General features: G+C 49.2%; 1 protein-coding gene and 1 pseudogene across 1 annotated transcript; both read left to right on the forward strand.

The window, feature by feature from the left end:
• Positions 1 to 34,565: 34,565 nt before the first annotated feature.
• On the forward strand, positions 34,566 to 40,433 carry LOC129148493 (uncharacterized; annotated as a pseudogene).
• LOC103297699 (zinc finger protein 383-like) lies at positions 40,373 to 48,185 on the forward strand. The gene is made up of 3 exons (XM_054713477.1): positions 40,373 to 40,438; positions 45,668 to 45,827; positions 46,092 to 48,185. Exon 3 carries the CDS (start codon positions 46,804 to 46,806, stop codon positions 47,731 to 47,733), a length of 930 nt encoding a protein of 309 aa, XP_054569452.1. The 5' UTR covers positions 40,373 to 40,438; positions 45,668 to 45,827; positions 46,092 to 46,803; the 3' UTR covers positions 47,734 to 48,185.
• Positions 48,186 to 71,414: the final 23,229 nt, after the last annotated feature.

Raw genomic sequence — 71,414 nt, forward strand, 5'->3', positions numbered from 1 at the left:
TCTAGGGTAAATTCAGTTAAATTCTTTTTTTTTTTTTTTTTGAGTCTCGCGCATGGCTGTCCTAAGGCTTGAGCTATATTTTGAGATATCTTGGCTACAAAAGGCGGGGCTGTTATCTGATCCTATGACTACTGGCAGCCTGAATCTAGGTATAATCTCCTGGAGTAATCTCTTGACAATTATAGAGGCAGTTTCTGTCCTAGTGGGGTATGCTTCAACCTAACCCGAGAAGGTGTCTATGAGAGCTAGCAGATACTTATACCCTGACGCTAGTGGCTTAATCTCTGTGAAATCCACCTCCTATGCTCTCCTGGGGAATTTCCGTGGGGCCCGAATTCTCAGGGGGACCCTCTTACCTTGCTTAGCATTTACCTGTGCACAGACATTACTTCTAGTGACTATGCTTTTAATTATTTTATCTAAGAGTACCTGCCTTGTAGAACTTCAGAAGTCTTGGTGACGCCAAGTGGGTAGCCTGGTATAACTGGGTAACTAATGTCTAACCTATAGCCTCTGGGACCAACAGTCTGTCATCTGGTAGGGTACACCAACCATCCGGTTCTTTAATGGCTTGCTTCTGTTCTGCCAATTCCTCCTCTTGTTTGGTGCAGGAGGGGGTCTGCATAGGTCCAGGTACGGCAGGGTTACTAAAACTTGTAAAGGCCCCACTGGTTTTTGGGTGGCTTCCTTGGCAGTTTGGTCTGCGGCTCTATTTCCTCTGGCTTCAATTGTCTTCCCTTTCTGATGTCCTTTGCAGTGCACTATTGCAACTGCCCTTGAGAGCCAGATGACCTTTAATGTGGCTAAAATATTTTCCTTATTTTTAATTTCCTTTTTTACTGCAGTTGGTAACCCTCTTTTCTGGTGGATGGCACTGTGTTCCTATTGGAGGGCCTGGATTAAGGCCAAAAGCTCGACCTTTTGTGCTATGGTTCCCCTATTTAGGGACTGCGCCCAAATGGTGCGGTTCAGGGTGACTACTGCTGCCCCTGCACATCGGATGCCATCCTGAACATAACTGCTCCCAACCGTGAACAGTACCTTGTCTGGTGATGATAGTGGGGCATCTTTCAGGTCTGGACGAGCCGTTTGTACTGCGTCTGTTACCTCTGTGCAGTCATGAATGGGTTCCTCTGGCTCATCATCTGGAAGCTCTGGAAGCAGGCTGGCAGGGTTGATGGCCAGTGTCTTATGGAACCGGATGCAGGGCTGGTCCAGGAGAAGAGCTTGGCACTGGGTGATCCTGGTGTTTGACATCTATCTCTCCAGGGTACCTCGAAGGAGGGCCTCCACACTATGGGGTATTATTAGGGCTAGTTCCTGGCCCAGAGTTTGCTTATCTGCCTTCTTTACCAGCGATGCTGTGGTGGCTACTGCCCAGAGGCACGCTGGCCACCCTGCTGCCACGGGGTCTAGTCTCTTAGACAGACAGGCTACAGGTCTCTTCCAGGGACCTAGAGTCTGAGTGAGAACCCCTTTGGCAATGCCTCTTACCTCACTCACGTGGAGGTGGAAGGGCTTCGTGACGTCTGGCAAGGCTAGGGCAGGTGCTGAGATGAGAGCTTTCTTTAGCTCCTCAAAGGCCCATTGTTCTACTTCGGACTAGTTCAGTGGCTGCGTTCCCCCAGTACTTGAGTCTAGAGGTTTAGCAATCCCTATGAGCCCCAGTATTCATAGGTTGTAGTATCCAACTGCCCCTAATAATTCCCGCTTCATCCCCCGCAAAGGATATGATGGCAGTCCAAATAGTTTCTGTAGGAGGTCACATCTACATAGGGGGTACGGGCATTCTGGCATGACCAGAAATGAATGAGTTACCGTGTTCTTTCCGAGGTCCATAGTCCTTTTTGATGTCTAAGGAAAACAGGCAATTTGTCCGGTGGCTTCCTGGACTGCTGTCTTCTTAGAGGTTACGGGTCCCATAGGCCCTGTCAAGACTGAATAGGCTGTTTCAGTGTCCACCAGGAAACTAACAGGTATGCCCCCCACTTGTAAGGTTACCCTGGAGGCTTAATAGAAAGGAACCCCGGTCCTGTCAGTCCTTTTCTTCTAAGTTAAAGACCCTTGGAGTCTGAGTCTCCCCTTTCTGCTTCTCTAGCTAACCTGCCAGGACATTTTCTCTTCCTGTGCCTCTCCTTCTTACAATAGGCATACTAATTCCTTCCTATTTGCTGCTGGCTTTTTCTTCTTTCTAATATTTCTCTGTTCTTCTTCTTACTAATTATAAACTTTTATAAATTTTATAATTTTAAATTAGTCTCTAAACTTTTTTTTTATGTCTTTCAAAAATGTATAATCATGCCTCAAATCTTTTATTACTTTAAAATATTTAGAAAAGGCAGAGGGAGAAGGGAGCAGGCTCAGCCACTTGAATTTCAAACTGTTATATTTTTCCTATAGATAAGAATCTCAGATTCTGATAAGCCTGGAATGGGGAATTTCTAGCTGCCGCCTTTAAGCCCCCTAACAGAACACGGTGAAAAGTGTCCAAGGAGTTGCCGAGGGTTCTTGGGTCTCATTGGGGCGGAGGGGGTCACAAGGGAATTTCCCTCCTTGTTGCTGCCTCTAGCCACTTAAAACAATCCCTGGAGGGGAGGGACACCGGGTGGGCGGAGGCAGGGATCGCGGCGCGGGTCCCACTGAGGCGTTTTCATCTGGCAGCCCACTCTCTGTTCCCACTGGGAAAAGTGCTTGCCTCCTGCTAACGAAGGTGGTGTGGGGGAACCGGTGACCCCTACACTGTAATCAGACTCCCTGACCTTTCTGAAAAGCCACTCTGCTTGAGTGTGTTTCTATTAAAAATTACTGATTTCAAAATTATAACTTAAGAGTTGCCACACACACACACAAGGACCAAGTGGCCTATAAAATATTTTCCTTTTCTTTTAAAGGTTTTACAATGTACAATAATCATATCAAACTTAATGGCCAATTGAGACAAACACTTCTGAGACCGTTCCTCCACCACTGATTAAGACTGGGTGGTGGCGGGTGTCAGAAATAAGATTCATTTAGGTTTTGAGCTTGCTGGGCAGACTTGGTGACTTTGCCAGCTCCAGCTTCCTTCTTATAGTTAATTTTAGAATGTGGTCCCTGCTTTAAATCTCTTTGGATTACAATTGTTATAACTTTATATCTTCAAATTAATAAATATAGACAGAGATGTTGTTAGGCAGGCCGATTCCCCCTCTGACAGAGAGAAAACACCCCTGGGAAAAAAGAATCCCAGTGGCCACTCGGGGGGATTGCTACCTGTCAGAGCACTCAGCCTTAAACAAATTAAATGTGTTGTTGTTTTTTTTTCTTCTATATATGAACAAATAATTATAACCAGGCAGACAACAAAATATCAAATAAACATCTGTCCTTATATCATTTCAGTAAATAAGTATTCTTATATTCTTGGGATCTAAGCAGATAACAGGAACACTGCCTCTAAGTCCCCTGATGGGGGCCTCCCTTTCTTATCGTCGCTTTTTCTGGCTTCTGCCATAGGCCAGTGGGCGGGACCAGTGTGTTGAAGGAAAAATCATCCTGCAGTCCGGCTCGGGGAGGGACAGGTTACACATGGAGCGTTGTTTCAGGAGAGGCAAAACCTTGATAAAAGCTCCGTAATTCAATCACACAGTCAAAGGTTAAACTGGAAGGGAAGAACCACTCAATGTCCTCTAAGAGGATTTTAACAAACTGATAACAAACTGACAAAACCTTGACAAATCAAAATTCAATAAATAATATATACATAGAGGGCCCAATTATGACAGAAAATATAAGACAAAAAGACAAAACAAACAGTCCTGATACCAACATGACAAAACACAAAACAAACACCTGTTGAGAGGGAGAGCCTCCAGCCCCTTCCGGGGGTCCCTCTCTCCTCTCGCAGGAGGGAGAGCCTCCAGCCCCTTCCGGGGGGTCCCTCTCTCCTCTCACAGGAGGGAGAGCCTCCAGCCCCTTCCGGGGGGTCCCTCGGAGGGCTTGGGGATCCCGGACGAGCCCCCAAATGTAATGCCCAGTGTTCAGAATCCCCAAAAACCCCCCAGGAAGGAGCCAAGACCCGCTGTAACTGCAAGAGAACCTTTATTCGTGCTAGCACGAGCTCTCATCTCCAGCGCTCACCGGGGACCAAGAGAGCTTCTCTCGCCAACACTAAGGCTTTAAGGGGGTCTCAAGTAGTGGGCAGGGAGAGTGTTTATGATTGGTCAGGGGTAGGGTGAGGGGTCTAGTTATACAAAGGCACACTGGGCAGCTTGCTTAAGGTGGACTGAGTCCACCTCTCTATATTCCTATTGGCAGGTTTATGTAATTGTTACATTCTCGCAGTTTTCTAAGAAAAAGGAGTTATATACATAGTTACACAGGGTGGAGGGTACAGTACATTTTGTGCTGTCCTGCTCTGCCCTTTCAATCTTATCACAGATGTGCTTTTGCTGTGTATGTATCTTTGTTAAAACATCTGATCCTCCAGACAGGTCCAGATGAAACAGGAAATGATATATTTAGGCACTTATAAAACAAATAGATGGTGTGAGACCAAGTTTTGTTGTTCCTCAGAATTTATCCCATCACGCTCTTGCATATATGTTCTGACCCCTCTACATACTTTACATGACACTTATTGTATTTTCTGGGATATTGTATTTTTTCCCAATAATATGACATATATCTGGACAATAAGTTTACATAATTTTTTGTTGTTGTTAACCCTCAACCTCAGTGATTTTTCCATTAATTTTTAGAGAGTGGAAGGAAGGTGAAGAGACACACAGAAACATCTGTGTGTGAGAGAGAAATCCTTTGGTGGTCTTCCACACATGACCTCACCTGGCTGGGTACTGAGCCCCCAATGAGGTACAGGCCCTTGCCCAGAATGAAAGCCTTGACCCCTCAGTCCACAGGCCAAGGCTCCATCATTTGAGCCGAAGTATTTGTTGTATAGAAGGCTAACATGCTGGCACCATTCAAGGTTTGGAAAGTGGGCATCTGCACCTGAGATAAAGGTTTTAGATCCTAGGGTCTCACAACCTTGCTTGGAAATAATTATTTCACCTGTTAATGCAGTTCCAGTGTCTGCATGTGGCATGAACATTATTTATGGAAGAGAATATTGTTAGAGCAAACTATATACAGGCATAATGGAGCTATTCAATGAGCAGTGCTTATATAGCTAGAAGACAAAAGCCTCTATGAAGCTGAGTACAGGTAGGTCTCAATAGGTGGTAAATTAAAGGCACTGATTCCCAAGAGATGAGAGCATTAACCTTAGATATGGCTATGCTGAAACATTGGCTACAATGAAATTCTTTTTCCTACAAATGTGAGACCTCATCATTCATGACAACTTGAGGAAAATATAGTGAGCTGAGAAAATATAATACAATGTGAGCAGAAAAATTTAAAACCGTGGAAGAAAAGCCACAGCATGATGTTTCATGGCTTCAACCATCTTTTACTAAGGATCCCATTTGCTTCTGAGGCTGAACTGTCCTGTGTTACACAGCAGTGCATAAAGACACATGTTCCCAACAAGGCTTGTTCAAAGGCTTTGTGGATGAAAGGAGATATTGACAGCAATACAATCATAGTAGGAGACTTTAATACCCCACTATCACCATTGGACAAATCCTCTAAACAAAAAATCAGCAAAGAAACATCAATCCTAAATTACTCACTAGACCAGATGGAATTAATTGACATCTTCAAACATTTCACCCCAAAGCCACAGAATATACATTCTTCTTAAGTGCACATGGGTCATTTTCAAAGATAGACCATATGTTAGGTCATAGGAAAAGTCTCTTCAAATTCAAGAAGATATAAATCATATCATGTGGGAAACTGTGCTCTCAGAACTGCATCTGGATGACCAAAGATAACATTGTTTGCACAACAGGAGGCTCTTGACAGTTATTACTTAGACACCCTGGCGGCAGACATCCTGGCGGCTGGGGCACAACAGGACCTCTCTGTTGAGATAACCTATTCTTGATATTTACGGCCTAACTACCCTCCCGCTGACATCATTAGAGGAACTCCCTCACTCTCCCTGACTATATCTATCCCCATGTACCTTGCAATAAACGAGACTTGATCAGAAAGCCTGTCTGTCTCCGTCTCTTGTGCCTCTTGTCCTTTCATTCCCACTCCCCCTCTAGGGTCCACGTTGACTTAACCCACGGGTCGGGGCAAGTGGCGCCCAACGTGGCTGAGCACAGGGGACTCTGTGAGGAACGCTGTTCGGAGAGCCGGCGAAAAACAAACTGAAAGGAGGACGAGATTAAACGGGAACCTGCTGTTTCTTCTGAACCTCGGTAAGTGAACAAGAAATGGGACAAGAAATAAGTCAACATGAAATGTTCGTAGAGGGACTAAAACAGGCTTTAAAGGCACGAGGGGTAAAGGTTTCTGTAAAACAATTGTTAAAATATTTTGAGTATGTTAAGGATGTTTGTCCGTGGTTTCCGCAGGAAGGTAGTATTGATGAAAAAAGATGGAAGCGGGTAGGAGATGCCCTTGAAGACTATTATCAGACTTTTGGGCCAGACTTTTGCTTTTTCCTATTGGAATCTCATAGATGAAATCTTATCTCAGAAACAAAGAAGAGCTATTGAGACAAGAAGGGAAAAGAGATAGAGTTTCCCCAAAACTTAAAAATTCTAAACCTAAGGAGGAGGAAGACTTAATGTCATTTGATAGCGAGGACGACAGTCCTCACCCCAAAAGAGAAAAAGACTCGCAAATAAAACCTCAGGAACAAGACGCCTCCGTCAAGGAGCGGCCAGAAAAACCCCCTAGCCATACCCTCAGGCCTCTGTCTCCCTCTAGTGGTAAACGGTCTCTGGAGGCTCGACCTAAGGAAAAGAAACTTTATCCCTCCCTTAGACAAGTCCTCCCGGTTTCAGACGGCTTAGGAGATAATGACTGGGCTGATCTTAAGGAGGAAGCAGCCAAATACCATAATCCTGACTGGCCAACCCTCACTCAGCACCCTCCGCCTTATGCTCCTGCGCCCAGTGTGCCTGCCTTGGCATGTCCTGCCATAGACCCTCAGAAACAACAACTCGGAGATAAAATTCAATTTTTAAAGGAACAAATAAAATCAGAAAAGGAACATCAAGAACTAATCCAGCAACTCGAAGAATTAAAGATAGGTAAAACTGAGGAGAGTAATAATATAGAGCCCAAGCCTAAACCAAGGCCCCCGTTAGAGGGGCAACCCCTAAGATCCAGCCTAAACCTGAAGCTTCGGTAGAGCATGGGGATCTAGAGGCTTTCCCCGTTACAGAGACCACTGATGCTCAGGGACAGGTTTGGAGGCACCATAATGGTTTTGACTTTAAAGTTATAAAAGAAATTAAGACAGCGGTAGCCCAGTATGGTGCTACTGCACCCTATACTATGGCTATTGTAGAGTCAGTAGCAAAAAATTGGCTTACCCCTGGAGACTGGCGGTCCTTGGCTCGCACCACCCTATCGGGCGGCGATTACTTATTATGGAAATCAGAGTATGTTGAAAACTGCCGTGACACGGCTAGACGCAATGCGCAAGCTGGCAATAACTGGACATATGACATGTTAGCTGGAGAGGGTAATTATACTACCAGCGACCAACAAATGCAGTTTGATGCAGATCTTTTTGCTCAGATCCAGGCGGCAGCCACTAAAGCCTGGAGAAAAATCCCCTCAAAAGGGGACGTGAGCGCCTCACTCACTGGTATCAAGCAAGGGCCCGACGAGCCATTTGCTGACTTTGTCCACTGCCTCATTACAGCTGCAGGTAGAATTTTCGGTAGTGCTGAGGCGGGGACTGATTTCGTTAAACAACTTGCTTTTGAGAATGCTAACGCGGCTTGTCAAGCAGCCATTTGCCCTTATAAAAAGAAAACTGATTTATCTGGCTACATTCGCCTTTGCTCAGATATAGGGGCCGCCTATCAGCAAGGTCTTGCTATGGCTGCTGCTATGCAGGGTTACACCGTCAGGCAGTTTTTATCTCACCAAAATAAAAATAAGTGTTTTAGTTGTGGAGAAACTTTGCAAAGGATTGCAAAGCAGGTAAAACAGCAACTACCTCCAAGTCACCCGCTCCAGGGCTCTGCCCTAGATGTAAGAGGGGAAAACACTGGGCTAATGAATGTAAATCAAAAAGGGATGCCCAGGGCCAACCCCTCCCTCTGCCACAAAGTCAGAACCAGGGAAATGGGAATGGGGCCAGCCCCAGGCCCCCAAACACAAACAAATTTATGGGGCAGTCAGCTTTGTTCCAGCAGCATACAATCCGTTTCAAGCCTCCTCAGGGCAACAGGGCAACAGCAGGAAGTGCCGGATTGGACTTCAGTTCCACCACCCACGCAGTCTTAACTCCAGAGATGGGAGTACAGGCGCTTCCTACGGGAGTGTTTGGGCCTTTGCCTAAAGAAACTTTCGGGCTTATAGTTGGTAGAAGTAGTAACACTATGGACGGGCTTCTAGTGTACCCCGGAGTGATTGATAATGACTATACTGGAGAAATCAAAGTGATGGTCTCTTCCCCAAAAAATATTAATACTGTCCCCTCGGGTCAGAGATTCGCTCAGTTATTACTCCTTCCTCTTATCTCTACCACTAACAAAGCACTCATTGGTGCCCGAGGTGCTCAAGGATTTGGTTCATCTGATGTCTACTGGTCTGAAGTACTTTTAGCCCAAAAACCTCTAATGACTTTATGGTTAGACGGGAAGGAGTTTTCTGGTTTAGTAGACACTGGCGCTGATGTAACCATTATAAAAGAGGAAGATTGGCCCCAAACATGGCCAGTAGAAGATACCCTCACACATCTTAAAGGTATAGGACAAAGTAGAAATCCAAAAAGAAGTTCTAAAGTACTGACTTGGAGGGACCAGGAAGGCAACCAAGGTACTATCCAGCCCTATATTATCACTGGGCTCCCCATTAATTTATGGGGAAGGGATTTATTAGCTCAACTAGGAATGATCATCTGTAGCCCTAATGAAATTGTCACTCTTCAAATGTTTAAACAAAGATATATACCGGGGAGGGGATTAGGGAAAAATTCCACAGGTATTACTCACCCCATTGAGCCAGTTCCGCGACCCCCTCGGGCAGGACTTGGCCATTTTCCGGAGGGGTCATTGACACTCCTGCAGGCCATGCTGATAAGATCACCTGGCTCTCAGATGATCCAGTATGGGTTGATCAATGGCCCCTATCCCATGAAAAAGTATTAGCAGCCCAGCAGCTGGTGCAGGAACAGCTTCAAGCTGGCCATATTATCCCCAGCAATTCCCCGTGGAATACCCCTATTTTTGTCATTAAAAAGAAATCAGGAAAATGGAGGTTTCTCCAAGACCTTAGAGCAGTTAACAAAACTATGGTTTTAATGGGAACTTTACAGCCAGGCCTTCCCTCCCCTGTGGCTATACCTCTTGGATATTACAAAATTATCATAGACCTGAAAAATTATTTTTTCACCATCCCTTTACATCCTAACGACCAAAAATGTTTTGCATTTAGCCTCCCCTCGATTAATTTCTGTGCCCCTATGCAGAGATTCCAGTGGCAAGTCCTCCCTCAAGGCATGGCAAATAGTCCTACGCTATGTCAGTCTTTTGTAGCCTCGGCTATTCAATCTATTCGAGACCGATGGCCTGATCTATATATCATTCATTATATGGATGACATCTTGGTAGCAGGCAAAATTGGAGAGGAAGTTCTAAGCTGCTATACTGATCTCCAGCAGGCATTAAAATCTCATGGCCTACAAATTGCTCCTGATAAAGTCCAGCTAAATGACCCTTATACATACCTTGGATTCCAAATGAGAAGGTCCACTATCTCCTCTCAAAAACTAACCCTCAGACTAGATAGTTTAAAAACTCTGAATGACTTCCAAAAACTATTGGAAGATATAAATTGGCTAATGCCTTAACTTAAAACTCACCAAACATGAACTTAAGCCTCTTTATGACATCCTCCAAGGAGATAGCCATCCCACCTCACCCAGGGAATTTACTGCTGAGGGATGCAAAGCCATTGCCATAGTAGAGCAAGCTATCCAAAATCAAACCATTACCTTTATGGATTACGATTCTCCGTTACAATACATCATATGTAGGACCACCCTCACCCCCACTGCAGTTTTCTGGCAGACAGCGCCTCTTATGTGGGTTCATCTTCAGCATCTCCCAAACGAGTCTTAAACCCTTACTATAGAGCAGTCTATGACTTGATCATGATAGGTAGAGATCATGGCAAGCGTTACTTTGGAAAAGAACCTGATATTATCATTCAACCTTACCCTAAAGAGCAAGTTGACTGGCTAATGCAAGCCACTGAATTTTGGCCAGTCGCTCTTGCCTCTTATACGGGCTCCATAGACAATCACTACCCTCCAAACAAACTTATTGATTTTGCCAACAGACATGAGTTTATCTTTCCAAAGATCACTTCCACTAAACCTCTTCCTAAAGCATTGTCCGTTTTCACGGACGGTTCTTCCACAGGCATGGCTGCCTACGTTTGGGACTCCAGCACTATCCAATTTCAGACTAACAGCTCCTCCGCCCAAATAACTGAGCTACATGCTGTCATAGCAGTTTTTTCAGCCTTCCCCACGAAAGCCTTTAATCTATATACAGACAGTGCTTATATCGCCCAGGCTGTACCTCAATTAGAGACATGTGGACAGATAAAACATAGCTCTCAGACTGGCAAATTATTTAGCCAATTACAGGATTTGATCAGAAAAAGGTCTGACCCTTTCTTTATCGGACACCTCCGTGCCCATTCTGACCTACCTGGGCCACTGACAACAGGTAACCAGCTAGCAGACCTGGCCACTCGTCCCTCCACATCAGCCTACTCACTAATTGTTGATAGTCCCTCCCAAATAACCCGAGCACAAGAAGCCCATCAGTTACATCATCTTAATGCTCGCACCCTCCGGCTTATGTTTAAAATAACCAGAGAACAAGCTAGACAAATTGTTAAAACTTGTTCTATTTGCACTCTACATCTCCCTACCCCTCATCTAGGGGTAAACCCACGAGGCTTAATTCCTAATGCTCTATGGCAAATGGACGTCACACACTTCCCTGAGTTTGGAAATCTCAAATATATACATGTCAGCATTGACACTTATAGTGGATTTATATTTGCAACTCTACAAACCGGAGAAGCTACAAAAAATGTAATAGCTCACCTTTTGACTACCTTTTCAGTTCTTGGCTGCCCTCAACAAATTAAAACTGATAATGGTCCTGGTTACACCAGCTCCGGCTTCTCTAAATTTTGCAAAAAAAAGAATATTACCCACATAACAGGCATCCCATATAACCCTCAAGGCCAAGGTATTGTAGAAAGAGCTAACCTTTCCCTCAAAATTACTATAGATAAAATAAAAAAGGGGGAATGGTACCTCATCAAGGGGTCCCCCAGAAATCTAATATCACATGCACTCTTTATTCTTAATTTGTTAAACTTGGATGCCAATGGGTCATCAGCGGCTACTCACTTTTGGCAAATGGAAAAAAGAAACAATTCGCCTCAGTAATATGGAAGGATCCCCTGAACAACTCATGGCACGGGCCAGACCCTGTGCTCATCTGGGGCCGAGGGTCAGTATGCATTTACTCCAAAGAAATGAAATCAGCCAGATGGCTCACTGAACGCCTAGTAAAACAAGTGGATAAGAGCATTGAGAACGATAATGAGTTAACAGACTCCAGGGAAGAAGACTCTCCCTGAGACAAGCTTTTCTTTATTTACAGGTCATGGAGACAATTACCCAGATCCTACTACAAGGAATAATGTTGATCCTGATACCTATGACTAACGGTGGACTGGGACCCCCAATAAGCAAGCAAGAGTTACTTTTGAAGCTGTTTGGAAACCCTTGTGACTGCAGAGGAGGTAACAGTGGGGTGATTCCCACTTCTTACACCTGGATAGCCGATTGTGGCAGCAGTACAGCTTATTTAATTTATATATAATAGACAAATATGCAAATTGACCGCACCTTTGCTACGCCCAAGTCACGCCCACCAACAAAGCCACGCCCACCAGTAAACCTCAGCAGGGACGCTGGGTGCGGCCGAGCCCAAGGCCGGGAAAGCCTCGTGCGGAGGCTTTCCCGGCCTTGAGCACCAGTGGGGAGCCTGCAGGGATGCTGGGTGCCGCCTAGCCCAAGGCCAGGAAAGCCTCTGGCGGAGGCTTTCCCGGCCTTGGGAACCAGCGGGGAGCCTGCACGGATCGCAGGAAACCACTGGGGGTCAGCTCCTGCGATCCTTAGCAGGGATGTTGGGTGTGGCCGAGCCCAAGGCCACCGCCCGGGGCCAAGCCCCTACCCTGAAAGAAGGCAGAAGGCGGTGGCCACAGCCAAGGCCTAGGTCCCTGGTGCCAGAAGAAAACTGGTGCAGGCAGCCAGGTGAATGAAGGTCTATTGCACGAATCTTCGTGCAAACGGGCTACTAGTTTAATTTATAAGAGACAAATAGCGGGAGGATACAAACAAAGTTGGAAATGTGTTGGGAAGCCCAAAATCATACCTATGGTTAATGGCGAACCAGGGCCCTGCCCCAGCGATTGTCAAAAGGCCATAGAGCTACACTCTACCTGTTATAACAGTGTCCAGCAGTGTTCTCACACAGATGGCAAAATATACCTAACGGCCGTCTTACAAAGAACTTATAGTGGTTCCTTTGGAGGCGAGTATCATTATAGCCACCCTCTGGGGCACTCTAAATATGCCCAAGCCTCCTGCCACGGCACGGTCGGCAAGGATATTTGCTGGCCACCGCAAGCACCGATCCACGTGTCTGATGGCGGTGGGCCAACAGACAGGGTAAGGGAAGCCATAGTTCAGAAACAGATTGAAGAAATTATTAAGCACATGTATCCTCCCCTACAGTACCACCCTTTGGCTCTGCCCAAATCTTGGGGCATAGATCTTGACACCCAAACCTCCAACATCTTGGAGGCTACACTCAGAGCTCTGAATGTTACCAACCCAACCCTTGCAGAGGACTGCTGGTTGTGTATGACCCTTGGCACACCCATGCTCCTTGCCATCCCAGCAAATACTACCGACGTACAACCTGAGGGGAACTGTAGTGTTGGCTTGCCTTTTAGGATCCAACCTATAGGATTTAATACATCCCTGTGCTTACAAAGCCACCCCCAAAATGATAACTATGATTTAGACGTAGGATTCACTTCCTTTACAAATTGCTCCTCTATTGTCAACTATACCTCATCTCTCTGTCCTGCTCCTGGGCAAGTATTTGTGTGCGGAGGAAACATGGCCTTCACGGCCCTACCTACAAACTGGACGGGCCTATGCGTACAGGCCATTGTTCTCCCCGATATTGATATTATTCCGGGGAACGAGCCTATTCCCCTACCCAGCCTTGACTACATTGCTGGACGCAGTAAGCGAGCTATTCAGCTCATCCCCTTACTTGTAGGTCTAGGGGTCTCTGAGCTATGGCTTTTGGCACAGCAGGTCTAGGGGTAGCAATACATTCCTATACAAAATTATCTAACCAATTGATCGACGATGTCCAAGCTCTCTCTGGTACCATTAATGATCTCTAGGACCAGATTGATTCACTGGCTGAGGTTGTCCTACAAAACAGAGGGGGGTTAGACTTACTCACAGCAGAACAGGGAGGAATATGCTTAGCCCTACAGGAACGCTGTTGCTTCTAGGCCAACAAATCTGGAATCGTCCGAGACAAGATGAAGAAATTACAAGAAGACCTGGTGAAAAGGCGAAAGGAGCTGTTCGAAAACCCTCTTTGGAGTGGGCTGAATGGATTCCTTCCCTATCTCCTTCCCTTATTAGGACCCCTGCTCAGCCTGTTGATCCTACTATCGCTAGGTCCTTTCTTATTCAACAAACTCATGACATTTCTTAAGCAACAAATAGAAGCCATCCAAATGAAACTCATACAGGTCCATTACCACAAATTTGAAATGGCCGACAGGGACGTGTATATGGGAACTTACTCAGACGCTGTCTGAAGGTAAACGTTCCTCTTTCCTACCCTTGGTGAGCTGGGCTGGATAGCCAAAGACGGGCAACTGGAGAGTATACCCAAAATTTGAAACGGGACCTCCACACCACCTAAGACAGGCGCTGGGCCAAAAGCTGCCCAGTCAACCCATGACGGGTAAGGTGTGTAGGCCGGGTATATGTGATCTTCTGACCTAAGACAGGCACAGCCCCCTCAAGGAGCATTCCCTGGCCAATATAATATAAAAAATGGGGACCTGTGGGAAACTGTGCTCCCAGAACTGCATCTGGATGACCAAAGATAACATTGTTTGCACAACAGGAGGCTCTTGACAGTTATTACTTAGACACCCTGGCGGCAGACATCCTGGTGGCTGGGGCACAACAGGACCTCTCTGTTGAGATAACCTATTCTTGATATTTACGGCCTAACTACCCTCCCGCTGACATCATTAGAGGAACTCCCTCACTCTCCCTGACTATATCTATCCCCATGTACCTTGCAATAAACGAGACTTGATCAGAAAGCCTGTCTGTCTCCGTCTCTTGTGCCTCTTGTCCTTTCATTCCCACTCCCCTAATAGGGTCCACGTTGACTTAACCCGCGGGTCGGGGCAATATCAAGCATCTTCTCAGATCACAGTGGTATAAAACTGGAAGTCAACTACAACATAAACAATCCAAGAAAAAAAAAATCAAACACATGGAGACTAAACAGCATGCTATTGAACAATGATTGGGTTACCAGATAGATCAAGGAATAAGTAAAAAACATCATGGCAACAAATGACAATAAAAACACAACAATCCAAAATCTGTGGGACACAGTGAAAGCAATCTTGAGAGGGAAGTTCATAGCTCTACAAGCCTACTACAAAAAACAAACAATGGTAACAAATTACCTAACCCTACAACTCAAGGAGTTAGAGAGCAACAAGAAAAGCCCACTGTAAACAGAAGGAAGGAAATAATAAAGATAAAAGCAGAGATAAAGGACATTGAGACCAAAAAAAATAAAAATAAATAAATAAATACAAAAGATCAATAAAACCAAGAGCTGATTCTTTGAAAGGACAAATAAGATTGATGAACCTCTAGCCAGGCTCACCAAGAAGCAAAGAGAGAGGACCCAAATAAACATAATCAGAAATGAAAGAGGTGAAATAACAGCAGACCCCACCAAAATACATAGGATTGTTTAAAAATACTATGAATAACTCTATTTTAACAAACTGGACAACTTGGAGGAAATGGACATATTCCTAGAAAAATATAACTTTCCAAAACTCAATCAGGAAGAAACTAAACATCTCAATAGGCTGATAACTATGGAAGAAATTGAAGCAGTCATCAAAAAACTTCCAGCAAACAAAAGCCCAGGGCCAGACGGCTTCACAGGGGAGTTTTGCCAAACATTCAAGGAAGAACTAAAACCTATCCTCTTCAGACTATTCCTAAAAATTCAAGAGGAAGGAACACTTCCAGGCTCATTCTATGAAGCCAGCATCACCCCAATACCATAACCAGATAAAGACAACACAATGAATGAGAATTACAGGCTAATATCCCTCATGAATATAGATGCCAAAATCCTTAAAAAAAATTATAGCATATCGGATCCAATACTACATCAGAAAGATTATACACCAGGAATGTATTCCAGGAATGCAAGGATGGTACAATATCCGCAAATCAATAAACATGATACATCACATAAACAAATTGAGAGATAAAAATCACAGTAATATCACTTGATGCAGAAAAAGCATTTGACAAAATCCAACACTCTTTCTTGATAAAAACTATCATCAAGGTGGGAATAGAAAGATCATACCCAAAACAATAAAAGCTATATATGATAAACCCACAGCTAACATCATACTCAATGGGCAAAAACTAAAACCCTTTCCCCTAAGAACAGGAACAGGTCAGGGATGCCCACTCTCACCACTCCTTTTCTTTTCTTTTTTTTTTTAAATTTCTTTATTGATTAAGGTGTCACATATTTGTCCTCATTCCCCCATTCCCATCCCACCCCCCTCCCCACGCATGCCCCAACCCCCTGTTGAACTTAACCGTTGGATAGGCTCATATGCATGCACACAAGTCCTTTGGTTGAACTCTCCCCCTCCCCCCACCCTCCCCTATCCTCCCTCTGAGGCCCGATAGTCCGATCGATGCCTCCTTGTTTCTGGTTCTGTTCTTGTTCCTCAGTCTATGTTGTTCATCATTTCCCCTAGATGAGCGAGATCATATGTCACTAGATATATACTTATAAGAACTGAATGTGAGATGAGCAATAATAGTTATGCTGACAGGCAAATGAATCAGTCTGTAGTGAGTTTCTTTCTGGACAAACAGTTCTTTTGAGAGCCAATTTCAATGTCCACCAGTTCCTTATGTGTACATGTCAGCACTGACCCCTCAGCTCTGGATGGTGGACAAATGATGGTAACGGAGGTCCGACTCCCTCTGGTTTGGTCTCGGCCGGACCCAGGAGCACGGCTTCACCCGGACTAAGGGGCACGTGGCCTCACCCAGACCCAAGGGGCGCGTGGCCTCACCCGGGCCCGGGACCCAGCCTCACCCGGATGGATCCAGGGGCACACGGCCTCACCCGGACCCAGGGGCACATGGCCTCACCCGGGCCCAGGGACCCAGCCTCTTCCGGGTCCAGTGGCGCGTGGTCTCACCCGGACCCAGGGGCGCATGGCCTCACCGGGCCCAGGGACCCAGCCACACCCGGGTCCAGGGGCACGTGGCCTCTCCCAGACCCAGGGGCACGTGGCCTCACCCGGATCCAGGGACGCGTGGCCTCACCTGGACCCAGGGGCGCGTGGCCTCTCCCAGAACCAGGGGTGCGTGGCCTCACCCGGACCCGGGACCCAGCCTCACCCGGATCCAGGGACACATGGCCTCACCCGGACCCGGGGGCACGTGGCCTCTCCCAGACCCAGGGGCACGTGGCCTCACCCGGGCCTAGGTGCGCGAGGCCTCACCCGGATCCAGGGACACATGGTCTCACCCGGACCCAGGGGCGCGTGGCCTCTCCCAGACCCAGGGGCACGTGGCCTCACCCGGGCCTAGGTGCGCGAGGCCTCACCCGGATCCAGGGACACATGGCCTCACCCTGACCCTGGGGCGTGTGGTGTCTCCCAGACCCAGGGGCATGTGGCCTCACCCGGGCCTAGGCGCGCAAGGCCTCACCCGGATCCAGGGACACATGGCCTCACCCAGACCCAGGGGCACGTGGCCTCACCCAGGCCTAGGTGCGCGAGGCCTCAACTGGATCTAGGGACACATGGCCTCACCCGGACCCAGGGGCGTGTGGCCTCTCCCAGACCCAGGGGTGCGTGGCCTCACCCAGGCACGGGACCCAGCGTCATCCGGGTCCAGGGGCACATGGCCTCACCCGGACCCGGAATCCGGCTTCACTTGGACCCAGGGGCACGTGGCCACACCCAGACCCAGGGACGTGAGGCCTCACCTAGACCCAGAGGCGTGTGACCACACCTGAGCCAAGAGGCGCGCAACCTCGCCCGCACCCGGGTCCCAGTGGGGTTTCGTCTTCTTGATCCCCATTCCTGTTGGTCAATTCCCTCTCAGCAATTCCTTCGGCCATTTTCCCAGAGCTCCAGGACGGCCGCTGCAGAACTCGTTGGGCGGCGGCTCGGCGAAGCTCCGGTGTGCCTGGTGCACGGCGGCGGGCTGGTCCGGTGTCGCTGCGTCGGCCCCTGGGTCTGCAGCAGTGGCTGGTCGCCGAGCATGCGCACCTGGCCGCTTCCGGGGCATTGAGATTCTTGAAGGACTCGGAGGTCAGCAAGCGCGGAGTCTCCCACCCCATGTCTCATAGGGGCTCGTCTGTCCGTGCTCGGCAGCCAGTGGAGCCGTCCCCTCAGCTGGAGACCGCCGGGGGAACTGCGCCGAGCACGTTCCAGGCCGCCATTGTGTCGCCTGAGCCGCAGTTCTCAAAGTGTGGTCTTTGGGTCACCGGCATCAGCATCATCCCGCATACCCCTCTTTTATTCTAGTTGTAGAGCATCCACTCAGCCAGCCCTCTGGTGGTTCTGGATGGTGTCTGCTCTGCTCCCCTGTCGTAGTCTCAAAGTTGTTGTGGTAGGCAACAATCAGGCTTCCGCCCTATGCCTCCATCTTGGTCCTCCTTTGTATAGTTAAGTCTTGATTGTTGTTGGTGTCACTGGGAGGGCCCTCTTTGTCTATAAAGGAAGAGTTGCTGTGCAGGAGACACGTTTATGGGCCGGGTCTTGGTGCTGCAAGGCTTTGGCGCTCACTGAATCTGCCTGTTGAATGTGTCCCTTATGCGCATGGTTGAAATCTGGTGTCATCTCCCACAGACCACTAGATGCCCTCGTTTCTGGGTCTCCAATGGGGTGTAGATCAGCTACTGCCCTAGGCACTCAGCAGGGATTACAGCAAAAACTGTAGTTTCCTCCTCCTGTCTGAGTGGCCCTGGAGCAGTCTGACTAGAACAGCAGTTCATCTGGTCAAGCTGCCAGAGGGCAGGCCACCCACATGCACAAGCCGTTGCTTGGAGCGCAGATGCGCCTGCAAGACTTGCGGGGCGGGTCTTCAAAACGTGCGGGGCGGGGTCTCAGGGCGAGGCCGGGTCTCAGGGCGGGGCGGCGTCTCAGGGCGCCAATAGGCCATGGCGCGGCGAACCGCAATGGCTGCGAGTCTGCTCCTTCTGCCTTCCACGTTTCTAAGCCCCCTCGTTCCGCACTCCAGCGCAGCAAACACTGATTGCTGGGCGCACCTCCGCAAGAGTCCCGCCTCTCCCTGCAGGCGTCTGGGTCTCCTGCGCGTCCCCAGAAGCTGGATTTCAGGGTGATGGGGAGCTAATCTCCCCTAGGTTTGGAACAAAAGCCCCCTTCCCCCGCCACCAGCCCGACCCACGTGCCTCCGCACCTCATCCCCTCTGATTTCGCTGGTTTCCTCTTCCCTCTTAGCTGTAAATCTACCATTCAGCCATCTCTCCTGTAGTTCTGGGTGGCAGATGCTCTGTCCTCCAGTCGTGCCCCTGAAATTGCTGTGTGCGGCGCAGTTCGCAGTTCCTTTGTTTAACTTTGCCGCCTTCTTGGTTCTCCTCTGTCAAAATGGCTAAAGGACTTGAATGTAAGATGGGAAATCCTAAGAATCCTCCAAATCAGTGTTGGCGGCCTCCGGGGCCCCGAGGATCTCTCTGCGCAGCTCGGCCAGTTCGGTGGCGCGGATGAGCCCCTCCTGCAGAAAGATGGTCTCTTCCTTCACCGAGAGCCGCTGCGCCGAGTCTGCGGCCACCGCCACAGCAGCTGCCGCGGCTGCGGTGCTGACTTAGAGGAGCAGCCGCCCGGTCTGGGGAGACGCGAGCAGCAGTCGCCACCCTCACCAGTCCATGTTTCAGTTGTATTTCCGAAACTGCCATGCGAGGCAACAGATCAGCCTTTCACCTCCGCCGCCATCTTTTTTTTCTCACCACTCCTTTTCGACATAGTACTGGAAGTATTAGCCATTGCAATTAGACAAAAAGAAGAAATAAAAGGCATCCAAATTGGAAAAGAATAAGTAAAGCTGTTTTTATTTGCAGATGACATGATATTGTACATAGAAAACCCGAAAGACTCCATCAAAAAACTAATAGACTTAATGAATTCGGCAATTTAGCAGGATACAAAATTAACACCAAGAAATCTATGGCATTACTATATGCTAATAAAGTTTGGAGCTATATGTACATAGGTCATCTTTCAATATGAATATGTATTTCATTTACTCTAAGTATAATTTGTGAATATTTGTGTAATCTTATCTCATTGAGAATGCATGAAATATCAACTCTGTTGACATCTTAAATTAAGGTGACCAGACGTCCCGCTTTTGGTGGGACAGTCCAGATTTTTAACAATTTGTCCCGCATCCTGTAGTGTTTTAAAAAAGTCCGATTTTTTGAAAAAATGCACGACACCTAGGCCCGGGTGAGGCCACGTGCCCCTGGGTCTGGGAGAGGCCAAGCATCCCTGGGTCCGGGTGAGACCATGTGTCCCTGGATCCGGGTGAGGCCTCGTGCACCTAGGCCCGGGTGAGGCCACATGCCCCTGGGTCTTGGAGAGGCCACGTGCCCCTGGGTCCGGGTGAGGCCATGTGTCCCTGGATCAGGGTGAGGCCTAGCGCTCCTAGGCCCGGATGAGGCCAAGTGCCCCTGGGTCTGGGAGAGGCCAAGCACCCCCGGGTCCGGGTGAGGCCACGTGTCCCTGGATCTGGGTGAGGCCTCGTGCACCTAGGTCCGGGTGAGGCCACGTGCCCCTGGGTCTGGGAGAAGCCACGTGCCCCCAGGTCCGGATGAGGCCATGTGCCCCTGGGTCCGGGTGAAGCCGGATCCTGGGTCCGGGTGAGGCCGTGTGCCCCTGGATCCATCCGGGTGAGGCTGGGTCCCGGGCCCGGGTGAGGCCACGCGCCCCTTGGGTATGGGTGAGGCCACGTGCCCCTTAGTCCGGGTGAAGCCGTGCCCCTGGGTCCGGCCGAGACCAAACCAGAGGGAGTCGGACCTCTGTTACCACCATTTGTCCACCATCCAGAGCTGAGGGGTCAGTGCTGACATGTACACATAAGGAACAGGTGGACATTGAAATTGGGTCTCAAAAGAACTGTTGGTCCAGAAAGAAACTCACTACAGACTGATTCATTTGCCTGTCAGCATAACTATTATTGCTCATCTCACATTCAGTTCTCATAAGTATATATCTAGTGACATATGATCTCGCTCATCTAGGGGAAATGATGAACAACATAGACTGAGGAACAAGAACAGAACCAGAAGCAAGGAGGCATCGATCGGACTATCGGGCCTCAGAGGGAGGATAGGGGAAGGTGGGGGGAGGGGGAGAGTTCAACCAAAGGACTTGTGTGCATGCATATGAGCCTATCCAACGGTTAAGTTCAACAGGGGGTTGGGGCATGCGTGGGGAGGGGGGTGGGATGGGAATGAGGGGATGAGGACAAATATGTGACACCTTAATCAATAAAGAAATTTAAAAAAAAAAAAAAAGAAAAAATGCACGACAAGCTAGGGAACGGCGGGAGATGGGAAGGGAATATATGGTTTTCCGCGGCCATGTGGCTATTTAGCCAGAATATGAGTTTTATATTATTTTTGTTAATTTTATAATGTTAAACTTTAATAATAACAAATAATTGTTGAGAACTGATTATCGAGAACTGCTTATCAAAGTTCACATTGTGATCAGTTCTTAGAATTCAACCACCATTGTTTGGACTTAATGAACAATGGCATTTTTTGGGATTGGCAACGACGAAAACATTTTGTAACTCTCTCAGATGATGCACATCGTACTGCGTGCTAGTAAGGTAGTTAAACAAGTGATGTCATTACAAATCAGCTATTCAGATAATTTAGATAAGTAATTTATTTATTTATTTCATAAATACATAAATTTTCTTGAATTTAGCAGACAGTACTTATATTATTTATATTTTATAGTGGCGGCAAAAAGTCTAGCTCTGGCCTTGAAAGTGACACGACTTACGTTAATCAAGAACCCCACCTATCCTCCCCCCCCCCCCCCCAATGGTGTCCCGCTTTACCGATGTTAAAATCTGGTCACCTTATCTTAAATATGTCCTTAAAGGATGAATTATCTTTCACTATTATAATTACAGTAGCATCTTCACATTAACAAAAACACCAGGTACTTTGCCGGGATTCAAGTCTGCCACAGTTTTAAAAGTGTATTTATCTTTATTGATGTTCAAGTAAAAATTAAACAACAGAATTTGATTTAAAGTTTATATTACACATATTCTTTATTTCAAATATATGCCCCACATTCTACCTGTATAATATAGATTCTATATTATGACGAGCTGCATTGGTCTCACAGATAATGTGTTTTCATAAAAAGGACTCCAGTCCCTTTGAAGTATGGAAGCAAACATACTTAGGTAAAAACTGCTGTTTGAATTTTAACCCTGCTATTCGGGCTTTTGCACGCACTTGCTTGCTTGGACAATAGGGTGGTTACCTCAGCTTCCAGATTGAGACCTGGAGACACAGAGGTAATTTTCCTGTGCCTGTGGGCCAGGACTACAGGAGATTGATTCCCACTGACTCAGTAGCTCCAGGAGTAGAAACTGTAGATAACCTTTAGAGATTACTGACTCTGCTTGGGTCTGCTTCTGTAAAACCTGCTTTCCCAAGATAGGTCCACATTCCAATAATGTCCAGCAGGGGCTGGGAACCCCCCCCTCACCCCTCTGCAGACTGTTCCCAGCCTTTAGAATTTACAATTTAGAACAAAGGAAAATTTTTGTGGTTTGTACCTTTAAAAGGACTGCCTACACCTGGGACAGCTTGGTCGTGAGGGTGGCCACCTTCGTGTGGTACCCCGCGGCCGTCCTGACTAGTTCAATAAATCCTTGCCTGCTTTTTTAATCAATCAGCAACCTCCGGTAGTCTTATTTTTGACTCCAGGGTTCGACTCCACAACATTTGGAGGCCCCAGCGAGATACCCGAGAGAGAGGAGAGAGGGACCCCCAGAAGGGGCCGGAGGCTCTCCCTACCTCGAGAGGAGAGAGGGAACCCCCAGAAGGGGCCAGAGGCTCTCCTTCCTGCGAGAGGAGAGAGGGACCCCCCAGAAGGGGCTGGAGGCTCTCCCTCCTTTCAGGGACCTTAGCTGGAGACAGGAGCTGCAAGGATTTATTGAAAATGGGGAGACTGGTCTCACAGGATGTAAGGCGCCTGGGTTGAGATCTCAAGGGTGAGTTTGTCGGAGGACTGGATGCAGATAACCTCCAGACTCTGGTCGGAGGACACGAAGGTGTCCTCGGCCCATGGTGAGAGAGGAGAGGGACCCCCCAGAAGGGGCCAGAGGCTCTCCCACCCGCAAGAGGAGAAAGGGACCCCCCAGAAGGGGCTGGAGGCTCTCCCTCTCAACAGGTGTTTGTTTTGTGTTTTGTCGTGTTGGTGTCAGGACTATTTGTTTTGTCTTTTTGTCTTGTGTTTGTCTGTCATATTTGGGCCCTATGTGTATATTATTTGTTGAGTTTTGATTTGTCAAGGTTTTGTCAGTTTGTTGAAATCCTCTTGGAGGACATTGAGTGTTTCTTCCCATCCTGTTTAATCTTTGACTGTGTGATTGGATTACTGAGCTTTTTATCAAGGTTCCTTGCAAGGTTTTGCCTCTCCTGGAATAACGCTCTATGTGTAACCTGTCCCTCCCCGACTAAGCATTTCCCCCCCCCAGGTCAATGCCAGACTGTAGGATAACTTTCCCCTCACAGTCCCTGGAATATTAGTCTTGTTTCCTTTGTCCAACATGAGTGCCATTTCTGTTTTGCTGAAACATGAGTCGAGAATCCTGTCCTGGGATGTGGGAAAGGGAGGCCCCCATCAGGGGACTTAGAGGCAGTGTTCCTGTTATTTGCTCAGATCACAAAACTGTAAGAATACTTGTTTACTAAAATGGTATAAGTACAAATGTTTGTTTGGTATTTTGTTTGTCTGCCTGGGTATAATTATTTGTTCATGTGTGGAAGTCTGTGAGAAAAAAAAAAAGAAAGAAAGAAAGAAACATTTAATTTATTTAAGGCTGAGTGCTCAGACACATAGCAAATCGCCCTGAGTGGCCACTTGGATTTCTTTTTTCCCAGGGGTGTTTGCTCTCTGACAGGGGTAATCGGCCCGCCTAAAAACATTTCTGTCTATGTTTATTCATTTGAAGGAATAAAGTTGTAACAATTGTGGTCTAAAGAGGTTTAAAGCAGGGACCACATTCTAAAGTTAACTATAAGAAGGAAGCCAGAGCTGGCAAAGTCACCAAGTCTGCCCAGTAAGCTCAAAAACTAAATGAATCTTTTTTCTGACAACTGCCACCACCCAGTCTTAATCAGTGGTGGAGGAACGGTCTCAGAAGTGTTTGTCTCAATTGGCCATTTAAGTTTGATGTGATTAATGTACATTGTAAAACCTTTAGAAGGAAAGGAAAATATTTTGTGGGCCACTTGGTCCTTGTGTGTGTGTCAACTCTTAAGTTATAGTTTTAAAATCAGTAATTTTAATGGAAACACACTCAAGCAGAGGGGCTTTTCAGAAAGGTCAGGGAGTCTGATTGCAGTGTAAGGATCACCGGTTCCCCCACGCTACCTTCGTTGGCAGGAGGCAAGCGCTTTTCCCAGTGGGAACAGAGCGTGGACTGCCAGATGAAAACGCCTCGGTGGGAGCCTTCCTTTGCCACCTGAGACCTGAGCTGCACTCCCTGCCTCCGCCCACCCAGCGTCCATCCCCTCCAGGGGTTGTTTTGAGTAGCTGGAGGCAGAGACAACAAAGAGGGAAATTCCCTTGTGACCCCCTGCGCCCCAATGAGACCCAAGAACCCCCGGCGACTCCTTGGACACTTTTCACCGTGTTCTGTTAGGGGGCTTAAAGGCATGTTCTGTTAGAGGGCTTAAAGAAGGCACAGCTAGTAATTCCCCCATTCCCCTTTTCAGGCTTATCAGAATCTGAAATCCTTATCTGTAGGAAAAATATGGCATTTTTGAATTTCAAGCAGCTGAAGGCCTGGGAACAGGGTGATGGGCCTGCTCCCTCCTCCCTCTGCCTTTTTCTAAATATTTTAAATTAATAGAAGGTTTGAAAGTTAATTTGAAATTATGAAGGTTTTTGTAAAGGTTGTACATGTGATGAGAAAGGGGAACAGAGAAAGAAAGAAAAGGCCAGCAGCAAATAGGAGGGAATTAGTATGCCTATTGTAGGAAGCGGGGGCACTGCAAGAGAGAATGTCCTGGCAGGTTACCTAGAGAAGCAAAAGGGGAGACTCAGACTCCAAGGGTCTTTAACTTAGAGGAAGAGGAAGAGAACTGACAGGACCGGGGCTCCTTTCCATTGAGCCCCCAGGATAGTAGACCTCCCGCATCCTTTCCAGGATCAGGGAGAAACTGAAAGCTGGAATTCATAACCATTCCCTTACTCAAGTCCTTACAGGCTCTGCAGTATACCCAGAGAGCCATCCATAAGCTTGTTCGAGATTCACTGCCAGTGCCCACCTCGGACCCTGTACATCCCTTCCAGCCCGGGGACTCGGTGTGGGTAAAGAAGTTCACTGCCCAAGGACTCACCCCAACCTGAAAGGTATGTTACACTGTTATCCTGAGCACGTCCACGGCTGTTGAAGTGGACAGCACCCAGACCTGGCTACACCACTCCTACCTCCTGCACCAGAAAACGGCCTGGATCCTGGCAACCAGCGGCCTCACCCGTGAGATCCCTAGCCTGGGCTCCACGTAGGCCAGGAGGAGACTTGACACCTGCAGGAGGGGAACTGGACTTCAGTGAAGACAGTACTGATGGGGACCGTGGTACTAGGGCATTGGTAACTGTAAGAACATTTTTGCTAGCCAATGAGAAAATCCAGGGCTAAATAAAGCTAGGTGTGCTAAGGGACAGGAGAGCAGGAACAGAACAGAGAATGCCCTTAAAGGAAGTAAAATGAGCCCATGATTTGACTCATGCACATGAAACCAGTGGGGAATGAAGTATGGTAGCAACCATACTTAGGTAAAAACTGCTGTTTGAATTTTAACCCTGCTATTCTGGTTTCTGCACACACTTGCTTGCTTGGACAATAGGGTTGTTACCTCAGCTTCCAGACTGAGACCTGGAGACACAGAGGTAATTTTCCTGTGCCTGTGGACCAGGACTACAGGAGATTGATTCTCAGTGGCTCCAGGAGTAGAAACTGTAGATAACCTTTAGAGATTACTGACTCCGCTTGGGTCTGCTTCTGTAAAACCTGCTTTCGCAAGATAGGGCCACATTCCAATAATGTCTAGCAGGGGCTGGGAACCCTCCCGCCCCCCCGCCGCAGGCTGTTCTCAGCCTTTAGAATTTAGAATTTAGAACAAAGGAAAATTTTTGTGGTGTGGACCTTTAAAAGGACTGCCTACACCTGGGACAGCTCAGTCGTGAGGGTGGCCACCTGCGTGTGGTGCCCTCGTGGCCGTCCTGGCCAGTTCAATAAATCCTTGCCTACTTTTTTTAATCAATCAGCACCCTCTGGTGGTCTTATTTTTGACTCCAGGGTTCGACCCCACAACACCTTTACCAGGAAAAACGACAACTCTTTTAGCCATTTTCAAGATGTCTCTTTCATGAGGAAGGTCATTTCCCAGTGCCCCTACCAGCAGATGTCGCTGTTTTCCTTGGAGTGATATGGAGAAGCCTTCCATCACCATCTTGGACTCTGGAACCCACATTACCCAGAAGGCCTTGTGTGGAATACCGCCAGCTTAGCCAATGAAATGTCAGAAAAGGCCTTTCTTTTGCCTCACGCGCGAGTGGGGGCGGGACGTGCGACGCACTCTGGGCGGCTATTGGTCTTCACCCAGAATTTACTCAGTTCAGGTCGAAGGCCTCAAGCGGGCAGCAGCAGAGGCAGATAGTTGGCGGGAGAAGGCCGAGTCCTTGCCCACTCAGCTCGCAGATGGGAGTGAAGTTCGCTGATGCCACCGGGTTCCCCACGTCTGTGATGGAACAGAGACCTTTTACTCCCCCTTCCACCGCCCCAGCCTCTTACTGGCCGCTCTGGCCTAGATCCGCACATAGCGTGCAATGGCAATGGCCTTGCTCAGGGGCTCAGCTGAGGTGAGTTCACGTCCCCCTCCCCGCCACACCGGCCCTCCCCGCCTCCTTACACTCCACCCAGCAGCCTGGGGTCAGGGTGAAGTATGGTAGCAACCATACTTAGGTAAAAACTGCTGTTTGAATTTTAACCCTGCTATTCTGGCTTCTGCACGCACTTGCTTGCTTGGACAATAGGGTGATTACCTCAGCTTCCAGACTGAGGCCTGGAGACTCACAAGGTAATTTTCCTGTGCCTGTGGACCAGGACTACAGGAGATCGATTCCCACTGACTCAGTGGCTCCAGGAGTAGAAACTGTAGATAACCTTTAGAGATTACTAACTCCACTTGGGTCTGCTTCTGTAAAAACCTGCTTTCCCAAGATAGGGCCACATTCCAATAATGTCCAGCAGGATGTTGCTGTGAGCAGCCCTGTGGGCTGTTCCCAGTCTTTAGAATTTAGAATTTAGAACAAAGGAAAATTTTTGTGGTTTGGACCATTAAAAGGACTGCCTACACCTGGGACGGCGCGGTCGTGAGGGTGGCCACCTGCGTGTGGTGCCCTTGCGGCCATCCTGGCCAGTTCAATAAAATCCTTGCCTGTTTTTTTAATCAATCAGCAGCCTCCGGTGGTCTTATTTTTGACTCCAGGGTTCGACCCCACAACAAGGGCGCCTGTACGTCCTGCAGCTCAGGTCCCGGTCAAGGACCCCGAGGAAGGTGGAGGGGAGAGAGGAGTGTTGTGAGATCTGAGGACACAGGAAGTGCAGGGCAGAGTGGACAGGGGTGACTTGTATCTGAAATTCCCCTGCGGATGTGGGTGGTGAGTATTGAATCCAAGGTCAGAGACGGGCAGGGAGGATTTCAGAGCCGCCTGTCCTGCTCTCCCCAGGCTGTGGGGTCCATAGGAATCAGGTTGTGCCAGATCCTTCTGAAACCTCTCAAGTACTCTCTGGGTGCCATAGGCCAAGGTCATGGGCGAGTCCAGAGAGGTCCTGTGCTGTGGAGCAGGAAGGGGGCAGAGCTGAGACAATGAACCTGGGGTCTGAAGTTGTGATGAGGTCTAGACATTACACAGTGGTGTGCACATCTGAAGGAAGTGTGAGCTGATGGTACTGGAAACCTTGTATTGGGACTTTGAAAAAATAGTTTTTAAAATTGATTTTAGAGAGGAAGGCAGAGGGGGAGAGAGAAAGAGAAAAACATCTATTTTTTTTAAACATCTTTTTTTAAAAAAATTTAATAAATCTTTGTTGTTCAGATTATTACAATTGTTTCTCCTTCCCCCTCCCCCCCATATCTCCTCTCCACCCGGTTCCCCCCCTCCTCTGCCCTTACCTCTCCCTCGCTGTCCTCATCCATAGGTGTATGATTTTTATCCAGTCTCTTCCCAGAGCCCCCCCCCCCCCAGACACTCCTTTCCCCCTGAGAATTATCAATCCACTACCATTCTGTGCCCCTGATTCTATTATGTTCACCAGTTTATTCTGTTCCTCAGATTTTTAATTCACTTGACTTTTAGATTCACTTGTTGATAGATATGTATTTGTTGTTCATAATTTTTATCTTTACTTTTTTCTTCTTTTTCCTCTTTCAACATTTCATGTAATACTGGTTTGGTGGTGATGAACTCCTTTAGCTTTTTCTTATTTGTGAAGCTCTTTATCTGCCCTTCAATTCTGAATGATTAACTTTGCTGGGTAGAATAATCTTGGTTGTTCGTTCTTGCTATTCATCACTTTGAATATTTCTTGCCACTCCCATCTGGCCTGCATAGTTTCTGTTGAGAAATCAGCTGACAATCGTATGGATGCTCCCTTGTAGGTAACTAACTATTTTTCTCTTGCTGCTTGTAAGATTCTCTCTTTGTTTTTGCCCTTGGCATTTTAATTATGATGTGTCTTGGTGTGGTCCTCTTTCAATTCCTTTTGTTTGGGGTTCTGTGCGCTTCCTGGACTTGTATTTCTTTTACCAGGTGGGGGGAGTTTTCAGTCATTATTTCTTCAAATAGGTTTTCAGTGTCTTGCTCTCTCTCTTCTGACATCCCCATAATTCTGATGTTGGTATGCTTGAAGTTGTCCCAGAGGCTTCTTATACTATCTTCAACTTTCTAAATTCTCTTCTCTTCTTGCTTCTCTGGAGGCGTGTCCTTTGCCTCTTTGAATTCCAAATCTTTGACTTGATTCTTGCATTCCTCTAGTCTGCTGTTGGGTTTCTGTATAATATTTTTTATTTCAGTCAGTGTATGTTTAATTTCTAGTTGGTGCTTTTTCATATCATCGAGGGTCTCATTAAATTTATCGGCCTTTTTCAGGAAATTCTTGAAAAACCTTATAACCATGGTTTTGAACTCTTTGTCCAGTTGTTTGTTCTCATCCATTTCTTTAGTTTGTGATCTGTTTCCTTGTCTCCTCATTTTCGCTGCTTCCCTGAGTTGGTAGGGTAGCTTTGTGTGCTCGGTGTCCTATTGGTTCAATGGGTCGGCCTCCCAGTTACCTGAGGTGGACACTCTTGGTGCACCCCTTTGTGGACTGTGTATACAGCCTTGTTGTAGGTAAGTCTTGATTGTTGTTGGTGTCACTGGGAGGAATTGACCTCCAGGCCAATTAGCTGTGAGGACCCGCCGTGTCTATAATGGAAGAATTGCTGTGCTGGATACACATTTATGGGCAGGACTTGTTCCAGTAGGGCTTTGGTGCTCACTGAGTCTGCCTCTTCAACTACTCTGGCCCCTTATGAGAGTAGTTGAAATCTGTTGTCGTCTCACACTGATCACTAGATACCCTAATTTCTGGATCTCCAATGGGGTGCAGGTCAGCTACTGTCTGAGGAGCTACAGCAAGAACTACAGTTTTCTCCTGTTTGCTTGGGGTTTGGTGGTTTTGGAGCAGTCTGACTGGAGCTGCAGTTTATTTGGATTTGCTTCCACAGAGCAGGCCATTTATATGCAAAAGCCACTGTGTGGAGCCTGGGTGGGTTTGTAGAATGTGCGGGGCGGGGTCTCAGGGCAGGGCGGGGTCTCAGGATGTCACTAGGCTAGGGCGTGACAAACGGTGATGGCTGCTGTCAGCTGTCTTGCCTTTCTGCATCTCCAAGTCCTCACTTCCCGCGCTGTAGCGCAGCAAAGATTGCTGGGCGCACCTCTGCAAGAAAGTCACTCTCACTTTCCAAACCGATGGCAGACAGCCCAGCTTCTACTAGTAGGCATCTGGGTTCCCCATGTGTCCCCAGAGCGATCGGGAACCTGTCTCCCTTTGGGTTGAAAAAAAAGCCGCCCACCCAGTCGCCCGCCACCAGCCCGATTCGCGTGCCTCCGCACCTCAGCTTGTCAGCGTTTGTGCTCCTTTCCCTTTCCCCCTCAGCTGTAAAACTTCCAGTCAGCCAGCTTTCCTGTGGTTCTGGGTGATAGACATTTTTTCTTTTAGTTGAAGTTTTGAAATTGTGCGAGGCGGCAGCTTAGTTGTTTACCTTTGCCGCCATCTTGGTGTCTCCCGAGAAACATCATTGATGAGAGAGAAACATCCATAGGCTGCCTCTGGAAGCCCGTAGTGGGTATGAGGTCTGCAACCCAGGCATGTGTCCTTGATGAGAATCCAACTCAGGATCCTTCAGTCCACATCCAAAACTCTGTCCACTGAGACAAACCAGCCACAGCTGGTATGAGAACTATAGGATGAAGCATAAACCTTTGGCTTTGTCTTGGAGGCATGATCTGGGAGACTGCAGTGGTATTGCTTGGCAGGAAGGCTGGGCCCCTGCAGGCATGGCCCAGCACTTAGATGGTGTTTCTCTGCTGTCCCTTTTCCCAACCCATGTGTTGTGCTGAGGGCAATAACTTTGACTAATGGGACTGTGGTAAGAGAGCAGCCAGCACAGGCATTAGGACCTGGTGTCCACACTAAACTGAGGAGCCCTGGAGGAGGTTGAGGGTGAGGAAGATGTGTAAGGAGTAGGATTGCTAGTTCTCAAAATTTCAACTGGTTTCAATTATCTCAATTCTGACAGGTTGGCGTGACCTTTGAGGACATTGCCCTGTACTTTTCCAGGGAGGAATGGAGCCTCCTTGATGAGTATCAGAGTCAGCTGTACCTGAATGTGATGCTGGAGAACTTTGAACTTGTATCCTCCCTGGGTAAGACCCTCACTCTGGCTGGTTCCTGGGAATTGGCTTTGCATTTCTTATGCCCCCTCACTTCCAGGGATGCTCTGTCCTCACCTGTGGACTCTACACATGGCTTGGTTTGTCCAGTTTTCTAGGTTTTTGCTATGGTTGGCAGGGTTGGTTTGATTGCACTGCTCCATTCTATCCTTTAATCACAACACCTGCTGTACCGAACTGGTGGGAGGGTTTGTGGTTGATTGTGTGGCAGGGAGTCTAATGGATTCCAATTGAGTAGTGAGTAAAAACATATTCTTTATTCCTGTTAGTCACTTGTACGTATTTTTTTAAGTAGTGTCTACATCCTTAGTTCTATATTTTTTCAAATATTTTTAATTGATTACAGGGAAGAAGGGGGAGAGAGAGAGAGAGAGAGAGAGAGAGAGAGAGAGAGAGAGAGAGAGAGAGAGAGAGAGAATGAGAGAGAATTATCGATTGGGTATCTCCTGCATGCCTCCTCCTGGGGATCCAGCCTGCAACCGGGCATGTACCCTAACCATGAACCTAACTGTGACCTACTGGGTTCACAGATGGATGCTCAACCCCTGAGCCAAACCAGCCAGGGCTTTCTTCCAATTTTTAACCATATTTATTTGCTATTGTGTGTTTTGAATACCTTTTCTAGTTTATAGTAAAATACATCTCCTTTTGCATATGTTGAATTGTGCTTCCCAAATATTGAATTCTTGTTTTATTTACAAACTAGTGGTCCACTGCTCCGATTCCAGCACATTGAAAGGAAATTAATTAGAAGAAACATCTTAATATCACTACTGGCCCCTTCTCTATAATTGAAGTGTCAGAGATGAAAGAAAATTAGTAAAATGTATATGAAAATAGTATATAAATTGATTAATAAATAGAAAATTACAGCATGATATAACAACAAAGACTTACAAAAACATGATATAGATAAAATATTGATCAAAGCAATGACTGATAATTGATAAAACTTATTCTAATAGCTCCCTGTATACCACATTAAGAGTAAAACCCTTTTCAGAGTGCTTGACTAATTTCCTTTGTGATAAAATATTTACAACTTTAATGTCACAGGCTCTTGGAACTCAAGAGGAAGCAAAATATAACTGACCATGTCTGAAAAGGGATTTAGGTAGGAATATTCCTACTCTGTCTGGAGTTTGTCTTTGTGATTTATTAACAGGTACATTCTGTCATTGACACTGCTTTCTTTCAGCTTCAGAATGTCAACAAAAATGACCAAATTCATGATCCACAATGACAGATTGAATCACACGTACGCAATTGGCACCAGCTAGCACTTTATATGTATTTGCATTGTGAAAGTCAACTTTTTTATTATTATTATTGATTACAGAGAGAAAGGGAGGGGAAGAGAGAGAGAGAGAAATATCAATGGTAAGAGAGACACATCAATTGGTTGCCTCCTGCATCTGCCCAACTAGGGTTGATCAAGGCTGCCACTAAGGTACGTGCCCTTGACTGGAATTCAATCCAGAACCTATTCATCCTCAGGCTGATGTTGTATCCAATGAGCCAAACCGGCCAGGGCATCAAAGTTTAGTTTTAAATTGCCAATATGCGTCCCATGTACGGGATGGTTGGTCGACGGACTTACCATCAGTCACTTATTCTTTTATATATACAGAATATTCCATATTTTTGGCAACTCTGCATTCAGGAAGTCTAGTGTGGCTATTTTTCCATCAGGCTCAATTTCTACCAGTGTTTACCCATAAAGTGATTTTAATGAATTGATGCAGAACAGTGTTCGGCAAACTGTGGCTCGCAAGCCACATGTGGCTCTTTGGCCCCTTGAGTTTTTAGCAAAGACCAGCTTAGGAGTACCCTAATTAAGTTAATAACAATGTACCTATCTATATAGTTTATGTTTAAAAATTTTGGCTCTCAAAAGAAATTTCAATCGTTGTACTGTTGCTATTTGGCTCTGTTGACTAATGACTTTGCTGACCACTGATGTAGAATGTTTTCAGAAACACTGTTGTCTTCTTCATGGCCTTTATTATTGTGTTACATAACATGACTTTCTCTCTGTATCACAATATTTGCTTTATTTGGTTGATCTGATCCGAATGCACATATCTTCAATATATTCCTATGATTTCCAAGTATGGTCTCCCATCCTCCAGTTGATTTCCTTTTCATTTCATTTTGTTATTGCTTTTGTGCTGGGAAAAAGCACTTTGATTTGTTTTAGCTCTGCCTGTTGATTTTCTCTTTTTTTGCCTGGTGGTTGGTGCCACATCCCAGAAATCATGTCCAAAACAAGTCTCCAATCAGTTTCCCTGGGTCGTCTTCAAGAACTTCAAAATTTTAACATGGACGTTTAATTTTTTCATGCAATCTGAATCAATGTTTATCGGTGCTTTTGTTGTTTTCCATATGAGTACCTGTTTTTTCAATAACCCTCATTGAAGAAACTGTCCTTTTTTTTTTTTCTTTTTCTTTTTTTAAAATATATTTTATTGATTTTTTACAGAGAGGAAGGGAGAGGGATAGAGAGTTAGAAACATGGATGAGAGAGAAACATCGATCAGCTGCCTCCTGCACACTCCCCACTGGGGATGTGCCCGCAACCAAGGTACATGCCCTTGACAGGAATCGAACGTGGGACCCTTAAGTCCGCAGTCCAATGCTCTATCTACTGAGCCAAACTGGTCCGGGCAAAACTGTCCTTTGTTAAGATTTCTTGTGGTTTTGTCAAAGATTACCTGAACCTATGGGCCTGGGTTTATTTCTGTGTTTTTTTGCCTTTGTTTTTGGTTGTATTTCAATACCAAACTGTCTGGTTGCTTTGGCTTTGTAATAGATTGAAAACAGCAAGTGTGATGCCACCACGCTTGTTCTTGCTTAAGATTAAGTTTGCTATTTGAGATCATTTGAGGTTTCTGAGATTGGAGTTATCATCCAGATTGCATTTGATTTGGAGATTGCTTTGGGCAGAACAGGATTTTAAGGATATTAATTTTTCAAATGCAAGAACACCGGATATCTTTTCACCTTTTGTGGTTTCTCCCATTCTTTCACCACTGTGTTCTAGCGTTAGGTGTACAGATGTTACATCTTTATGGTTAAATTTATTCCTGAGTATTTTATTCTTTTTATTGCTATTTTAAACTTGACTATTTCCTTCTTTTTTTTTTTTTAATGAGTTGTTGTTGATTTTTTAGAAGGAGAGGAATGGAGAGAGAGAGAGTGAACCATCCAGCTGAGAAACAGCGATCAGTTGTCTCCTGCACGCTTCCTACCTGGGTTCTTGCCCACAACCTGGGCATGTGCTCTGACCAGCAATAGAACTGGTGGCCTGTCAGTTCATGGGAAAATGGTCAATCAACTGAGCAACACCATTGAGGGTCCTTTCTTCCTTTCTTTATCAAAAAATCCACTGTTAGTATTTAAAAATGGAACTGATATTTGTATGTTGATATTTTATCCTGGAACTTTTTTTAAAATTTCTTTTTTACTTAATACTGGTGGCCGGGTGCACAGATTCTTGCACCCACCATGTTGCCCAGGGACACCGGCCCTGCTGCCCCGCCTCTGCCCCCAGCCTCTTGGTCTCTGCCAAGTGGACACCCACAACTTGGATGTGCACTTTCATCAGGGCAGTGGCTGTGCAGAGCCAAGCTGGCTCCAGGCCTAGGTTGGGTGCACCCTTCCCCCACCCCAAAGTCCTCTCCTTTGCAGACTCTGGCGCCCCAAGTCCACTGGTGCACAGGTGTTGACAGAGCTGGCAGGGGTGCTGGAAAGTGTTGCACATGGAGGCTGAGAGCCCAACCTGCCAGATCCACAGTCCTGGGCTTGTGGCCACCCAGCTGCTCTCTCTGGAGCCAGAAGGAGATGACGCCCGAGGTGAGGCATGGACAGGGAACACGGGACAGGGGGCCTGGAGTGGGGCCTGTGTGAAGGGGCTTGTTTTTCTCGCTCCGACTCAAAGTTATTTGGGATCCTGGTCTCAGCTGCACGAGCGCAGGGCTCCACATTTTGACAGGATATCCTGGAGCTCTCCAGCAGTGGCCTTGTGAATCAGTCTAGAGCTGTCCCACATCTATATTTATTTGGGCCTTATCTTAATCAGAGATTGGTGCCTTCTTTACTTCCTTTCCAATCCTCTTTAGGGCAGTAGGCTGGACGATGGGGGGGTCCCCCACCCACTCACCACCCGCACCTGTCTTGGCTGTCGGCCTGCGTCCTCTTGCCAGCTCCCACAGGGGTGGGGGGTGGGAGGTGGGGATGAGGAAAAGCAGCTGCTGCATTGAGCGTTTGTTCCCTGGTGGTCAGTGCTTGTCATAGCGACTGGGCATTCGGCCTTTTGGGTGATTTGCATATTATATTTTTGTATATAAGGTAGAATTTGTTTATTGCTTTTAAAGTGAGTGAGACACAGACATTGTTCTCTTCCACCCATATTTTTATTCATTGGCTGCCCCCTGCATGTACCCTGATGGAAAATCAAACCCGCTACCTTGGCCCATCGGATCCACACTCACAAACTGAGCCACCTCGCTAGCGCTCTGAATTTTTTAAATTAATTTTGGAAGTTTATAGTGAGTTTGATAGAGCTAAACTAGGTTGACTCCATGAAGTTCTTTTTGTTACTTTTATAATGTTTCTTTTGTTCTGTACCCGCCGTTCCGCAACTCTTCTTGCTGCCCTTCCCTGTAAACCGTGAGAATGTAACAGTTGCACAAACCTGCCAATAGGAATGCAGAGAAGTGGACTCAGTCCAAATTAGGCAAACTGCACAGTACCCCTGCGTAACCAGACCCCTGATCCTGCCCCCTGACCAATCGACGGGGGCCACGAACGTTCCCCCTGCCTACTGCTTTGGACCCCCTATAAAGCCTTTGTTCTCCCAAGCCTCTCTCTCTCTCCCGCCACTGCACCGGTGACTGTTGGAGACGGGAGCTCGTGCTAGCACGAATAAAGGTTCTTTTGCTTTTGCATTTGGCTCAGCTGCTCCCTGGTGGTCTCTGGGGATCATGAAATCTGGGCATAACATTTGGGGGCTCAAAGGGAGCAGACTGCCTCCACTGCTGACTCCACCATTCTACCCCTGCAAGCCACCGGTTCCCCAGACGCAGGGGGAAATCAGCCCTATCACTACTGGCCTTTCACCACTAGTGACCTTTACAATTGGAAAGCTCAGAATCCTAAGTTTTCTGAGAAGCCGGCAGGGCTTATTGATTTAGACTCTGTCCTTTTCACCCATCAGCTGACTTGGGATGACTGTCAGCAGCTTTTGCAGGTCATATTCACCACCGAGGAAAGGGAGAAGATACTCAATGAGGCCCAAAAGTTGGTTCCGGGCGCAGACAGAAATTCTACCACCAACCAGGCTCAGATAGATACCTCCTTTCCTCTAACTAGGTCTGAATGGGGTTTCAACATGGCAGAAGGTAAGGAGAGGGTCCGGGTCTACCGCCAGACTCTAATGGGGGGGTCTCCGCATGGCTGCTAGGAAGCTGACTAATCTGGCCAAGGTAGGGAATGTTCAACAGGAAAGAGATGAGCCTCCAGCAGCCTTCCTAGAGCGAGTCATGGAGGCATTCCGTACCTATACCCCCATGGACCCAGAGGCTCCCGAAAGCAAGGCGGCTGTTGTCATGGCCTTCATAAACCAATCAGCTGCAGACATTAGGAGAAAAATTGCAGAAGGTAGATAGATTAGGAGAGAAAAGTCTGCAGGATTTGCTGATAGTAGCCGAGAAGGTGTACAACAATCGGGAACCGCCTGGAGATAAACAGGCTCATGCTGTGGCAGCTGCCAGCAGTAAGCAAAACCGAGACCTAGCTAAGATCCTGCTCGCCACCACCATATTCCGAGGAACAGAACAGCCATCTCCGCCAACTCGCCAGCAACCAGGAGGACGGTAAGGGGACCGCCCGGGGCAGGAGGCGGAAGCTGCAGAAAGATCAGTGTGCTTACTGTAGGGAGATTGGGCACTGGAAACAAGAGTGTCTGAAAAGGGCCAGAAAAAAGGAGGCGAAACAAATTGAGTGAAGGTCCTGGAGCTAGATTAACTGAGTGATTAGGGGAGTCGGGGTTCGGACCCCCTCCCCGAGCCCAGGGTAACTCTTAGAGTGGAGGGGACCCCTATTGACTTCCTTGTTGACACTGGAGTGCAACACTCGGTCCTCCGTACGCCTCAAGGAAAATTAGCAAATAAGAAGTCTTGGGTGCAAGGGACAATTGGTATGAGCCAGTATTCATGGACTACCCGAAGAACGGTGGATTTAGGGATGGGACAGGTATCCCACTCTTTTATGGTAATTCCGGAATGCCCCTACCCACTGTTAGGACGAGACTTTCTCACTAAGATCGGAGCTCAAATAACTTTCAGACAAGGGGGACCTCATGTTACTGATGGCGAGGGCCACCCCATTCAGGTCCTGACCATGAGGCTGGATGATGAGTACCGGCTTCACCAAAAAGCCTCTCCAGAAGAGGATAGCATGGACGAATGGCTGTAGGAGTTCCCCACGGCTTGGGCGGAGACAGGGGGAGTGGGGCTCGCTGCCCACAGGGCCCTAGTCCTGGGAGAGTTAAAACCAGGGGAAGGCCCAGTGAGAGTCAAATAGTACTCCATGCCTCAGGAGGCCCAGAAGGGAATTCAGCCAAACATTCGGAGACTGAGGGGCATAGAGGTACTGGTCCCCTGCCAGTCTGCCTGGAACACCCTCCTCCTGCCAGTCAAGAAGCCCCACATGAATGACTACCGGCCAGTACAGGACCTCCGGGAAGTAAATAAAAGAGTTATGGACATACATCCAACGGTCCTCAACCAATACACTCTCCTAAGCTCTCTGGTGCCCTGCCGTGTCTGATATACTGTGTTAGATTAGAAGGATGCCTTTTTCAGTTTGCCGCTGGCACCCCAGGTGTCAACCCCTGTTCGCCTTCGAGTGGCATGACCCGGAAGAGGGCTACAGCAGACAACTGACGTGGAACCGGCTGCCTCAGGGGTTCAAGAACTCGCCCACCATCTTCGACGAGGCCCTGCACGAGGACCTGGGTGAGTACCGGAGAACACATCCCAACCTTACTCTCCTTCAGTATGTGGACGATATCCTGATTGCAGCAGACACGGCTGAAGTCTGCAAGCAGGGGACAAGGGACCTGCTGGCCTCCCTAGGGGCCCTTGAGTACCGGGCTTCTGTGAAGAAGGCCCAGATATGCAGAAAAAGGGTGAGTTACCTGGGGTACATCCTGGAGGGTGGACAGCGGTGGCTGTCAGATGCCAGAAAAGAGACTATTTTGAAAATCCCAACCTTCACCTCCCGAAGGGAAGTAAGGGAATTCCTAGGATTGGCTGGCTACTGCCGCCTTTGGATACCGGGTTTCGCAGAGATTGCCAGGCCTCTGTACGAGGCAACCAAGGAGGGAAAAGGCATTTGAATGGACTGAGAGAGAGGAGACAGCCTTAAAGCAGTTAAAGAAAGCCCCCCTAAATGCTCTGGCCCTGGGCCTGCCAGACATCGAAGCCCTTCCATCTCTTCGTAGATGAACACAAAGGAATAGCGAAAGGGGTCCTGACTTAAACCCTAGGCCCCTGGAGCTGCCCGGTGGCTTATTTGTCCAAGAAGTTAGACCCTGTAGCTGCCGGCTGGCTGCCATGCCTAAGAATTATTGTGGCGACAGCGCTCTTAGTCAAGGACGCCGATAAACTGACCCTGGGGCAGGAAATCTGGATCACAACACCGCATGCCATAGAGGGAGTCCTGAAACAGCCTCCTGATAGATGGATGAGCAATGCACATATGACCCATTATCAGAGCCTCCTGCTCAATCCTCCCAAAGTGCGGTTCCACCCCAGTGCGTCCCTCAATCCTGCAACCCTACTGCCCAACCCCAACCTAGATGCCCCACTACATGACTGTGCAGGAATCCTAGAGCAAGTGCATGGGCTCTGGAAGGACCTGACCGACCAGCCCCTTCCAGATGCAGACGTTACCTGGTTCACAGACGGAAGCAGCTTCGTATGGGACAGAAGCAGGTATGCAGGTGCAGCTGTAGTCACTGAAACGGACACTGTATGGGCCGAGGCCCTGCCCTCCGGGACATCAGCCCAGAGAGCAGAGCTTATGGCCCTCACCAAGGCCCTGACACTGGGAGTTGGAAGGCGGCTCAACATCTATAGACAGCCGTTATGCGTTCACCACCGCTCATGTTCATGGGACAATCTACCATGAAAGAGGGTTACTAACAGCAGAGGGGCAGACTATAAAGAATAAACAGGAGATACTCGACTTGCTCTCGGCCTTATGGCTCCCCGCCAAATTGGCCATCATACACTGCCAAGGGCACCAGAAGGCTGACGACCCAGTGGCAAGAGGAAACCACAGGGCTGACCAGGTGGCCAAGGCAGTAGCCCTTTCTCCAATCCCCACCATGGCCCTACAGCTCCCAGACCCAGGGGACCCAGTTCTGCCAGTTCAGCCAGGATATTCCCTGGAGGAGTTACAGTGCATTAGGAAGCTTCTCCAAGCACAGGAGGAGAAGGGGTGGTGGTATACACCGCAAGGGGAGCTCATACTGCCAGACCAGCTTGGAGTCTCCATGGTAAATCACATGCACCTGTCCACTTACCTGGGGTCACGAAAATTAAAGGACTTAATCTGACATGCCAGAATTAAGATCCACCAGCAGGACATTAAAATAGAGTAGGTTGTATCTGCCTGCAAGACCTGTCAACTCACAAATGTGAGAACCGGGCCGAGTGAAAAAGGAACCAGGCTCAGAGGAACCAAGCCTGGAGCACAACGGGAGGTCAACTTCACTGAGGTTAAACCAGGAAAGTATGGCTGTAAATATTTATTAGTATTTGTAGATACCTTCTCCGGACTGGTAGAAGCATACCCAACTAAGCATGAAACAGCTCAGATGGTAGCTAAGAAGCTGCTGGAAGACATCTTGCCCAGGTACGGTTTTCCCTCTGAGATAGGGTCGGACAATGGACCAGCCTTTGTCTCTCAGGTAACACAGGCAGTGGCCAAGGCCATTGGGGCAAATTGGAAATTGCATTGCGCTTATAGGCCCCAAAGCTCAGGGCATGTAGAGAGAATAAACAGAACTCTAACAGAGACCCTTATCAAATTGACCATGGAGACTGGCAGGGACTGTGGCTCTCCTTCCATATGCCCTTTACCGGGTTAGGAACTCCCCCTACACGCTGGGTTTTACTCCTTATGAGATCACGTTCGGCCAGCCTCCCCCTATTATCCCTAATCTTAAAGCCGAATTTCTTGCAGAATTTGAAAGTCAAGAACTGTTTTTTTCCTTGAGAGGGCTCCAGAGGGCGCATGAGGACATTTGGCCGCACCTCTGCACTATCTACGAGACTGGCCCAGCCCCGACTCCTCATTAGCATAAGCCCAGGGACTGGGTCTACGTCAAGAGACACCTTAGGGAGACCCTTGAGCCACATTGGAAGGGTCCCTATGTCGTGGTGCTGACGACCCCCACCCCTCTCAAAGTAGACGGTGTCGCTACCTGGGTCCATCACACCCACGTTCGGCCAGCAGACCCCTCGGCGATCCAGGAAGACTTCATCGCCCAGTGGAGCATTAGTCGAGACCAATGCAACCCGCTCAAGCTCAAGCTGCGACGTTCTCAACCTGCCTGATGCTGGTAACCCTGCTCGCGGCCACTCCCACCACCGGGAGTCCTCACACCCCCTTCAACATCACCTGGCAGATCATAGACACGAGCTCAGGAACTATACTTAATCAGACTTCCCAGTTACACCCTAGAGACATGTTATTTCCAGAACTCCAGGTAGACCTCCAGACTTTCTTTCCCGACATCTGGTACTCCCCCGCATTCTTCGGAGGGTATAATGATCCAAAGGCTCTTCGAACCCTGTACTTCCATGTTTGCCCTGGTTAACCACCCTCGTCTCTGCCCTTATTGAGCCCCTTATAATCCTACTCCTGCTGCTGACCTTCGGCCCCTACATCATCAATAGATTAGTTTGGTTCATCAAGGAACGAGTAGGGGTCGTACAGATGATGGTGCTACACACTCGGTATAAGCATCTACCAACGGAAGAAGAAATGGGAGTACCAACCGACCCATGATTGGGCCTGTAAGTCTCATGACAAGGGGGGAATGATAGAGCTAAACTAGGTTGACTCCATGAAGTTCTTTTTGTTACTTTTATAATGATTCTTTTGTTCTGTAACCGCCGTTCCGCAACTCTTCTTGCTGCCCTTCCCTGTAAACCGTGAGAATGTAACAGTTGCACAAACCTGTCAATAGGAATGCAGAGAAGTGGACTCAGTCCAAATTAGGCAAACTGCACAGTACCCCTGCGTAACCAGACCCCTGATCCTGCCCCCTGACCAATCGACGGGGGCCACGAACGTTCCCCCTGCCTACTGCTTTGGACCCCCTATAAAGCCTTTGTTCTCCCAAGCCTCTCTCTCCTGCCACTGCGCCGGTGATTACTGGAGAAGGGAGCTCATGCTAGCACGAATAAAGGTTCTTTTGCTTTTGCATTTGGCTCAGCTGCTCCCTGGTGGTCTCTGGGGATCATGAAATCTGGGCATAACAAGTTCTTTACAGTTTTCTCCATGTAAGTTCATGTCATTTGTAAACAATTCTTATGCATCATTGTGCTTCAATGTCAGGTGTAATGTCCTGTCTTTCATTTATACTACTTTTACTTTTCCAATTTGGATGCCTTTCATTTCTTCTTCTTGTCTGATCACTATGGCTAACACTTCCAATACTATGTCAAACAGGTGTGGTGAAAGTGGGCATTCCTGTCTTGTTCCTGTTCTTAGGGGAAATGGGTTTAGTTTTGGACCACTGAGTATAATGTTGGCTGTAGGTTTCTTATATAACACTTTATTTATGTTGAGGTATGATCCCTGTACTCCCACTTTGCTGTGAGTTTTTATCAAGAAAGGGTGTTGGATTTTGTCTAATGCTTTTTCTGCATCAGTTGATATGATTATATAATTTTTGACTTTTAATTTGTTTATGTGATGTATCATGTTTATTGATTAGTGGATATTGTACCATCCTTGCATCCCCAGAATAAATCTCACTTGGTCATGGTGTATGATCTTTCTAATGTAATTCTGGGTCTGATTTGCTAGAATTTTGTTGAGGATTTTAGCATCTACGGGGACTACTGTGAATACAGTGGGAGAGCTGCTGTGCAGGAGACACCCCTATGGAGCAGGACTTGCTTCAGTGGGGCTTTGGTGCTCAGTGAGTCTGCTCCTTGAGTGTGTTGCTTATGGATGTAAAGAGTTGTAAGCTGGTATGGTATGACACTGCCCACTGGGTACACTGGCTCTTGGGTCTCTAGGGAGGTGTAAAGTCAGCCACTGACTAGGGCCACCCAGCAGGATCTACAGAGAAATCTGCAGAATCTCCTCTTTGTATTGGGTTTGGAAGGGCCCCGACAAGGCTCAGCTGTGAAGCAAGGAAGGCTAGTGCTGGTGCCAGGTCTTGGGCTTTATTGATAGTTTTGGAACTTCCTGACCCAACTGCAACTTGTTTGACAGATTTTAGCCTGAGCAAGGACAGGCCATTCATATACAAAAGCTGCAGCACACAGCTTCGGTGGCTTGTAAAGTGGGTTTGGTGTGGTCTCAGGGAATCACCAGGGTGAAGCAAACAGAAATGGGTGCCAGTCATGCCTGGGACCCAGAATGTCCCCAGCATAGGTGTAATGACTGCTGTGACCACTTCCCTCTGGTAGAAAGCCGCCCTCAAGTTCCATCCCCGATGCCAGTCAATTTTCTCTTCATAATTGTCTGAGTCCTCTGCCTTCCTCCCTTCTGAGGTTTGTCCAACAGTGTAATTCAAAGGAAGCAGGAGCTTGTAAATTCAGTTTGTGGTGCTGGCATTGTAAGAGGAGCAACTGGGGTCACCTGCAGCCTCTGTGTCACTGAGCCCCAATATGCACTGGTTTTTACAGCCCGTAGTTCTTACTGCCAGTAGGGTCTTCTCCTCAGCTCTGGGACCCTGGGCTGGGCATCTTCTGTGGGATTGGGACCCCTTGCTCCTCCAGGTGACCTCTGCAGATGACGACCTCGCTCCCAAATAAAAGAGTGGCCCACATGGGTACAGGACCTGCACCTTCTGTGCCTCCGCACCTCCTACCAGTCTCCCTGTGCTGTCTTCTTTACTTCTCTAGTCATAACACTTCTTTCAGCCAGATTTCCAGAGGTTCTGGCTGATGGTTGTTCTGTATTTTAGTTTTAATTTTGATGGGGGTGTGGGAGGCAGCGGGTACAGGCCTTTGCCTATACCGCCATCTTGGATGTCCTCTCCCGTAACTTTTCTGAATTTCATTCCTTATTCTTTTATCTTCACCCGAAGAGTGAGAATATTTTTTCCACTGATGTTTTTCTTAGGGAGAGAGAGGAGAGATGAGAGAAAGAGAGAGAGAGAAACATCATTTAGTTGCCTCCCTCATGTGCTGCCACTAACAGGGGTGATCAGACTTGAAATCCACGTCCCTGCACTTTACTAGGAATCGAACCCGTGACCTTCCAGTGTACAGGCAGGCACTCTCAGCACTGAGCGACATGGGCCAAGGCTCTTTATTTATTCTTTAAATTCTTTATTTTTAAAATATATTTTTATTGATTTCAGAGAGGAAGAGAAGGAGAGAGACATAGAAACATGAATAATGAAAGAGAGTCATTGATCAGCTACCTCCTATATGCCCCCCACTGGAGAGTGAACCCAAAACCTGTGCATGTGCCCTAACAAGGAATGGAATTGTAATGTCCTAGGTTATGGGCCGATGCTCAATCACTGACCTGTACTGGGCAGCCTTTATTTATTGATTTTAGAGACAGGAAGGGAGACAGAGAAAGAGAGGGAAACATTGATGTGCTGTTCTACCCATCTATGCATTCATTGATTCTCCCCTACATGTGCCCTGATGGGGGATGGAACCCACAACTGTGGTGCATCGGGACCACATACTCAACAACTGAACCACCTGGACAGGGCTCTGAATTTGTTTATTAATTTCAGAAGCTCAAATAGGATCTTGACAAATTTCTCTATGGAGGGTCATTTCATTTCCTAACATCAACATCTCTTATGATGTTTTATGGTTCGTAATGTGAGGTGCATTGTCTTAACTTTCATTTCTTTTTTCATTTCTTTGAAGCTTGTTTTTTTGTTTGTTTTTTGCTTTAGTCTAGCTCCAGGTTTGCCAACTTTTGTGTGTGTGTTGTTTTTTTTTTTAAATACCCATCAGGTATCCTTTTATTTTATCTTATCTTCCTTTTATTGATGCTTGTTCAAATATTTGTTGTTTCCTTCCTTTGCAAACTTTGGGTTTACTTTCTTGTTGTGTTTCTAGACTACTGAGATGGTAGGTTAGGTTTTTTGAGATCTGTTTTCATAATGTAAGCATTTATCCCTATGAAAGTTCCAATTAGAATTGCATTTTCTGAATTTTGTAAATGAATTTTGGTAAGTGGTCTTTTTATTTACTTTGTCTCTAAACTTTTTTGAGTTCTATTTTGTGTTTGGGTACTTGAAAATACATATATATAACATATATAGATATAGATATAGATATAGATATAGATATAGATAGATATATATAGATATATATATTATTGATTTCAGAGAGGAAGGCAGAGGGAGAGAGAGATAGAAACATCAATGATGATAGAAAATCATTGATTGGCTGCTACTTCCTGCAAGGTCCCGCCCCCCCCCACCCCCCCCACCGCCCCCACCCTGGGATCGAGTCCACAACCTGGGCATGTGCCCTTGACTGGGAAAGAACCTGGGACCTTTTAGTTTGCACTCTGATGCTCTATCCACTGAGCCAAACCAGCTATGGCTACCTTGAAGTTCTTATTTCTTTGTTTAATATTGGTTTCAGATAAAGAGGGAGAGAGAGAGAGAGAGAGAGAGAGAGAGAGAGAGAGAGAGAGAGAGAGAGAGAGAGAAGGAGGGAAACATCAGTGTGAAGGGAAAACATCAATCAGCTGCCTTCTGCATAAATGGAACCCGCATACTGATATGTGTCTTGCCTGGAAATTGAATCCTAGACTCTTTGTTATACAGGACGATGCTCCAACCATCTGAGCAATACTGGCCAAGGCAGTCTGTGGTTTTTAAACACAATGATTTCCAGTATTTTTTGAAGAAGCCACTATGGCCAATGATAGCAGAAGCACAGAGGCTGCTGGAGGACCCTTGTTTTTGACTGTGGGTATCTTCACGTATGTTTGTTCACCCAATCTTTCCAGTCATCCTTTCTGTACAGTTCTCCTTTATTTGTGTCTGTAATACTGTTTGTCTTCATGGTACCCTGATTCCCATTTCCTGTGGGCTTCTTTGTTCATGCATAGCTTCTACTTAGACTGGGATGGGGGGAGATGCTCATATTTCTGCTCCTGCCAATTTTCTGATGTCACTCACATAGGTCTTTTGCCTGTGATCTCATTTGTCCTTTGTTGTTCTACCACAGCGTTGATCATCCATCTTTTCTGTTTTTCTTTGAAGATTCGCATCATTTATCCCATGCAATGGCTCAAATGGGCTTTAAGGGGAAGAATCATTTGTGCATCACAGAAGAAACGTGACTTTATGAATGACACAGTGGACCCACAGGCGGTCTTGCCTTGGTGAAGGGTCGTTGGGGAAGCTTTCACGCCTGGCCTTTGTTACATTCATAACTAGAAACTCATTTTATTCATCAGTGTTTTCTTACTGTTGCCCAGTCCTTACCCAGTTATACTTGTTTTGGATTATTATTGATACTTTGCCAACGACACAGGTTGAATAGTGATCATTTCTACTCCGATTCCCAGCCCACGGATAACCTTAACCTCTCTGGACTTTGCACCTTTGCCTCTTTCACAGGTCTCTCTTTACTGCAAATCAACGTTGGACTGTGCCTGCACCTCCTTGGAGTGCACAAGTATTATTATATTGACGCTGAACCCCGTGTGCTCTAATACAATTAATGTTTATGGATATGAGCACCTTCAAATGATTGTATACGGACTCACATGGCCAGCAGGTAAGGTCCTCAAAAAAGCCTTTGTGCAGGAACAATGAGTAGAGAATTCGTCTCCCCTTTGTATCCCATCCTGTGCTTCTGTCCTTCCAGTGGTGATATTTTCATTGTTGACTGACCACGTTATGTACTTTAAGAGCAATTTCCTCAGAGTCTACTTCACTTGTCTAGAAAATCTCTCTAGTCATAACCGATAAATATTTATGGTAAAGATACTGTGATTTCATAACATCAACATGTACTTCACCAGATTTTCCTTTTGTTCAGGTTGCTGCTGTGGAGCAGAGAAAGTTGAGACCCCGACTGAACAGAAGGTTTCTGTAAGAGTGTCACTGGCAAGGAATCCCAAGGTAGCCTTGTCTTCCCAGAAGAGCCACCCCTGTGAGCGTTGTGGGCTCGTCTTGAGAAACATTTTCCACTTGACTGATCTGCAGAGAACACAACACGGACAGATACTGTTGAGGTGTGGCGCATGTGCAAAACCGTTTTACTGCTGTGTAAAATTTCACCAACAGCACGTGAGAGACTTTCAATACAGGTGTGGACAGGATCTCATTTGCAAACAGCTGCAATTTCAATGTATCACAGAATCGTTTCACATGTGGGGAGGTTGGGCATGGTGTCTTTAACTGGTCAGGACATCTCCACCTAAAGAGTACTCAGACCAGGGACAGTCCAACTGCAATTTTGACGTGTGGGATGACGTTTCAAAGGTGAAAAAATGATTACACCAGAAAAAAATGTAAGGAAGACATTAGTTTTACCCACATGTTTATTCTGGGAAAAGGTGTCTATGTTGGAAGTCAGTGTTTTGATAGCTGTGAATGTGGAAAAAATGTTACCAAATATTCTAGCTTTCATTATCAACAGCAAGGTCACAATGGAGAAAGGCCTTCTCAGTGTAGTGAATTTGGGAAAGCTTTTAGCAGTCGTAACAGCCTAGGTAATCACAAAGCTTTGCACACTGGAGAAAGGCCTTATGAGCTCAGTGAATGTGGAAAAACTTTTACCGGTAGCAGTGTCCTCCATTATGAGCATAGAGTTCACACAGGAGAAAGGCCTCATGAGTACAATGAGTGTGGGAAATCTTTTACCAGTAACAGTATTCGTCATTGTCATCGGAGAGTTCACACTGGAGAAAAGCCTTATAAATGCAGTGAATGTGGGAAGGCTTACAGCACTAACAGTCATCTTTATTGTCATCAGAGACTTCATACAGGAGAAAAGCCTTATCAATGCAGTGAATGCGGAAAATGTTTTACCTCTAAAGGCATCCTTCATCAACATCAGAGAGTTCATATGGGAGAAAAGCCTTATAAATGTAGTGAATGTGGAAAAGCTTACAGCACTAGCAGTAATTTTTGTCGTCATCAGAGTTCATATGGGAGAAAAGCCTTATAAATGTAGTGAATGTGGGAAATCTTTTACCCAGAATACTAGACTTCATAGTCATCAGAGAATTCACACTAGAGAAAAACCTTATCAATGCAGTGAATGTGGGAAATCCTTTACCCATCGCATTGCCCTTCATAATCATCAGACACTTCCTACAGGGGAAATGCCTTATAAATGCAGTGAATGTGGAAAATCTTTTAAAGGGTGCAATGCTCTCCAATATCATCAGAGAGTTCACACTGGAGAAAAGCCTTATGACTGCAGTGAATGTGGAAAATGTTTTACAAATATCAGTGGTCTCCAATATCATCAGAGATTTCACACTGGAGAAAAGCCTTATCAATGGAGTGAATGTGGGAAATCTTTTACCCATGGCACTGCCCTTCATAAACATCAGAGACTTCATACAGGGGAAAACATGGAGACAAAGGCTGTCTTTAGTCCAGGGATGTGGCTTTTTTGGGTTTGGGTGAAAGTTCTTCATTGTTTGTTACATTTTCTGTCATTGAGATGAGACTCTCACCCAGAGGGCATAAGTAGGGGGATTGAATATAGAGTTATCAAACCTGTTCATCCAGAATAGCTGAACTTATATTTGTTTTCTCTTGGACCATTGATAAAAACTGTAATGAGTAAATTACATGTGTTGGCTATAGTGTTTCATAAATCTTGACATGTGCATGAAACTGAAGCCATCATTACAAATTCATAGTGCTGACCATGTCTGTCTGCGTAATTGGTTCATAACCACTTTTAATCTATCCCTGTTCTTCACAGATTTCCTAGTTTCCATGGATTTACATTCCATTTTCATAGAGAACTTTATTTTTCTAAGTATTTTTGTGCTTTAATTTATGTTTCAGAAATACTTGGAGATTAAGTAAAGTTACATTAATAATGCATCTCTATGGTGGGGGTTGACGACAAATATGTGATACCTTAATCAATAAAGCAATTAAAAAATAATGCATCTTTTTTTCAGATACATATTCTTTTAAAAAAATATAAATATAAGGCAAGGCAAAGGCAAAGGCAAAGGCAAAGGCAAAGAGGCAAAGGCAAAGGCAAAAGGCAAAAGGCAAAAGGCAAAAGGCAAAAGGCAAGGCAAAAGGCAAAAGGCAAAAGGCAAAAGGCAAAAGGCAAAAGGCAAGGCAAGGCAAAAGGCGCAAGGCAAAAGGCGCAAGGCAAAAGGCGCAAGGCAAAAGGCGCAAGGCAAAAGGCAAGGCAAGGCAAGGCAGGGCAAGGCAAGGCATTTTTTATTTTCTAGAACCAGGACCTGGAACTCAAGATACTCCACCAGACCAGAGGGTACTGCTTGACAGAGCTCAAGCCAAGCTATGTCTCTGAGGGTTATCTGTACATATCAGATTTCCCCCTGGGAAGAGTTTGTTGCAAAGAGAGATGATGATTTATTTGTCCACGATCCCTCAGTACTTAATATGATGCTTGGCTGGCTGAAAACACTAAGTAAATGCTTGAGGAATAGATGGGCTGGAGACCAGATGGCTGGTTGGATGCATTACTTTTTTAGTGGTTTCAACTGGAATCTCCAGCTGAATGCCTCAGATTTCTCTATCTCTCTGGTTCCAGTCTTACCCTTCGGTGCCTGGCTATTGAGAATGGGTGTTGTGCCCACCCACTGATCCCACCATCTCAGGCAGGAATGGTGGCACTCCAGGATGGAGACCATGCCCTCACTGTTCACATAGTCAATGGTGATCTCGACTCTGGGTTGCATCGATTTGTGTTGCCTTTATGTAGATCATTGTAAACTCCCTGTTATTGGTCGATCTTTAAACATGTATTGACCCACCCATGGTGGCACAGAGGAATATAAACCCTACGTACTTCTTCTCTGGACATCAAAATACTACGGGACAATTCCAAGATGCTGCTGCTAAGTGCCATAGGAGTGTATCCGAGGCAGGCAGTGGCGATGGCGAGGAGAGCAGTGAGCCAGCAGGAGGGGACTCGCAGAGTGCTGCTCAATGCACGCTGCCAGTGCTCTTCTTACGTCTGAGGGGCACTAAGACACACCCTCTTCCTCATTTCTTCATTGGTCACACTCACTTCCCAGGGGTGTGAAGGGGATCAGTGACAAAGAGTCCCTCCTTGACCGAACTCTAACCAGGCTCTCCTGAGCCTTCTCATCTTCGAGGCCTCAACCTTGGCCTGCAAAGATTTGAACAGAACACTAACATAATTGTTAACAGCTCAAAGCCATGCATGGCCCTAGCCCCTCCTAAAGCACCTGCCTGAGAAAACTCAAGATTATCGAAAGAATTTACTGTTCGTCCAGCCAACACCTGAAGATAGGTCCCTGCCTCATCGCCTCTCTGGGAGGGGAAGAACCGGACTTGGATAAGTGCCAGATGGCTTTCATAGGGACCAACCCCCTCCTGCTTTTTGTAATTTTCCACTTCCCTGACTCTACTGAGCCCCCACTCACCCCTTCCCTGTATCCTCATTGTCCCTTTAAAATGCCCAGTCACCTCTGTACAAATCAAAATTTAGTTCAGTTCATGCTGGTCTCTTTTTCCTAATGCAATTGTGCATTACTGATTGAAGTGCATCCTGACCACTTTAACTATCAGCTGGTTTTGTTTATCTTTAATGTCAGATGCGATAAGACTGCTATTAGACAAACTGGCCACGGTGTAAGCCATGCTCTCTGCCCATGGGCACGTCCTTACACACAGCTAAGGACATGAAGGATGGGTTTGGCTCAAAAGTTCTGTCCAAACCGCTGGGATGATGATTGTCAGGACCAACCAGATTCTCTCAGGAACCTGAGCTGGGGAAATGGAGAAAGCCGAGCAGAAGCAAGAAGAGGCAGGGACAGGAATTAATAAGCCATCTTGCAGACGAGACACGAAAGTGAAGACATGAACCCCTAGAGCTGTGGCCCCAGAGCTGCCTTGGATCTGAATGACCTTCCCATTCCAGGCCCACTTATATCATGAGTCCTGATTTTCTAAAGAAGGTGTCCTTATGATAAGCCCACATTACTTACAGAGGCCCACCGAATCCTTGGTCCTCACCAGCAAAAATCCCCAAAGAGGCGCCTGTGAATGAAATACACCAGCCTATGGGCTTAGCTACTTGCCTCTTGGGCCGAGGGTGGATTTGGGGATTTGGATGGAGGAAACATGGCGGGGATGCACCAGGGGAGAGTGGAAAGAGACTGGGTCTGGACTTAGGCTCAGGGTTTAAATTCTGGCTGTGCTGCAGGCCAGAGGTGACCCCTCTATACCTACCCTCTTCTTAAAATGTGTATAACGGTGGTGGGTTCAAGCAATAGCATGCGGCACATGATGGGCAGCTCCCACCCCTGGCCAGTCAGCACTTCGCCCAGCAACACATGGGTGAGCTCTGAGGGGTCGTCAGGAATTGCTGAGGATGGCTGGATACAGTGGCTCCACAGGAGTGTATCCTTGAAACCCTCTTTGCAAAGCAGCCCTGCTGTGTGGGGAGGAGGGGCAAAAGGGGATTCATCCTTCCAATTGGATGACTCTCCTAACTTCCTCTGCTCTCCCCAGGGCTCAGTTCCCCAGATCCTTAGCATATTAGGGGAGGGGGACAGGGGATTTGGCAGAAGTCCGGCTCCTGCTGTCAGCAACTGTCTGCTCTCTAATGTGAGCTGGATGTGATTCCTTAAGCAGAGCAGCTCTGGAATGGCCCAGGAACGTGGCACTAGGGCTGAGGCCACGGTGGGGATCCTAGCACAGACCTTACAAATCTCATATGTGGGGATTCTCTTCTGAAAATGAGTGTTTCTTTGTTCTCTGTGCCTTGTAAACACATCTATAGAACTCAGAGCTCCAGGAACTGAGCAAGTCAAGGATGGAATGGACCAGACACTCCAATTTGTTCTGTTTACTCTGATGAGTATGGATCTTCACTAGAGTAATTCTCACGAAGGGTGGGCGCTGCCCAGCAGAATGGCGTCAGGGTGGCAGAGATCACTTGGGGTTGATTGTGGATAAGGAGTATCTTGAGTTCCAGGTCCTGGTTCTAGAAAATCTGAATAAAAAATTCCTTTCTTGGGCATCGGTAGCGATGCCTTGCCTTGCCTTGCCCTATTTCTGCTTATTAACCCTGCCCTTTCCTAAAAGACAGTTATATGCACCATTTTGTGGTTAGTTAGGCTAGTTAACCCCTAATTGCCTGCAAGCCTAACAAGCTATCTATAATTCTATCTTCTGTCACTGCCCCCTGATGGAGAACCCAAAAAATAAAATACTAAGGTTAAGTAAAGGAAGTGGTAGTAGCAGTGGCCGACCCTTTCAAGAGACATGGACCGAGATGATTTCTATGGCTTTATAGAAAAAAAATGGCAGATCATTTTGCGTTCTATGTACTGAAACGGTAGTAAGCAGAACGTGGAATATAAATAGACATTTTGAAACTAATCATTCCCAGCTCTTGGAAAAAAGTGAGGATAAAAGGAAGGAATACATTTCCAGGCAACTACACCTTTATAAGAGCCAATCTAATTCCATCCTTAAATTTATAAAAGGCTCTACAAATTTAACATCTGAAAGTTTGAGCATTGCTCACTCTATAGCTCAGCATGGAAAAGCACTCAGTGAGGGAGAATTTATTAAAGAAACTCTCCTAAGATGTGCACCAGTTCTATTTCACGATATGCAGAATAAAGATGCAATTATTAAGAGAATATCTGAGTTACCACTCAGTAGAAATATCATAAAAGACCGAATAATGAGACTGAACACAAACGTACAACATCAATTAAAGAGAGACATAAGGAAGTGTAAATATTTTTCGATCTCTCATGATGAAACTACTGATGTCACATCACATGCTCAGTTGGCCATTATTGGTCGATATTCTGATGGTCTCACAATGAGGGAAGAGTTGATAAAGTTAGTATCAGTGCCAACAAGTAAATCAGGAAGCGAAATATGTAAGGTCATTATACAAACATTTCGTGACCTAAGCATTGATATCTCTAAAGGTGTGTCAGTGACGACAGATGGGGCACCAAATATGGTGGGGGGAAAAGTCGGATTCCTCAAATTGTTTACAGAAGCTATTGGACATCCGATTGTGCCTTTTCATTGTATTATCCATCAGGAGGCTTTATGTGCCAAGGCAGGATTCACCGACTTAAACAACTTAATGTCAGTTGTTACAAAAATAGTTAATTTAATAGCTGCTCGCCCCCTTCACAAGCGAGAATTTTCTGCACTTTTACTGGAGGTTGATTCCACCTACAGTGGACTGCTGATGTACAATAATGTAAGATGGCTGAGCCGAGGCAAAGTTCTCGAGCGCTTTGTGGAGTGCTTTGAAGAAATTAAGGTATTTCTTGGCGATAAGGATCTGGGAAACTTTCCTCAGCTTAATGATGATAAGTGGGTCAACACCCTGATGTTTTTTACAGATCTCTCTGTTCATATTAATGAACTGAACTTAAAGTTACAAGGTTTTGGCAAAAGTATTGACGTTATTTTGGATACCTAAAAGCTTTTGAAAGTAAAGTTAAAATTTTCAAGCGAGATGTAGAAACTAAAACTTACAAGTATTTTCCTCGAGTAACAAAGTATTTTAAGAAGGCCAGTGCAGCTGTACAAAATGGAATGGAACTCTTGCATATGAAGTACCAGCATATTTTAGACTCATTACTTGACCAGTTTAGTGATAGATTTAGTCAATTTAGAAGTCTAGAACAGACCATGAAAATAATTAAGTATCCTGATGTAGTAGTCTACAGTAGTTTGGAATTAAATGGTTTCCAATGGATGCAAATTGATGATTTGGAGATGCAACTTGCAGAATTTCAAGACAGTATCTGGGCTCAGGTGTTTGTCGACTTGAGGTCAAAGCTTGAGAATCTGGGAAGGTGCCGCTTGGAGAATCAAGAGGAGTGCCACTACGAACAGGAAATTTGGAGTGCCTGGAACCGACTACCAGACACTTTTAGCACCCTGAAAAATATAGCAATGGCTTTACTCACAATTTTTCCCTCTACATACTTTTGTGAGGCCTTATTCTCAGCGTGAAATAATATCAAAACCAACAAAAGAAACAGATTGACAGATGAAGTTAGTAGCGCTTGCTTGGGCCTGAAGTGTACAAAATACCAACCTTCAACTGAAGATTTAGCCAATGAAATTCAGCAACAAAAAAGTCACTAATAGGCAGGTTTGTTAAAGAAGTCCCCCTCCCCCTCAGTTATCTTAGTTCACGGCACCCCACACAAGCTAAATAATATCAAGACCAACAAAAGAAACCAACTGACGGATGAACAAAGAAGTCACTAAGCAGGTAAGTTAAATATTTAGTTTTTGGTTTATTAAATACAATTATATATAACAATTATACATTCATGTTATTTAAACTATAAATATCGCGAAATAATGTTTTTTCCTCAAAGTGACACACTACCCGAGTTATGCTCAGTTTTTTGGCGAAGTTTGACACACGAAGCTCAAAAGGTTGCCCATCACTGGCTTAGGCAGTACTGAAAGTGGCTGGCATTGGAAAGAGCATGGGTCTAGAAAGGGCGGGACTTGGCGTCCCTGTAACAGCTGGTTACTTCTTCTCTCTGAACCTCAATTTCCTCATTTCTAGACTTGGGGTTTGGACTGGGCAGTCACTGAGGTCTCTACGAGCTCTGACATTCTGTGTTCTTCTCCAGAATACCTCAAGGGCAAATACAACACTTATTTATCCATGCATCCTTAATACCTAGCACAATTTGGGAATATGGTAGCAATTCCTTAAGTGCATCTGTGAACATCTGGGTGTCCCTACTATGGGGGTACAAGGAAAAAGCTCTGCCCAAGTCTCCCTATCCAAAATGGTGCCTCCACTCACTCTCCCTGCCCTTTCCATGCTTCTGTTCCCATCGATGCACTCATCAATGCTTGGCCATAATTATATTTGTATTTGTTTTTCAGCTTTATTGTTCATCATTCCCACTAAAGTAGCAGACCACGAAGGCAGAGACTGTTCCTAGATGTACCCACCTAGAACAGGATCAGGCCCCTAAAAGATGGTCAGTCACTGATTTCACTCCACAAAGAAGCGAACAGAGTGATTCAGGATGGCAGAGCAAAGAGGATAAGGGAGAGCTTCCAAACATCAGTCCTGGGGGCCCACCCCGACCCAGTCTCTTCCTATTATTTTCACCTGACACCCTGAACTCTCTGCCTGGGCCGTTTGGACCCACTGCATCCTCCTTCCGCTTTCCCTCTACTTATGATCCCACCCGAGGCTTCTGTTGGAGGCCTCCTGGCCAAGATGGCCCTCTGCCTCCTTCACAGGTGCTGACAGAGGCGAGGCAGGTCTGTGAGAAATCAAGGCTGACGTCTTGGCCTCAGCCAGCCTACCCAGGGCCAAGCCCTCAGCCAGCCAGCAGCCAGGCCTTTGCTGCTACTGGCTCCAGGTTAGTGTACAGGGATTTCTCTGTCTCAGGCCCGGCCTCTGCCTTCCAGCTTCTCTCCAGGTTTTCCTTGTCTCCATATTTTCTGTGTTCCTTTGCTCATCCTCGGCTTTTTTGCCAACCTAGGGCCGTGGTCGGAAAACTGTGGCTCGCGAGCCACATGCAGCTCTCTGGCCCCTTGAATGTGGTTCTTCCACAAAATACCACAGCCTGGACAAGTGTATTTTGAAGAAGTAGCATTAGAAGAAGTTTAAGTTTAAAACATTTGGCTCTCAAAAGGAATTTCAATCATTATACTGTTGATATTTGGCTCTGTTGACTCATGAGTTTGCCGACCACTGACCTAGGGGGACTTGCAGTAAATGTGCATGGAGAGAATAGTGAGAGATGCGGGAAGCATGCAAAATGGCATTAAACATTTTGAGGAGCCTCGGAAAGTCGTGGCCCTGTAATTTCTCAGCAGCTTGGAAACGGTGTGCTATCCTGGTGACTTCTTTGATTCCCCTGAGCAGAATAGTCTGGGGTTTTCCCTACCCAGGCAGCATGTAGCAGACACATGGCCAGTTCTGCCTTCTCTCCCTTTTCATGTGGCACAGATGTGGGGTTTATCAATTCTGCCATCTTCTCCAGGGACCTGTGGAGGTCTTTGCCATGTCACAGTCATTAGAAGCAGAAACCCCCCAGTCCCGCTGGCCAAGAAAAGGGAGGGAAGATTTTGGCAGGCTGGCACGGCCATGGCATACTCAGCCCCAAGGCGCCTTCTGTGCCGCGCCAGCTCAGCCAGGTCCAGTGACCCTGAGTGGGGGTGGATGAAAGGCTTAGAAAAGACAGACAAGAGAATGAAAGCTGGGTCTCGGTGGGACGCTGCTCCCTCATGGAGAGACAGCGCCATGGACTACGAGCCATGTCTTTATTTTATAGCAGATGCCACGAGGCAAAGGAAGGGCGTGGTCGAGATGTTTACAACATTCTCCTGGGTTTGGATCCTACTCAATTACATGTACCCCATCAAGCTTTGTTAACTTGCAGCCTATATCACTTAGGCACGTGGGGCCACGTGTTTGGACCATAGCTTCAAGCTTACAACTATAGCTGTTGGCTATAATTGGCTGGAACTTGCACGGGGGCATGAGAGGACTGTATCTTCTCATCAGTCCAAGGCTTGAACCAGTCCAAACACTGTAGCTGCGCCCCACAGAAGATGTAGTCCGAGGTTGCAGTCCTTATAGGAGCAGAACTCCAGCAGGTTTGCTGCTTTCTCTGGCAGTTCACATAGTGGCCTCCTGCATCACGGCATCCACTTGTGACCGTGTCCCACATCCACCCTACATGTCCTAGGTGATTTCTGGCTGCCAAAAAAAAAAAAAAATACAACTTTGACATCTTCCCTGGCCTTAGAATAATGAACACTGGAGCCAAAGGGAATATTACAGAGCATCTGAGCCCGTCACTCCCGGCACCATTTCACACACATATGACCTCAAAATTGTTTGGGACATGTGAAAAACACAGATGCCTGATTGGTGCCACCCAGATGCGGACCCAGTAGGTCTGAGAGGACCCAGGAATCTGTATTTTCACAGGCAAAGCACAGTGGCTTTTCAGGGGAGTGAAACTAAGCTGTATGAAATTATATAGATGAATCCATTTGTCCAGAAGCAAAGAGTGAACCCTAATGGAAACGGTGGACCTGCGGTGGAGATGACATGTCAATGTTGTCAATTGCAACTAATAGCTGTTGGCTATAATTGTGCTGATGTTGATACCCGGGGAAGCTGTACATGTGGGGGTGGGGGGAACCTCTGTACCCTCCTGACAATTTTGCTGTGAACCTAAAAGTGCTGCCCTCGCTGCCCTCGCTGCCCTCGCTGCCCTCGCTGCCCTCAGATTTTTAGAAAGTGAGGAAAGTGAAGAGAGAGAGAGAGAGAGAGAGAGAGAGAAAGAGAGGGAGAGGGAGAGGGAGACGGAGAGGGAGACGGAGACGGAGACGGAGACGGAGACGGAGAGGGAGGGAGAGAAACATCTATGTGAAAGCAAACATCAATTGGCTGCCTCCTGCACATCTCTTACCAGGGATGGAGCCCACAACCCAGGCATGTGCCTTGACTGGGCATCAAACTGATAACCTCTGGGTTTATGGTTGTCACTCAGACACTTAGTCACACCAGCTGGGCTATTCTGTCTTTTAATGTTACTCTAAATAAACATGCAGATGCTACAATGGTAGCTCCATGTAGTAGAGAGATTTTTGTCATTTCTATCCTTTTCTGTTCAATAACATAGTCCAAATACCCAAAATAGTGCTGAGCAAGGAGTAATCCCTTAAATATTTGTTGAATTAATGATAAGGATCAAATAAAGTCTCTACTGACTCATTCCAACAATATCAGCTTCAAACAGCCCCAAGTTCTCTGTCAGAGCCACTGGCCTCTAGTTCCAATTTTGCCTCCCCAAGATCAAATGTCAGCCCGGTGCTCCATTTTCCTGATCTGTACAGGGGCAGCAGCATACCCTAGCCTGCTTGCCTGATAGGGCCTTGCTAGGGAACTCAAAGAGAGGCCCGTGGGAGTGCAGACCCGGAGTAGTGCAGGCCCTCTCAGACCTAAATTCATGCACATGCCGTGGAGCTCCTGTTCAGAGGCAGGCTCTGACTCAGATCTGGTGGGCCCATGACTCTGCCTTTCAAACAAGCTCCCAGGTGATGCTCTGCTCCTGGTCCTCAGGCCACACTTGGAGTAATCCGAGGTCAGTTCCGAAGCTAAAGTGATGCTTAGTCCCTGGAGTCGTGGGAGTTCTTACTTCTCTGACATGGCCAACAGAGATGGTTTGTGGGCTCATTGGCCCCTCACTTCCGGCTGTAACTGCAGATATTCAGTGCTGCTGATTTAGTGACCCTGCTCTCATTTTATTAGCTCGTCCCTAGCAAAAATTAGCCAGGACTCCCTGGCTAAACACCAACTGGGGTTTGGAGCTTCGTGATCCTCTATCGGTATTTCGGCTGCTAACATGGGCCTGTTCAGTATTCATCAGTCCCCTTGATGTCCTTCTTTATTTGTTTTGGGTGTGACTAATCCCACACTGCTCTTGGGCCTGCAGCCTTTTCCTGGGTAATTTGTAAACCGATATGTTTTCCATTTAATCAGCGAATTATTGCTTGGCCTCAAATGGTTTATTGTGTAAGAGGCACAGGGATGCGGCCGGGGAAGAGGTTCTGGTGAAGAAACAGCATCCAAGGACAGCGGAAGGAGGCCTCTCCGCCCACTTCCTCCTCTCCCACCCCCCACCCCCAGTTCACCGCTCAGCAATCACATGACAACAGATGTGCTGATTTCTGCATAACAGAAATATCAGTTCATGCCATAGCTTTAGGGATTGTCCCATGTGGTTTGAGAGTGAGTGACAGTTTTAAGGTTTTAACAGTCAGTGGAGGGGTTGTGTGGCTGCTGAGAGATGGGATGGGGAGGAGGCAGGGCTGGCATCAGAATGTAGGGATGGTTTACGATCTCATTTGCTCAGGTTGACATAGTAATGTTTTTTTTTTTAATTTCTTTATTGATTAAGGTGTCACATATTTGTCCTCATCCCCCATTCCCATCCCACACCCCTCCCCACAGATGCCCCCACCCCTGTTGTCCTTAACCACTGGTTAGGCTCCTATGCATGCACACAAGTCCTTTGGTTGATCTCTCTTCACTACCCCCACCCTCCCCTACCCTTCCTCTGAGGCCTGACAGTCCGATCGATGCCTCCTTGTTTCTGTGTCTGTTCTTGTTCATCAGTCTATGTTGTTCATCATTTACCCTAGATGAGTGAGATCATGTGTTACTAGAAACATACTTATAAGAACCGAATGTGAGATGAGCAATAATAGTTATGCTGACAGGCAAATGAATCAGTCTGTAGTGAGTTTCTTTCTGGACCAACAGTTCTTTTGAGACCCAATTTCAATGTCCACCAGTTCCTTATGTGTACATATCGGCACTGACTTTTCAGCTCTGGATGGTGGACAAATGGTGGTAATGCAGGTCCGACTCCCTCTGGTTTGGTCTCGCCCGAACCCTGGGGTGCGGCCTCACCCTGACTCAGGGGCGCGCAGCCTCACCTGGACCTGGGACCCAGCATCACTCGGGCCCTGGGGTGCATGGCCTCACCCGGACCCAGGGGTGCACGGCCTCACCCGGACCCGGGATCCAGCCTCACCCGGACCCAGGGGCGTGCGGCCTCACCTGGAACCAGGGGCATGCGGCCTCACCCGGGCCCAGGACCCAGCCTCATCCAGACCCAGGGGCGCGTGGCCTCTCCCGGACCCAGGGGCGTGGCCTCACCCAGACCTGGGACCCAGCCTCACCCGGATCCAGGGGCACGTGGCCTCACCAGGGTCCAGGGGTGCACGGCCTCACCCGAACCCGGTATCCAGCTTCACCCGGACCCAGGGGTGCGTGGCCTCACCCAGACCCAGGAGCATGTGGCCTTACCCGGATCCAGGGGCATGTGGCCTCACCCGGACCTGGAACCCAGCCTCACCCTGACCCAGTTCCCAGCCTCACCCGGACCCAGGGGCGCGCGGCCTCACCCGGACCCGTGTCCCAGTGGGGTTTTGTCTTCTTGATCCCAATTCCTGTTGGTCAATTCCCTCTCAGCAATTCCTTCGGCCATTTTCTCAGAGCTCCAGGGCGGCTGCCGCAGAACTCGTTGGGCGGCAGGCTCGGCAAAGCTTCGGTGTGCCCGGTGCGCGGCGGCGGGCTGGTCCGGTGTCGCTGCGTCCGCCCTTGGGTCTGCAGCGGTGGCCGGTCACCGAGCATGCGCACCTGGCCGCTTCTGGGGCGTTGAGATTCTTAAAGGACTCGGAGGTCAGCAAGCGCGGAGTCTCCCACCCCATGTCTCCCAGGGGCTCGTCTGTCCGTGCTCGGCAGCGAGTGGAGCCGTCCCCTCAGCCGGAGACCGCCGGGGGAACTGCGCCGAGCACATTCCAGGCCGCCATTGTGTCGCCTGAGCCGTAATTCTTAAAGTGTGGTCTTTGGGTCACCAGCATCAGCATCATCCCGCGTACCCCTCTCTTTTATTCTAGTTGTAGAGCATCTGCTCAGCCAGCCCTCCGGTGGTTCAGGATGGTGTCTGCTCTGCTCTCCCGTCGTAGTCTCAAAATTGTTGTGGTAGGCAACAATCAGGCTTCCACCCTATGCCTCCATCTTGGTCCTCCTTTGTATAGTTAAGTCTTGATTGTTGTTGGTGTCACTGGGAGGATTTGTCCTCCAGGCCAATTGGCCGTGAGGACCCTCTGTGTCTATAAAGGAAGAGTTGCTGTGCAGGAGACACGTTTATGGGCTGGGTCTTGGTGCAGCAAGGCTTTGGCGCTCACTGAGTCTGCCTCTTGAATGTGTCCCTTATGGGAGTGGTTGAAATCTGGTGTCATCTCACACCGACCACTAGATGCCCTCGTTTCTGGGTCTCCAATGGAGTGTAGGTCAGCTACTGCCTGCGGCCACTCAGCAGGGATTACAGCAAAAACTGCAGTTTCCTCCTCCTGTCTGAGCGGCCCTGGAGCAGTCCAACTAGAACTGCAGTTTATCTGGTCAAGCTGCCACAGGGCAGGCCACCCACATGCAAAAGCTGCTGCTTGGAGCCAAGGTGGGCCTGCAAGACTTGTGGGGCGGGTCTGCAAAACGTTCGGGGCGGGTCCCAGGGCGGGGCGGGTCTCAGGGTGGGGCGGGGTCTCAGGGCGCCACCAGGCCATGGCGTGGCGAACCGCAATGGCTGCAAGTCTGCTTTTTTTGCTTTCCACGTTTCTAAGCCCCCTCATTCCGCACTCCAGCGCAGCAAACACTGATTTCTGGGCACACCTCCGCAAGGAAGTTACTCCCACTCTCCGACACCAAGGCCAAGAGTCCAGCCTCTCCCCGCAGGCGTCTGGGTCTCCTGCGTGTCCCCAGAAGCTGGATTTCAGGGTGATGTGGGGAGCTAATCTCCCCTAGGGTTGGAAAAAAAGCCGCACGACCCTTCCCCCACCACCAGCCCAACCCATGCGCCTCCGCACCTCATCCCCTCGAGTTCACTCTTTCCTCTTCCCTCTTAGCTGTAAATCCACCATTCAGCCAGCTCTCCTGTAGATCACCAGCATCAGCATCATCCCGCGTACCCCTCTCTTTTATTCTAGTTGTAGAGCATCTGCTCAGCCAGCCCTCCGCAGACGCTCTGTCCTCCAATTGTATTTTTGAAATTGCTGTGCGCGGTGCAGTTCATTTGTTTAACTTTGCCACCTTCTTGGTTCTCCTCTGTCAAAATGGCTAAAGGACTTTAATGTAAGATGGGAAATCCTAAGAATCCTCCACGTCAGTGTCGGCAGCCTCCGGGGCCCCGAGGATCTCACTGGGCAGCTCGGCCAGGTCTGTGACGCGGATGGGCCCCTCATGCAGAAAGATGGTCTCTTCCTTCACCGAGAGCCACTGCCCTGAGTCCACGGCCACCGCCACAGAAGCTGCCGTGGCGCCCATGAGCCCATGGCCCTGGCTGCGGTGCTGACTGAGAGGAGCAGCCACCCGGTCTGGGGAGACGCGAGCAGGAGTCGCCGTGCTCACCAGTCCATCTTTTAGTTGTATTTCCAAAACTGCCATGCGAGGCAACAGATCAGCCGTTCACCTCCACCGCCATCTTGATCACTCACCAGTCATTCTTTTTTTTTTTTTTCGTATCTTTCTTATCATTGATGTTTCTATTGATCTCACCCCCGCCCTACCAATGTTACCTTAAAATTCCTGTTTGGATCTCCTGGCAGGGCACTGAGAGCAGAGCACAGTGCCTCCTGGGCTCCCAGCAGGGTGCTGAGAGCAGAGTCAGTGCCTCCCGGGCTCCCGCTTGGGAGCTAAGAGCAGAGTCAGTACCACCTGGGCTCCCGGCAGTGTGGTGAGAGCAGAGTCAGTGCCTCCCAGGCTGCCGGCAAGGTGCTGAGAGTAGAGCACAGTGCAACCCAGGCTGCCATCAGGGTGCAGAGAGCAAAGCACGGTGCCTCCCCAGCTCCCGGTTGGGTGCTGACTGCAGAGCACCATGCCTCCAGGGCTCTGGGCAGGGTGCTGAGAGCTGAGCACAGTGTCTCCTGGGCTCCTGGCAGGGTGCTGAGAACAGAGTCAGTGCCTCCCGGGCTCCCGGTTGGGAGCTGAGAGCAGAGCACAGTGCCACCCGGGCTCCCGAGAAGGTGCTGAGAACAGAGTCAGAGCCTCCTAGGCTCCCGGCAGGGTGCTGAGAGCAGAGTCATTGCCTCCCGGACTCCCGGTTTGGTGCTAAGAAGAGAGAATGGTGCCTCCCGGGCTTTCGGCAGGGTGCTGAGAGCAGAGTCAATGCCTGCAGGGCTCTTGTTTGTGTACTGAGAGCAGAGCACAGTGCCTCTCAGGATGTGCTGAGAGCAGTGTCAGTGCCTCCCGGGCTCCCGGCAGGGTGCTGAGAGCAGAGTCAATGCCTGCAGGGCTCTTGTTTGTGTACTGAGAGCAGAGCACAGTGCCTCTCAGGATGTGCTGAGAGCAGTGTCAATACCTCCCGGGCTCCCAGTGGGTGCGGAGAGAAGAGCACAGTTCCTCCTGAAGTCCCGGCAATGTGCTGAGAGCAGGGCACAGTGTCTCCCGGTTTTCCAGCAGAGTGCTGAGAGCAGAGTCAGTGCCTCACGGGCTACTGGTAGGGTGCTTAGAGCAGAGCACAGTGCCTCCCGGGTTCCCGATATGGTGCTGAGAGCAGAGTACAGTATTTCCCGGGCTCCCGGTTGGGTGCTGAGAGCAGAGTAATTGCCTCCCGGACTCCAGGTTGGGTGCTAAGAGGAGAGTATGGTGCCTCCTGAGCTCCCGGCATGGTGCTGAGAGCAGAATAAGTGCCTCTCAGGCTCCCAGCATGGTTCTGAAAGCAGAGTCAATACCTCCCAGACTCCTGGTTGGGTGCTGAGAGCAGAGTCAGTGACTCCCAGGCTCCCTGTTGAGTTCTGAGAGCAGAGTAAGTGCCTGCTGGGCTCCCAGTAGGGTGCTGAGAGCAGAGTCTGTGCCTCCTGGGCTCCCAGCAGAGTGCTTAGAGCAGAGTCAGTGCTTCCAGGGCTCCCGGCAGGGTTTTGAGAGAAGAGTCAGTGCATCCCGTAATCCCTGTTGTGTTCTGAGAGCAAAGTCAGTGCCTCCTGTTCTCCCTGTTTTGTGCTGAGAGAATAGTCAGTGCCTCCTGGGCTCCCGGCTGGGTTCTGAGAAAAGAGTCAGTGCTTCCAGGACTCTGGCAGGGTTCTGAGAACAGAGTCAGTACATCCTGGGCTTCCCGTTGGGTGCTGAGAGCAGAGCACAGTGCCTACTGGGCTCACGGCAGGGTAGTGAGAGCAGAGTCAGTACCTCCCGGGCTCCCAGCAGGGTGCTGAGAGCAGTGTCAGTTTCTGCTGGGCTCCCGGCAGAGTGCTGAGAGCAAAGCACAGTGCTTCCTCAGCTCCCAGATGGGTGGTGAGAGTAGAGGACTGTGCCTCCTGCGCTCCTGGCAGAGTGCTGAAACCAGAGCACAGTGCCTCCCGGGCTCCCGGCAGAGTGCTGAGAGCAGAGTCAGTGTCTCACAGGCTCCTGGTACGGTGATTAGAGCAGAGCACCATGCCTCCTGAGCTCCCAGCATGGTGCTGAGAGCAGAGCACAGTGCCTCCCAGGCTCCTGGTTGGGTGCGGAGAGCAGAGTCAATTCCTCCCGGGCTTCCGGTAGGGTGCTGAGAGCAGAGTCAGTGCCTCATGGGCTCCTGGTAGGGTCCTGAGAGCAGATTTAGTGCCACCCAGGCTATCGCCAAAGTGCTGAGAGCAGAGTCAGTGCCTCCCGGGCTCTCGGTTGGGTGCTGAGAGAAGAGCACAGTGCCACCCTGGCTCCCGCAGATTGCTGAGAGCAGAGTCAGTGCTTCCTGTGCTACCGGTAGGGTGCTGAGAGCTGAGTCAGTGCCTTGCGGGCTCCCGGCAGCTTGCTGAGAGCAAAGCACAGTGCCTCCCGGGCTCCCGGAAGGGTGCTGAGAGCAGAGTTATTGCCTCCTGGGCTCCTGGTTTGGTGCTGAGAGCAGATTCAGCCTCCCTTGCTCACGGCAAGGTCCTGAGAGCAGAGTCAGTGCCTCCCGGGCTCCTGGTTTGGGGGTGAGAGGATAGTATGGTGCCTCCTGGGCTCCTGGGGTTCATGGTAGGGTGCTGAGAGAAGAACACGGTGCCTCCAAGCTCCCGGCGGGTGCTGAGAGCAGAGTCAATGACTTCCGGGCACCCTGCAGGGTGCTGAGGGCAAAGCATGGTGCATCCCGAGCTCTTGGCAGGGTGCTGAGAGCAGAGTCAGTGACTTCCGGGCACCCTGCAGGGTGCTGAGGGCAGAGCATGGTGCATCCCGAGCTCTTGGCAGGGTGCTGAGAACAGAGTCAGTGCCTCCTGGGCACCTGGCAGGGTGTTGAGAACAGAGCACAGTGCCTCTTGGGCTCTTGGCAGGGTGCTGGGAGCATAGCCAGTGCCTCCCGGGCACCTGGTTGGGTGCTGGGAGCAGAGCACAGTGCCTCTCAGGCTAACAGTAGTGTGCTGAGAGCAGAGTCAGTGGCTCCCAGGCTCCCGGTTGTGTGCTTAGAGCAGAGCATGGTGCCGCTCAGGCTCTCAGCAGGTTGCTGAGAGCAGAGTCAGTGACTTCCGGCCTCCAGATTTGGTGCTGAGAACAGACCCAGTGCCTTCTGGGATCCTGGTTGGGAGCTGAGAGCAGAGCACAGTGCCTCCCGGGCTCCTGGGAGGGTGCTGAGAGCAGAGTCAGTGCCTCCCGGTCTCCCAGCAGGGTGCTGAGAGCAGAGTCAGTGTCTCCTGGGATCCCGGCAGGGTGTTGAGAACAGAGCACAGTGCCTCTCGGGCTCCCAGCATGGAGCTGAGAGCAGAACACAGTGCCTCCCGGGCTCCCAGTTGGCTGCTGAGAGCAGAGTCATTGCCTCCCGGACTCCCGGTTGGGTGCTAAGAAGAAAGTATGATGCCTCCTATGCTCCCGTTTGGGTGCTGAGAGCAGAGCACAGTGCCTCTCAGGCTCCCTGGAGGGTGCTGAGAGCAGTGTCAGTGTCTCCCAGGCTCCCGTCAGGGGGCTAAGAACAGAGTCAATACCTCCCAGACTCCCCGTGGGTGCTGAGAGAAGAGCACAGTGGCTCCCAGGCTCCCACCAGGGTCCTGAGAGCAGAGCACGGTGCCACCCTGGCTCCCAACAGAGTGCTGAGAGCAGAGTCAGTGCCTCCTGCATGCCCAGTAGGGTGCTGAGAGCAGAGCAAAGTGCCTCCTGGGCTCCTGGTTAGGTGCTGAAAGCAGACTCAGTGCCTCCTGGGCTTCCGTTAGGGTGCTGACAGCAGAGCACAGTGCCTCCTGGGATCTTGCCATGGTGCTGAGAGCAGAGCACAGTGCCTCCTGGGCTCCCGGTTGGGTGCTGAGAGCAGAGTCATTGCCTCACGGCTCCCGGTTGTGTGCTGAGAGCAGAGACTTGCCTCCCGGGATCTCGGTAGGGTGCTGAGAGCAGAGCACAGTGCCTCCCGAGCTCCCTTGCGGGCTCCTGGCTCTTTGCTGAGAGAAGAGCATGGTATCTCCCAGGCTCCTGTCAGGGAGCTGAGAACAGAGTCACTGCCTCATGGGTTTATGGTAGGGTGCTGAGAGCAGAGCACAGTGCTTCCTGAGCTCCTGGTAGGGTGTTGAGAGCAGAGTCAATGACTCCTGGGTTCCCGGAAGGGTGCTGAGGGCAGAGCATGGTGCATACCGAGTTGGCAGGGTGCTGAGAGCAGAGTCAGTGTCTCCCGGGCTCCCAGTTGGGTGCTGAAAGCAGAGCACAATGCCTCCTGGGCTCTCGGCTGGGTGCTGAGAGCAGATTCAGTGCCTCCTGAGCACCAAGTTGGGTGCTGAGAGCAGAGCACAGAGGCTCCCGGGCTCCTGGCATAGTGCTGAGAGCAGAATGAATGCCTCCCAGGCTCCCAGGTGGGTGCTGAGAGCAGAGTCAGAGCCTCTCAGGCTCCCGGCAGGGTGCTGAAAGCAGAGTCAGTACCTTCCAGACACACAACATGGTGCTGAGAGCAGAGTCATTGCCTCCCAGGCACCTGGCAGGGTGTTGAGTACAGAGTACAGTGCCTCTTGGGCTCCTGGAAGGGTGCTGGGAGCATAGCCAGTGCCTCCCGGGCACCTGGTTGGGTGCTGGGAGCAGAGCACAGTGCCTCCCGGGATCCTGGGAGGGTGCTGAGAGCAGAGTCAGACCCTACCGGGCTCACAATAGGGTACTGAGAGCATAGTCAGTGCCTCACGGGTTCCCGGTAGGGTGCTGAGAGCAGAGCGTGGTGCCTCCCAAGCTCCCGGCATGGTGCTGAGAGCCAAGTCAGTACTTTCCGAGCTCCCGACAGGGTGCTGGGAGAAGAGTCAGTACATCCTGGGCTTCCGGTTGGGTGCTGAGAGCAGAGCACAGTGCTACTGGGCTCACGGCAGGGTAGTGAGAGCAGAGTCAGTGCCTCCCTGGCTCCCAGTAGGGTGCTGAGAGGAGAGCACGGTGTCTTCCGGGCTGCCATCAGGGTGCTGAGAGCATAGTCAGTGCCGCACGGGTTCCTGGTAGGGTACTGAGAGCAGAGTACGGTGCCTCCCAAGCTACTAGCATGGTGGTGACAGCAGAGCACGGTGCCTTCTGGGATACAGACAGGGTGCTGCGAGCAGAATCAGTGCTTTCCGGGCTCCCAACTGGGTGCTGAGAGTAGAGTCAGTGACTCAAGGACTCCAGTCAGGGTGCTGAAAGCAGAGACAGGGTGTCCCGAGCTCCGGGCAGGGTGCTGAGAGCAGAGTCAGTGCCTCCCATGATCCCGGTTGGGTGCTGAGAGCACAGCACGGTTCCTCCCGGGCTCCCGGCAGGGTGCTGAGACCATAGTCAGTGCCTCCCGGGCTCCCGTTTGGGTGCTGAGAGCAGAGCACAGTGCCTCCCCGGCTCAAGGCAGTGTGCTGAGAGCAGAATCAGTTACTTCCGGGTTCCCGGTTGGGTGATGAGAGCAGAGTTAGTGCCTTCAGGGCTCCTGGTTTGGTGCTGAGAGCAGTGCCAGTGCCTTTCGGGCTTCTGGTTGGGAGCTGAGAGCAGAGCACAGTACCTCCTGTGCTCCTGGGAGGGTGCTGAGAGCAGAGTCAGACCCTACCGGGCTCACAATAGGATACTGAGAGCATAGTCAGTGCCTCACTGGTTCCCGGTAGGGTGCTGAGAGCAGAGCATGGTGCCTCCCGAGCTCCTGGCATGGTGCTGAGAGCCAAGTCAGTACTTCCCGAGCTCCTGACAGGGTGCTGGGAGAAGAGTCAGTACATCCTGGGCTTCCGGTTGGGTGCTGAGAGCAGAGCACAATGCCACTGGGCTCATGAAAGGGTAGTGAGAACAGAGTCAGTGCCTCCCTGGCTCCCAGTAGGGTGCTGAGAGGAGAGCAGGGTGACTTCCGGGCTTCCATCAGGGTGCTGAGAGCATAATCACTGCTGCATGGGTTCCTGGTAGGGTATTGAGAGCAGAGCAGGGTACCTCCCGAGCTCCCAGCATGGTGGTGACAGTAGAGCATGGTGCCTGCTGGGATACGGACAGGGTGCTGCGAGCAGAATCAGTGCTTTCTGGGCTCCCAACAGGTTGCTGAGAGCAGAGTCAGTGACTCACGGGCTCCATTCAGGGTGCTGAAAGAAGAGACAGGGTCTCCCGAGCTCCGGGCAGGGTGCTGAGAGCAGAGTCAGTGCCTTCGGGCTCCCGGCAGGGTGCTGAGAGTAGAGCATAGTGCCTCCAGTTCTCCCAGCATGGTGCTGAGATCAGAGCACATTGGATCCCAGTCATCCCATCAGGGTGATGAGAGCAGAGTCAGTAACTCCAGGGCACCTGGTTGGGTGCTGAGAGCAGAGCACAATGCCTCCTGTGCTCCCGGCAGTGTGCTGAAAGCAGAGTCAGTGCCTATCGGGCTCCCGTTGGGTGCTGAGAGCAGATCACGGTGCCAAGAGCAGAGCCAGTGCCTCACGGGCTCTCGGTAGGTTGCTGAGAGCAGAGCACGGTGCCTGACGGGCTCTTGGTTTCAGGCAGAGAGCAGAGCAAGGTGCTGAGAGTAGAGCACAGTGCCTGCCTGGCTCCTGGCAGGGTGCTGAGAGCAAAGTCAATGATTACTGGCTTCCCGGCAATGTGCTGAGAGTAGAGTACAGTGCCTTCCGATCTCCTGGCAGGGTACTGGGAGCAGAGTAAGTTCCTCCCAGGCTCCCGATTGGGAGCTGAGAGAAGAGCACGGTGCTTATAGGGGTCCTGGCAGTGTGCTGAGAGCAAAGCACAGTGCCTCCCGGTCAATAGAAGGTTGCTGAGAGCAGAGCACAGCACCTCCCAGGCTCCAGGCAGGGTGCTGAGACCAGAGTCATTGCCTCCTGTGCTCGCGGCAGGGTGCTGAGAGCAAAGTCAGTGGCTCCCTGTCTTCAAATTGGGCGCTAAAAGCAGAATCAGTGCCTCCCGGTCTCCCGGCAGGGTGCTGAGAACAGAGTCAGTGGCTCCCTGTCTCCAAATTGGGTGCGGAGAGCAGAGTCAGTGCCTCCCGGGCTCCCGTTTCGGTGCTGGGGGCAGAGTCAGTGCCTCCTGTGCTCCCGGCAGGGGGCTGAGAGTAGAGCATGGTGCCTTCCGGGCTCCAGGCAGGGTGCTCAGAGCAGAGTCAGTGTGTCCCAAGCTCCCAGCAGGGTGCTGAAAGCAGAGTCAGTGATTACTGGCCTCCCGGCTATGTGTTACGAGCAGAGTACAGTGCCTCCTGATCTCCAGGCAGGGTACTGAGAGCAGAGTAAGTTCCTCCCAGGCACCCGATTGGGTGCTGAGAGCAGAGCACGGTGCCTCCCTGGCTCTCGGAAGGGTGCTAAGAGCAGATTAAGTGACTTCCAGGCTCCTGGTTGGGTGCTGAGAGCAGATACAGTGCCTCTTGGGTTCCCGACAGGGTGCTGAGAGCAGAGTCAGTGCCTCCTGTGCTCCCGGCAGGGTGCTGAGAGCAGAGTCAGTGCCTCTCTGGCTCCAGGCAGGGTGCTGAGAGCAGAGTCAGTGCCTCCTGGACTCCTGGCAGGGTGCTGAGAGCAGAGCAGATCACGGTGCTTCCCAGGTTCCCAGCAGGGTGCTGAGAGCAGAGTCAGAGCCTCCCAGGCTCCCCGTTGGGTGTCGAGGGCAGAGTATGGTGCCTCTCAGGCTCCCAGCAGGATGCTGAGAACAGAGCACAGTGCCTCCCGACTTACCTGCAGGGTGCTGAGAGCAGAGCACGGTGCCTCCCGGGTTCCCACCAGGGTGCTGAGAGCAGAGTCAGTGCCTCCCAGGCTCCCAGGTGGGTGCTGAGAGCAGAGCACAGTGCCTCCCGGGCTCGCAGCATGGTTATGAGAGCAGAGTCAGTGCCTCCCGGGCTCCCGGCAGGGTGCTGAGAAGAGTCAGTGGCTCCCTGTCTCCAAATTGGGTACTGAGAGTAAAGTTAGTGCCTCCCCTGTTCCCCACAGGGTGCTGAGAGCAGAGTCAGTGCTTCCCGGGCTCCCGGCAGGGTGCTGAGAACAGAGTCAGTGGTTCCCTGTCTCCAAATTGGGTGCTGAGAGTAGTGAGTGCCTCCCATATTCCCGGCAGGGTGCTGAGAGCAGAGTACAGTGCCTCCCGAGGTCCTTTCAGGGTGCTGATAGCAGAGTCAGTGCTTCCCCGGCTCGTGGCAGGGTGCTGAAGGAAGACCACAGTGCCTATCCGGATCCGGGTTGGTTTCTGAGAGCAGAGCACGGTGCATCCCGTGCTCCCGGTATAGTGCTGACAACAGAGTCAGTGCCTCCCGGACTCCTAGTTGGGTGCTGAGAGCAGAGTCAGTGCCTCCCGGGCTCCCGGCAGGGTGCTGACAGCAGAGTTATTGCTTCCCGGGCTCCCCGCAGGCTGCTTAGAGCAGAGCACAGTGCGTACTGGGCTCCCGGCAGGGTGCTGAGAGCAGAGTCAGTTACTCCCGGGCTCCTGTCAGGGTGCAGAGAGGAGTCAGTTACTCCTTGGCTCCCAGCAGGGTGCTGGGAACAGAGTCAGTGCCTCCCGTGCTCCCAGTTGGGTGCACAGCAGAGTCAGGTTACCCAGGCTTCAGCAGGGTGCAGAGAGCACAGCACAGTGCCTACCGGGCTCCCGGCAGGGTGCTGAGAGCAGAGTCAGTGCCTCCCAGGCTCCCGCAGGCTGTTTAGAGGAGAACACAGAGCCTCCCATGCTCCCAGCAGGGTGCTAAGTGCAGATTCAGGGCTCCCCGGGCTACCCGTTGGGTGCTGAGAGCAGAGTCAGTGCCTCCTGGGCTCCCTGCAGGGTGCTGAGAGCAGAGTCAGTGCTACCCGAACTCCTGGTTGGGTGTTGAGAGCAGAGTCAGGTTACCCGGGCTCCAGGCAGGATGCAAAGAGCACAACACAGTGCCTCCTGGGCTTCTGGCAGGGTGCTGAGAGCCGAGCACAGTGCCTCGGTGCTCCCAGCATGGTGCTGAGAGCAGTGTCAGTGCCTCCTGGGCTCCCGTTAGGGTGCTCAGAGCAGAGCACAGTGCCTCCCAGGCTCCCAGCAGTTGCTGAGAGCAGAGTCAGTGCCTACTGGGCTCCTGGCAGGGTGGTGAGAGCAGAGTCAGTGACTCCCGGGCTCCTGGTGGATGCTGAGAGCAGAGTCAGTGCCTTCTGGGCTCCTGCAGGCTGCTGAGAGCATAGCACAGTGCATCCAGGGCTCCCGGCAGATGCTGAGAGAAGAGCACAGTGCCTCCAGGGCTCCTGGCATGGTGCTGAGGGCAGAGTCAGTGTCTCCCAGGCTCCCAGCAGGCAGCTGAGGGCAGAGCACAGTTCCTCCCGGACTCCAAGAAGGGTGCTGAGAGCAGAGTCAGTGCTTCCTGGACTCCCAGTAGGGTCCTAAGAGCAGACTCAGGGCTACCCGGGCTTCCAGTTGGGTGCTGAAAGCACAGCATGGTGCCTCCCGCACTCCTGGCAGGGTGCTGATAGCAGAGTCAGTGCTTCCCGGGCTCGCGGCAGGGTACTGAGAGCAGAGCACGGTGCCTCCCAGGCTCCGGGTTGGGTGCTGAGAGCAGAGCACAGTGCATCCCGCGCTCCCGGTAAAGTGCTGACAACAGAGTCAGTGCCTCCCGGGCTCCTGGCAGGGTGCTGAGAGCACAGTCAGTGCCTCCCGGGCTCCCCACAGGCTGCTTAGAGCATAACACAGTGCCTCCCGGGCTCCCGGTTGGGTGCTGAGGGCAAAATCAGGGCTACCCGAGCTCCCGGTTGGGTGCTGAGGGCAGAGTCAGGTTACCCGGGCTCCTGGCAGGGTGCAGAGAGCACAGCACAGTGTCTCCTGGGCTTCTGGCAGGGTGCTGAGAGCCGAGCACAGTGCCTACCGGGCTCTATTCAGGGTGCTGAGAGCAGAGCACTGTGCCTCCCGGGCTCGCGGCAGGGTGCTTAGAGCAGAGCACAGTGCCTCTCAGGCTCCCCGCAGGGTGCTGAGAGTAGAGTCAGGGCTACCCAGGCTCCTGGTTGGGTGCTGAGAGCAGAGCATGGCATAAAAATGTCGAATTCAGTGCCAAAAAAGAGCCTTTGCGGGAAGTTTTAATTCATTACTGGTAACTCCATCTCTGGCCGTGGTCTGCAAACTGTGGATCAGTTTGCTCGCTCTGTTGACTTATGAGTTTGCCGACCACTGACCTAGACCAGTGGTCGGAAAACTCATCAGTCAACAGGGCCAAATATCAACAGTACAACGACTGAAATTTCTTTTGAGAGCCAAATTTTTTAAACTTCAACTATATAGGTAGGTACATTGAATTAGGGAACTCCTAAGCTGGCCTTT

The sequence above is a fragment of the Eptesicus fuscus genome, unplaced genomic scaffold (genome assembly GCF_027574615.1).
Source record: "Eptesicus fuscus isolate TK198812 unplaced genomic scaffold, DD_ASM_mEF_20220401 scaffold_55, whole genome shotgun sequence".
NCBI classification, from domain to species: domain Eukaryota; kingdom Metazoa; phylum Chordata; class Mammalia; order Chiroptera; family Vespertilionidae; genus Eptesicus; species Eptesicus fuscus.

What these genes read in the sequence shown, in the direction of transcription:
- LOC103297699 (XM_054713477.1), top strand. Translation starts at nt 46,804, where the DNA reads ATGAGCTCAGTGAATGTGGAAAAACTTTTACCGGTAGCAGTGTCCTCC.